The sequence below is a fragment of the Anomaloglossus baeobatrachus genome, chromosome 7 (genome assembly GCF_048569485.1).
Source record: "Anomaloglossus baeobatrachus isolate aAnoBae1 chromosome 7, aAnoBae1.hap1, whole genome shotgun sequence".
Lineage (NCBI taxonomy): Eukaryota > Metazoa > Chordata > Amphibia > Anura > Aromobatidae > Anomaloglossus > Anomaloglossus baeobatrachus.
This window is the reverse complement of record NC_134359.1, coordinates 139,977,032-140,049,120: the sequence shown is the minus strand read 5'-3', so window position 1 is coordinate 140,049,120 and position 72,089 is coordinate 139,977,032. Positions and strand designations below refer to the sequence as shown.

General features: G+C 48.5%; 1 protein-coding gene across 1 annotated transcript; it reads left to right on the top strand.

The window, feature by feature from the left end:
- Nucleotides 1-23,398: 23,398 nt before the first annotated feature.
- Nucleotides 23,399-70,574, top strand: LOC142246642 (gamma-crystallin 2-like). Its single transcript, XM_075319709.1, has 3 exons — nucleotides 23,399-23,539; nucleotides 68,426-68,668; nucleotides 70,299-70,574. Exons 1-3 carry the CDS (start codon nucleotides 23,399-23,401, stop codon nucleotides 70,572-70,574), a joined length of 660 nt encoding a protein of 219 aa, XP_075175824.1.
- Nucleotides 70,575-72,089: the final 1,515 nt, after the last annotated feature.

Below are 72,089 nucleotides of genomic sequence, written 5' to 3'. Positions count from 1 at the left end.
CACAGGAACTACAAAACAGAATAGGGTGGATCAGGGGCCAGGAAATCAGAACTATCTCTGGCAGAGGTCAGCAGACAGGAGGGGAACTAAGAAGGGTGTGGTGTCTTCACATTGGCTGTAGCTGAACGCTGGCAACTTCAGCTATCATATATAAACATTATCTCCCCCAATATCGCCACTTTTAATTGACTCTACCAGGGTCACAGAATCGGGCCCTGCCACCGCTGACTACCCCGGACTAGTCCGGCCCGACACCGAGTCACCTAAGGCCCTGGGGTGGGCGAGTCACATGCGCAGTTTTGAAGAAGAGGTGGTGGTCCTGCTGCCCCTGCTGCACAGCAAAAGATAGAGCAGGGTACAAAAGCACAACAGCTGGACCCTAGCCAGTACGTCAGCTACTAATGCCCACCTTGCAGTTGAACTGAGCACAAAAAAATCCAGGTCAAAGCAGCTCCCTGGCATGGAAATTCATCAGACAGAGTTGCCAAGAAAGAAAAAAAGTTCTGAACCTCCTTCTGCACCCTCTTCTGCTGTGGTCTTGGATGCTCCTTTTGCTCCCAAGCAACAGTGCCACCTGGCTCCTCACAAAGAGAAGATGTAAAAGCACCACTACCAGTAGTGTCATCAAGCATCTACATACCGTCCCATGGAAGCATTCAACTGCCAATCCTCCAACAATGTAGAGAAAGAGGAAGTACCTCCCTACCAACCCATGAGCCCTGGTCTCGAATGGCAGCATTTTCTAAATTCCTAGGGTTTGAAATCTTTCCTTTCCAGCTGGTGGAGATAGACATTTTTAAAAAACATATGGTGGTTGTTGTCACACAGTCAGACCTTTCCAGCCACCACTACTAGAGATGAGTGGACCTGCGGAAGTTCGGGATCTGCCGGTTCAGCCAAACTTTTTATAAAGTTGTGTTCTGGACCAGAACTGGACCTGAACTTCATTTGGAGTCACTGATTGGGAGTTCAGCTCTCTGCCCATTGCAGCCAATGCTGGAATCAAGCAGAAAATTACTTGCATATCCCATTGACTTGCATTGTACTCACTATTCGAAACAAATATGCGATTATTACAAAGTACTTGTTACGAGTATTGTAAATGAAAATATTTTGATACTCGCTCAAGTCAAATTCTGGAGCATTTCCTACCACCACTAAGGATTGCTGAATGTTTCTCTATACATATTGCCTCCTCTTCCTACTCCACTTCCTCCATCACCTCCTTGCACAATCAACTTCAGCACAGCCAAGGAGAAGCGACAGCAGGCTGTGCCACCTCAGAGCTTTTTTACAGCACCCCCACAGAGCCTAGGCAGAGTGGCTCCACACAGCCTTTTTTCAGAGTACCCCCACAAAGCAATTTCTTAAGAGTTCTGCCACAGAGCGATATTTAAGAGTACACCCGCAGTGCTTATTTTAAGAGTACGCCCAAAACACCTGCTGCAGACTGGCCCCACAGAGCCTTTTTTCAGAGTACCCCACATAGCATTTTTTCAGATTACCCCCACAGAGCTTTTTTAAGAGTGTCTTTACAGAGAGCCTAGTCTAGAGTGACCCCCACAAAGCCTTTTTTCAGAGTTCCCCCAAGGAACATTTTTAAAGAGTACCCCCTCAGAGCCTTTTTTTAAGAGTACCCACACATAGCCTGGTGTTGAGTGGCCCATAGAGATTTTTTTAAGAGGATGCCACAAATCTTTTTTTAAGATTACCACCACAGAACTTGGTGCAGAGTGGTCATACAAAGCCTTTTTGCAAAGAAACCCCACAGAGCCTGGTACAGAGTGGCCAAACAGACTCTTTTTAAAAGTATCACCACAGTGTCGGGTGCAGAGTGGACACACAGAGTATTTCTTTAGGAGTACCCCCACTGTAACCTAATACTGTCCTATTCTCAAGCAGCTCCTGCCTCTACGCTAGTCAGAGCAAAGTGGCGGCGCCACCCTTGATCCGCTGTTTATACAGGCCACATGGTATGCAAGTGTGACGCCCTGGACTAGCCAGGTGGTCACATACATACCAACATACACGCCCCCCACCCTAGACAGTTACAACAGTCAACCAAAAAGCCTTGTTCCCTCCCTCCAAGGTCTGATGTCCACACCAGGTGGGGCGGAGCCAGGTGGTTGGCCCCACCCACCGTGGACTTCACAGACCTGGAGGCGGGAAAAGTGTCAGATCAGTTTTGGAGGTGAAAGTGAGAGGAGTGAACACTTCAGGTGTCTGGGTAGGAGCCCAGGCACTGACAGCAAGGTTGGCAGATGGTGGTGGCCGTCTGCAGGAGTTGGTGGAACTCTGTGAAGCCGTAAGGACTGGGGTCGGGCGTTGGCCCGCCCGTACCGAACCGGGGAGCGGAGTGAAGCTAAGCTCACAGGCAGGGCCATTGGACCCCGACCAGGCTTGGAGCCGCCGTCAATAGTTAAATCCGAGTGTGACAGGAACCCCAGGGGTTGCCCAGCAACCAAGTTCCGACAGAAGGCAACAGTCCACACCGTGAGGATATACAGCCACCGCCACAGGTTAGAGATCCAAGGGTCAGTGCCTGGGGGCAAAACGGGCTCCTACGGCACCTATACGCCGGGGAGCGGACTACCGGTGGGCAACCACAGGAGTCAGAACATTTGTAAAAGGTGCAGGGAAAGACAGCCACCATCAGCCATCCAGGGAGAGGACAACAACAACACTGCAGCCGGCTGCGGGACCCGTCCATCCGGCCGTTTTGGTTTACCAGCTACTCTGTCAGTGATTGTCTGAGTGAGTACACCAGTGCTGTCCGGCACCGCGCCGTGCAGTCCCTGCACCTCAGTCATCCAGCCTCCCCGTTACATCACCGGGCCCTGGGATCACCAACCCCCTACCCACGGAGGGGACAACATCCCAGCTGCACCCTACCATCTCTCCCGGGAACCCCGTTACCAGCAGCGGTGGTGCCATCATCACCACATCCTGTGGGTGGCGTCATGAACAATCTCCCTAAACATACCACCCCTTTTCACTCACGGGCGAGGAGCGCTGCTCGAGTGCCCGGGTCCGGCCCACCGCTCGAGCCACTGAGAAGCCGCAGGAGAAGCCCCGGACCCGAGCATGGCGAGCATGTCCCCTCCGCCCGCGACAACTTGGCGTCTATGAACAGGATAGAACCGATCTACAGTTAGGTCCAGAAATATTTGGACAGTGACACAAGTTTTGTTATTTTAGCTGTTTACAAAAACATGTTCAGAAATACAATTATATATATAATCTGGGCTGAAAGTGCACACTCCCAGCTGCAATATGAGAGTTTTCACATCCAAATCGGAGAAAGGGTTTAGGAATCATAGCTCTGTAATGCATAGCCTCCTCTTTTTCAAGGGACCAAAAGTAATTGGACAAGGGACTCTAAGGGCTGCAATTAACTCTGAAGGCGTCTCCCTAGTTAACCTGTAATCAATGAAGTAGTTAAAAGGTCTGGGGTTGATTACAGGTGTGTGGTTTTGCATTTGGAAGCTGTTGCTGTGACCAGACAACATGCGGTCTAAGGAACTCTCAATTGAGGTGAAGCACAACATCCTGAGGCTGAAAAAAAAAGAAAAAATCCATCAGAGAGATAGCAGACATGCTTGGAGTAGCAAAATCAACAGTCGGGTACATTCTGAGAAAAAAGGAATTGACTGGTGAGCTTGGGAACTCAAAAAGGCCTGGGCGTCCACGGATGACAACAGTGGTGGATGATCGCCGCATACTTTCTTTGGTGAAGAAGAACCCGTTCACAACATCAACTGAAGTCTAGAACACTCTCAGTGAAGTAGGTATATCTGTCTCTAAGTCAACAGTAAAGAGAAGACTCCATGAAAGTAAATACAAAGGGTTCACATCTAGATGCAAACCATTCATCAATTCCAAAAATAGACAGGCCAGAGTTAAATTTGCTGAAATACACCTCATGAAGCCAGCTCAGTTCTGGAAAAGTGTTCTATGGACAGATGAGACCAAGATCAACCTGTACCAGAATGATGGGAAGAAAAAAGTTTGGAGAAGAAAGGGAACGGCACATGATCCAAGGCACACCACATCCTCTGTAAAACATGGTAGAAGCAACGTGATGGCATGGGCATGCATGGCTTTCAATGGCACTGGGTCACTTGTGTTTATTGATGACATAACAGCAGAGAAGAGTAGCCGGATGAATTCTGAAGTTTACCGGGATATACTTTCAGCCCAGATTCAGCCAAATGCCGCAAAGTTGATCAGACGGCGCTTCATAGTACAGATGGACAATGACCCCAAGCATACAGCCAAAGCTACCCAGGAGTTCATGAGTGCAAAAAAGGGGAACATTCTGCAATGGCCAAGTCAATCACCAGATCTTAACCCAATTGAGCATGCATTTCACTTGCTCAAATCCAGACTTAAGACGGAAAGACCCACAAACAAGCAAGACCTGAAGGCTGCGGCTGTAAAGGCCTGGCAAAGCATTAAGAAGGAGGAAACCCAGCGTTTGGTGATGTCCATGGGTTCCAGACTTAAGGCAGTGATTGCCTCCAAAGGATTCGCAACAAAATATTGAAAATAAAAATATTTTGTTTGGGTTTGGTTTATTTGTCCAATTACTTTTGACCTCCTAAAATGTGGAGTGTTTGTAAAGAAATGTGTACAATTCCTACAATTTCTATCAGATATTTTTGTTCAAACCTTAAAATTAAACGTTACAATCTGCACTTGAATTCTGTTGTAGAGGTTTCATTTCAAATCCAATGTGGTGGCATGCAGAGCCCAACTCGCGAAAATTGTGTCACTGTCCAAATATTTCTGGACCTAACTGTACTTACCAGTAGAAGTGCGCCTTGTATTCCCCGCCGGCGGCATCCGGCCGAAAAATTTGAAGCGCCGCCAACTTTGGCACAAAGATTTCCCTCTCGAGCGTCTTCCCCGAGCAGGGAAGGTGCGAAAGCGAAGCCCCACCCCCTGAGAGGAAGTGCTAGAAAGAACCAAGGGAGGCGGGTGAAGAATGGCGGCATGTAACTAACGCTGCCGCGTGCAGGGACGCCAGGACTCTGCCAAAACACGTTCCTGGATCCAGCCGCAAGATGTGCCAGGAGCTCCAGGCCCAAGTCCACTTCATGCTGGCGAAGTGGACGTCGCAGGTGAAGGGCCTGGCCGCAACCATTTGGGCATCTAGAGTGGAGGTGGTCTCAGAGGAGCGGGTAAGTGACCCATGCCCCTATGTCCCCGAGAGACCGGTTAATACGGCTGAGGGGCCCGGGCTGTTGCCGTCCACCACACTACGTCCCTCACTGCCCATGCCCGCGGCCAACGCCCCGACCGACCCGTTACCCCTGCCACTGGTAGCGGAGCCCGCAGCGTCTGTGGGAGAGGGCCCAAACCTGGGGCCCCCGGGACTTACCTTTGTCATCGCCCTGGCACCCGTCCGGCTTCCATCCTGGCCGCGACGGAGATGAAGACGGCCCCGGCAGTCTGCCCGGCCGCAACGGAGGCGACCCTCACCCAGAAGTCCAGACACCCGGCCTCGGCTGAAGCACGGCGGGGACGCAGCTGCCAAGCGGCAGAGCAGGCCATGTCACAGCGGGGTCCCTCATTACTGAAGGTGCCGGTCGTAGCCGACACGGAGGAACTCCAGCTGGGCCCGTCCCCCACACTGGCTGATCCAGAGCAGGCTACTGATCGGTGGAACCCACGGCAGTATGAGAGGCCGGTCGTAGCCGGCGCTGTAGGCACCCAAGTGGTCCTGGCTCCTGGGCAGGAGAGCGGATGTTAATGCCCGCGTTTATTCTGAAGAGAGTTGAATTGGCAGCGGTCCACCGTTGTCACCAAAGTTGTCCCCGTTGGGACCCTCAGTACTTTGAATGAACACTAAATCAAACCGAGTTTTTTCACCTGACTGTCTACCGTGATTATCCCAGCCGTTGCCAACAAGTTGTCCCCAGATGGACTCTCTGTGTTTTACCGCCCACATGAGAAACTGCTCATGAACATGGCCGAGAACTGGCAGGCCACCCACGAACTTGTGTGCCTGTAAATAATTTGTGTGCTGGTTTCCGTTCAGTGCCACCTCCGGAGAGGCAGATTGGAGGAAGGGCCCGCAGCAGAGCAGGCTGGGGCCCGGCCACCACCAGGACCGGTGACCATCCTCCAGGGGTCAGGGGTCCCCCTGGACGTGGGGTCCCCTGAAGTGACAGCCGGGTGCGAGACACCGTATCCGTTCCCGCTCGGGTAACCTGGACATGGACTGGGGTAGAGGGGTGCTCCTTGCACCCCAGTCATCCAGCCTCCCCGTTACATCACCGGGCCCCGGGATCACCAACCCCCTACCCACGGAGGGGACAACATCCCAGCTGCACCCTACCATCTCTCCCAGGAACCCCGTTACCAGCAGCGGTGGTGCCATCATCACCACGTCCCATGGGTGGCGTCACGAACAATCTCCCTAAACATACCACCCCTTTTCACTCACGGGCGAGGAGCGCTGCTCGAGTCCCCGGGTCCGGCCCACCGCTCGAGCCACCGAGCAGCCGCAGCAGAAGCCCCGGACCCGAGCGTGACAAGCGCGTCCCCTCCGCCCGCGACACAAATAAATCACAGCCATGGCAATACTCAGCATGGCTATGATGGCTGAGGATGTCTCCATAGCTGAAAAGCACTGTAGCCTTTCAACAAGCTTTATTTAGCATTGAACTATGAACTCAGAAATAAAAAGACAATCTTTGGCTTTCAGCAGCTGACACTAGATGTCCAGCAGTGTGGGATGGCTAGGGGAGACTGTGGTAGTCGTGTGTGCAGTAGATGCCAGGCCGCAGCACAACCACTCGGTAACCCCTTGTCCCCCAGTCACCGCTCTACTGCAGGGATGCTTTTGCCACTGTCCATTCTTTCTCTAAGTCAATAAAGCAGATGTAGCACCCACGAGGCAAGGGGTTAAACATTTACTCATTGCCGGGCCGGTGATGTCGGGTCTGGGGGATGTCACGATTGGCTGTCGCTGTCATCCGGGGTGGATGGTTGTAGCAGCTAAGATGGTTCTGCTCCCCACAGGTGGAGCGGGCCCCGGGGAGGATGATGAAGGGAATAGTGGCTGTTGACACCAAAGCGTGGTGCGACGGCGATGGCAAGGGCAGGAGAACACAGTCTAGTTTCAATGTTTCTTTACTCACAGATGCCACTCCCAGAGTACTTGTCTCCGCTGTGCTGGGCCCCAGTCAATCCCGAGCAATTCAAGGTCACCACCGGTGTTCCCACTGTGAGTCCTTTCTGGTCGGGGTCCCTGCAATCTCGGTGTATGTGGAATGTGGAACAAGCTGCGGATGTTTCCTGCACTCTCTGCAGACCCTGAAATCCCATGTAGCTGTAGAGAACCAAGGCTGAGCTACCTGCTCCCAGCTGCGGGTCCTATGGCGCTCCCAGAACTGTGAGGTAAGAAGATTGGACCAAGGTCCCAACTGTGTCCCTCACCCCAAGCTTTGCCCGGGGTTAACTGACCATGTGTGAAGATGCTCCTTACCTTTTCCCCAAGTGGTACCCGCCCCCCAGGTGGTTGTCCTAGTGACCGGGAAAGTCCCATGCTTCGTGAAGGCCACCCCCCTATCTACCCCAGGCCAACTCCGTGGTGGCAAAACACCTGTGTGTGGTTTGTGAATGTCAGAAACACCAGCGATTAACCTCTCCTTACCCAGGATGAGTACCGCACCTTAAGTGAGGTGCAGTACCCTGTGGCGACTGAAGCCTCAGGGGCACCACATACCCCACAGCAAATCGCAGCACTCCGGGACTGCAATAAAACAGGTTTAGAGCACCACAATTTTTGTTATATCAGGAACATATCAACAATTTTCCCTTTATAGGACGCACCATCAGATTAAACATTTCAAACAGATACCTGTTAGCAAGATGATCAAGTGTAACAAAAAAACAAACATCAACATTTGCATAGAAAAACAGTTATTCTTGCTTGGAGGCTGGTGGTGCCAGAGGGCTTGTCCCAGCCCCCTGACTCTGGATACTCATGAGACATCCTCTGGCAAAATTTTCAGCTTGCTTACAACAGCAACAAACCGGTATTAAGATGTCCATGGTGTCAGGGGAAGGTTTTTCCTCAGAGGCAACTCCTGAACCGGATTCCAGTATAACTCTCTTCAAAGGCTTTGAATCCAGCATCTCTAGTGTCACGGGTGCAGTGTCTGGGGTAAGCTGGTCTTCCTCTTTAATGGACATGTCCTTGCAGGCATGGAGTTTTCTACTGGTTTCCAGCAGTGGGGCCCTCTTTCGCGCTCTTTTTGGGTTCCGCCCACGATGGCATGCCTCCTCTTTTCCCGCGCTGCAAGTAATGGCGACTGTCCTTTTTAAGCAATATGGTTCAACACAGTTCTGTAAGGCGCACAGTACCCGTTTGTTGAGGGCACGTTATCCTGTTTGTGACGCTAAGTTGTAACACCCACGGGGCAAGGAGTTAACCTATTACTCGTCACCGGGCCTAGTGATGTCGGGTCTGGGGGATGTCAAAGGGGGCTTTGCCCGGCTTCATGTCACCGAGGCGTACAATAAAAAGGAGGATGATATTGGTGGAGGAGATGATGGGGATAGTTTGTCTCGTAACGCCACCTGCGGTATGCAGCCAGGGATTATCTGCAGCTAGCCGCTGCTGTTGCTGTCCTCCGGGGTGGATGGTTGTAGCTGCTAAGATGGTTCTGCTCCCCACAGGTGGAGCGGGCCCCGGGGAGGATGATGAGGGGAGTAGTGGCCGTTGGCGCCGAAGCGTGGGGCGATGGAACCGGCAGTGACAGGTGGACACAGTCTCTGCAGTTTCAAGGTTTCTTTACTCACAGTCCCGGATGCCATTCCCGGAGTACTGTGCTGTGCTGGGCACCAGTCGATCCCAAGCAATTCAAGGTCACCACCGGTGTTCCCACTATGAGTCCCTTCTGGTCGGTGTCCCTCTAATCCCGGTGTATGTGGAATGTGGAATGGGCTGTGGGTTTTTCCTGCACTCTCCGCAGACCCTGGAATCCCGTGTAGCTGTAAAGAACCCAGGCTGAACTACCTGCTCCAAACTGCGGGTCCTATGGCACTCGCAGGAGTCTGAAGTAAAAGGAGATTGGACCGAGGTCCCAACTGTGTCCCTCACCCCAAGCTGTGCCCGGGGTTAACTGACCATGTGTGAAGATGCTCCTTAACTTTTCCCCAAGTGGTGCCCGCCCCCCAGGTGGTTGTCCTAGTGACCGGGAAAGTCCCATGCTTTGTGATGGCCACCTCCCTATTTCCACAGGCCAACTCCCCGGTGGGAAAGCACCTAACTGTGTGTGGTTTGTGAATGTGAGAAACCCCAGCGATAAACCTCTCCTTAGCCGGGATGAGTACCGCACCTTAAGTGAAGTGCAATACCCTGTGGTAACTGAAGCCTCAAGGGTGCCAAACAGACACCGGTATATTGTCTTTAAACAATCGAACTTTACTGATTTTTCTTACAGGGCCATTTTCCATTAGCAAAACATGAGCACCGCTTCTGGTCCTGATGGGGTTCCCTCTAGACTCCACTTCAACATTTAATTTATCGGCCGACCGCTTTCCTGGCACTTGTGCTCCATCGGACACCACTAGGCCCCTCATTCTCCGGTCTGACGTCACGATGCATGAACTGAGTCAAATAGTCCCGAAGCCTATCTGCCCCACCCACAAGGATTAGCTTGCACTTGGGAAGAACTACGTCTGATAGCACTCCTCCATTCATGCTTTTTGGCCAGGACCTACCCCTCTCCATTAAGGGTCCACTGACCTCGCTCTCACAGGGGATTTCTTTGGGTTTCAAATGCAGGAAAGAATGGATTCTGTTGCGGGCAGGGGGACGGACCACGGCACGGGGGGCTGCTTGAGACACTCGGATCCGGAGTCGTGGCGGTGGCTCGAGGAGAAGCTGGACCCGGGCCTGAGCACCCGTCCGTCACCCACAAGTGAAAAGGAAGGTTATTATATAGGGAAGGTTTTGTCAGTGACGCCACTCGCGGTGTGCGCTAACTGTTGGTGGCACCGCCGCTGCCGCTGGAGGTGATGCCCGGGACCGATGGAGTGGGGCAGCTGGATGTTATCCCCTCCACGGGTAGGGGAGGTGTTGTCCCGGGGCCCCAATGCAGGTGGGATGGTGCTGGGAAGCGCAATCTGCGGGGTTGGACCGAATGGTGTTGGTGTACTCACAGTTTCTGAATAAATGCACACCAGAGTCCAGATGGTAAACCAAATTGCCAGTGACCGGTGACCTCCGGCGGGTGTGTTTGGGTCCAACACCTTGGTACAGCAAACAGGGGTCCCTTTATCCTGCACTTAGTGTTTGTTCCCTTGATTTTAACTACTCCGCTTGAAATGGGGAAGTCCACTTCCGGTGATACTGTGTGTTAGGAGCTGTGGCCCGCAAGAGCTGACCCGTGGGATCTTAGCAGGCAATTGCGGAGCCCTATCCCCCTCGTTGGGCTTCCGTCTCTCTATCTGGGCCTCCTGTGGGACAAGACCTGAAACCTTGTCCCTGGCTGGTCAATTAGTAAGGTGCGTGAAGCTGTCCTTGCCCTAGGGTCCTAGGGTCCAGGTACCCTGTCATGCCCAGCCTCCAGACCAGATTCCCGCTGTCGATACCGGTGGGCTACAACCCTGCCCTGGTCCACTTAAGGTTTCGCGTGACCGGATCTCTGTCGCCTGTGGCCCTGTCTGCTGACTACTACGTAGTCAGTAGTCCGGTAGTCCAGGAGCTCCAACCCCTGACTACCCTGTCACTTCACACTCCTCTCACTTTCTCTGTCTCTCTTTGACTGCCTTGTTCCCTCCCATTACACCTCAGAACCCCTAGGTGGTCGTCAACATCTGCTTGGCCCTGCCCACTGGTGTGTTCCTATTGTTATGGGGGTGACTAGTCTTTGCTGGCTGGTGTTATGTACCTAGAGGTGGGGGTTGTGATGGAGGGTCAAGGAGGAGGGAATTCTGCACCTGAAAGAGGGGTGCAGTCATCTGTGACACCCTTATTTTGTCAGGGCGTCACACTCCCCCTTGGTAGAACACAGCCCGTCCTCAGGCTGTCCGGCCACTCACATTTATTAATCTGCTTCTGTAAAATGTAAAAAGGTAACATAAAATATTATATACATTTCATCCCTTGACAGGGAGGCACTTCACTTAAATGTTGCAAACAATTCTGTTCCACCAGTCAATCACAAAGAGTCCCAGTGTCCCGGAACCCTCTGGCCTTGAGGATAGCCATCGATTTTAGTAGTGACTGAGCCTCGGCCAATTCTACCGCAGGCCCTTCCTCCAACCAGTCCTCTCCAGTGGGTGTCACAGTCCGGGTGGGCAGAGGAACAAGAAGGCAAATGGGGGGTATTTTCAAGAACACAAGTAAGTTTTTGGGTGGCCTCTGCCAGTCCTGAGGCCATGGTCCATAAACAACAAAGAGTAAGGGTGGGTTAAACTTAGGAAAGGGGGTAGCCGGGTTCTGCTACCTGTTTACTCCAACTTTTCATTTTGGTGAAGGTGACGGTGGGGGGCTTTTCATCAACAATCGCCCATTTCTTTGCTTTGAGGGCAAACCACCCTCGCTCTCCACAATGCCGGGTGTAGCTTACTAAGTCCCCGGGTTCCAGATCCCGATCTGGATGTCCAGTGGGCAAATGAGGTGCTACATCTCTCCAGGACACAAAAATATCGGCTTCCAGTCCCGGTAGATGAACCCCCACCCTTTTCAGGGGTCAAAGTGGTAGATCTGTCCTCTGTATGTCGTGTCCCTGACCCAGAAAGTGGCTTGCCGCAGTCAGTCTTTTTCCCGGTAGGTCCGGGCAATCACTCCAGCTCTCTTTTTCTCCCGAGCGGCTATCTCCCTGCGGAGCTGCTGCCGCTCCCAGTATTGGGTACGATTCCCGTGCTCCTCCTCCTGCTCAGGAACCAGGCCCGCTCGGATGCCCTCGGTGCCGGCTATAACCGGCCTCTCATGTTCCCGTGGGCCCTATCGATCAGCGGGCTGCTCCTCACTCTTACAGGAACACACCGGCTGCTCCTCAGCCGGGACGGGAAGCCTGGGAGCTATTGGCGCAGCAGCTGGAGTAAAGACAGGGAGGGGTGCCACCTGGGTAGCAGCCTGGCTTGGGGCTGGGACGGACGTCTTCAGTGGTGCGGCCAGGGGAGGGGCCGGGACGGACGTCATCAGCAGTGTGGCCAGGCTCAGGGCCAGGTCAGATGTCATCGACGGTGCGGCCAGGCTCAGGGCCGGGTCAGATGTCATCGGCGCTGCGGCCTGGCTTGGGGTCGGGTCAGATGTCATCGGCGGTACGGCTAGGCTCGGGGCCGGGTCAGATGTCATAGGCGCTGCGGCCTGGCTCAGGGACAGATTAAGTGCCGGGGTAGTGGTTAGGACAGGGCCGGAGGTCCCAGTAGCTGGATCCTCCTCCTTAGAGGCTACGGCTTCCGCTGCCGCAGGCTGAGGCAATGGGTCGGTCGGGACTTTGGCCGCGGGCAAGGGCGGTGAAGGAAGTGGCATGGTGGACGGGAGCGGGCTTGGTCCCTCAGCAGGGCAGGCCGGTTCCTGGGGAAAATAAGGGCATGGGTCTCCGCTTACCCGATCCTCAGAGGTTATCTCCACTTCACGCACCCGAATGGTTGCAGCCATGTCCTTCATCTCCGACTTCTACTCCGACAGCAAAAGGTAGACTTGGGCCCTGATTTTCCGACACATTCTCTTTGTCTGTTCCTCAACCCAGTCAGCGGTCCTGGTGACGGGACTTTCCGGGCACCGTCTGCTGGGCTGTGCTGACATCCTGCCGCCTCGGTGTCCAGGAACAGGTTTCTGCAGAGTCCTGGCGTCCCTGCACTTTATCAGCTCTGGTCACATGCCGCACTCTTGCCCTTCTCCTTGGTTTGTCAACAGCAATCTCCGGCTGCGTTCACAGGAAGGTTGGAGGAGCTTCAGACTTGCGCTCTTTTTGGGGATGAAGATGGTGAGGTTGTCCTTTTTTTGGCACAGAAATGGCAGGCAAGATGGCGGTGGTCCGAAAAATTTCAGCGTTTCTAGGGTCAACAGTCCAGGAAAGGCGCACTTCACCAAGGTTAGTGGATGGGTTAAGTATCCTGTTCGTGATTTCAAGTTGTTGAGGGCAGGGGGATGGACCACGGCAGGGAGAGCTGCTTGAGACGCTCGGATCCAGGTTTCGTGACGTTGGCTTGAGGAGAAGCCGGAGCCGGGCCTAAGCATCCGTCCGTCACCCGCAAGTGAAAAGGGGGGTAATTATATAGGGAAGGTTTTGTCAGTGACGCCACCCGTGGTGTGTGGTCACTGTTGGTGGCACCGCCACTGCCGCTGGAGGTGATGCCCGGGACCGATGGAGTGGGGCAGCTGGATGTTGTCCCCTCCACGGGTAGGGGAGGTGTTGTTCCGGGACCCCAATGCAGGTGGGATGGTGCTGGGGAGCGCAATCTGCAGGGTTGGACCGGATGGTGTTGGTGTACTCACAGTTTCTGAATAAATTCACACAGACTCCAGATGGTAAACCAAATTGCCAGTGACCGGTGACCTCCGGCAGATGTGTTCGGGTCCCACACCCTGGTACAGCAATCAGGGGTCCCTTCCTCCTGCATTTAAGGCCCCGTTAGACACACGATATATCTAACGATATGTCGTTGGGGTCACGTCGTTAGTGACGCACATCCGGGATCGTTAGAGATATCATACCGTGTGATACCACTGAACGACTGTGAACGAGCAAAAATACTCACCTTATCGTTGCTCATTGACACGTCGTTCATTTTCATAATATCATCCCACCTTCTCTGCACTGGTTGTTCATCGTTCCCGAGGCAGCACACATCGCTCCATGTGACACCCCGGGAATGATGAACACAGCTTACCTGCGTCCCGCCGGCAATGCGGAAGGAATGAGGTGAGTGGGATGTTATGCCCCGCTCCTCCGCTTCTATTGGCCGGCCGCTGTGTGACGTCGCTGTGAAGCCAAACGTCCCTCCCCCTTCAGGAAGAGGCTGTTCACCGCCCACAGCGAGGTAAGTACGTGTGACAGGGGTGACCGACTTTGTGCGACACGGGCAACAAATTGCCTGTAATGCATGAACGATGGGGGCGGGTGCGCTCGCACATGCGAACGCACGATAAATTGACGCTTGTAAAGTGGCCTTTAGTGTTTGTGTCCTTGATTTTAACTACTCCGCTTGAAATGGGGAAGTCCACTTCAGGTGATACTGTGTGTTGGGAGCTGTGGTCCTCGAGAACTGACCCATGGGATCTTAGCAGGCAATTGTGGAGCTCTATCCCCCTCGTTGGGCTTCCATCTCGCTCTATCTAGGCCTCCTGTGGGACAAGAACTGAAATCTTGTCCCCGGCTGGTCAATTAGTAAGGTACTTGAAGCTATCCTCGCTCTAGGGTCCAGGTACCCTGTCGTGCACGACTTCCGGACCGGATTCCCGCTGTCAATACCAGCGGGCTACAGCCCTGTCCCAGTCCACTTAAGGTTTCCCGCGACTGGATCTCTGTCGCCTGTGCCCCTGTCTGCCGAATGCCACCTAGTCAGTAGTCTGGTAGTCCAGGAGCTCCAACCCCTGACTACCCTGTCACTTCACACTCCTCTCACTTTCTCTGTCTCTCTTTGACTGACTTGTTCCCTCCCATTACACCTCAGAACCCCTAGGTGGGCGTCACCATCTGCTTGGCCCTGCCCACTGGTGTGTTCCTATTGTCATGGGGGGTGACTAGGCTTTGCTGGCTGGTGTTATGTACCTACATGTGGGGGTTGTGATGGAGGGTCAAGGAGGAGGTAATCCTGCACCTGGAAGAGGGGTGCAGTTGTGACGCCCTGGCCGGGCCAGGTAGTCACAAATAGGCCCCTGCACAACACCTTTCCCTCACAGGTGACATCAGCCAACCTTAAAACCCCAGTCACCCCCCTCAGGGCTAGATGGACACACCAGGGTGCGGAACCAGGAGGTTGGAAGATGCCCCCCAAGGAGTCTAGACAGCCCAGGGCGGGAAAACAGTTGAGAAGAGTAAAGTGGAGTTTAGAGTTCAAGTGGGAGAGGAACGTGGGCTGGAGCTGTGTCCAGCTCCAGCAGCGGTGAATACCCCAAGTGGAACAGAGCCAGGGTAGGAGCCCTGGTGCCACTGGCTAGGAGGCAGACGGCGGTCTCCGTCTGCAGGAGCCTGGAGGACGGCTCGGTGGAACCGAGGTGGACCGGGACAGGGTAGTGGTCTGCCGGTACCGACCCAGGGAACCGACTCGGAAACCGGAGCACACAGGGTGGTACTCGGACCCTGAAGCCGGGACCAGAAGCGACTGGAACCAGCTAATTAACCGATTGAGGCCAGGACTGGAGGTCCTGTCCCACCCAGAGGTCCTGTCCCTATTAGAAGACAACAGCCCAACGAGGGGGATAAACGGGCACCACCAGGGCTCGGAGATCCCACGGGCTAGCGTCTGCGGGCAAGGGCTCCTTAGGCCACATCAAGCTGGGAGCAGACTCCTGAAGTTGCAAGCACAGTCCACCATTCTAAAAAGGTGCAGGATAAAGACAGAGACCACCAGCCGGGTGGGGGAACCAGAATGCAGCCATCTGCGGGCACCGACCACGATCACCTTGGTTTACCAAAGACTCGTGTTTCCTTCAATAGGGAATACACCAGCACCCTGCGGTCGCCCATCTCCCTGCACCAACAAAGCACCCAACGGGTCCCGGGGCCACCATCCCTGCCCACGGAGGGGTTAACAACTTGCTACACAACATCTCCCCCGGGTGCCCCATAACTGGAGCGGCGGTATCCAAACTCACCACATACCGTGGGTGGCATCACGAACCTAGTACAGCCCAGCCCATACATATACGTCCTATATCCACCATCCCCCCAACCCTTTTCATTCGGAGTGTCCGAGGGATCCCCCTGGTCTGGAGACCCTCGAGCCACCCACCGGAAGGCCCGGACCCGAGCAGCGGCAGGCTGCCGGCACGGGGGCGGCACACAGTCATCTGTGACACCCTGATTTTGTCAGGGCATCACAATTCCACCCTTACTGACCAGACTAAACCCCTGTTCTGGGAACACAGGTCCACAGTCCTCTTAAGAGCCGGACCCTGCATGTCCGAGATCAAAGGGTTGACCTTTAGGATCTTGATTTAATAGAATATTTTGGCCTCTTGTCTGTAGCTCCTCCTGGGGACTCTCCTACCCTCCTTACATATCCTGTCCTATATATACCCTATCCTTCTCCTTTCTCCTAACCCTTGGTCTGCCTAACCAGTTCCCAGGACAGCTATCACTACCACATTGCCACTTGATGGCCATTTACAAAATACACAGTACACTTTAATACATCTGACAAAACCTTTGGTGTGCCGACTACGTCTGCAGGGGGGGAAGCGTAGCCTTGACCCCCTACATCGGGTACGAACTCTGTACTTCGCAGTTTGGGTTCACTCATCCCAAATCTTAAATTAAAAATGTCACTGTAGTGATAATGATAGCTGCCTTAAAGGGAATCTGTTATGAGGTTTTTGCTACTTACTGTATACTGAGAGTAAAAATATACATTTAAAACATACCTTTTAATAGTTAATTCTAAAAAAATGAAAATAGAAATTCCATTATTGATACAAACCGTAGGAACAAATAAGTGGCCAAGCCTGTCAGAAAAAGGGTAGGGGAGGGGAGACCTCGCTATTGCCCTAATCTTATCCTAAAAAGCCCTTCTTGGCAATGAAGATTTTATGCACCCTAGGGTTCATGTAGTGCCCCCGTTCTGGTTTACCCTATACACCCTCCTCTTTCCCTACCAGTCTTATTAAAGTGCAGTGTGTTTTTAAATAAAATTCTTATTAATTATCCTTTACTACGTCCAGGTGAAGGTCTATCCCTCACTTAGACCAAACCTCACAAGGTATCTCACTAGACTTTCAGTTGGATATAACCATATGTTCAGTACTCTGCTGCCCAGACCTTTATATATAGATTTTAAATATAGAGGCCACTATCATCAATTCATATAGATATTGATACAAGTAAAATATATCTTTGTACCGTGTTAGCCAGTAGAGATAAAAAAAATTGTTTAAAAGAACAGAGAGTCCTCAGTGGTTGATACCTTTTAATGGCTAACTGAAAAGATGGTAATAATTGCAAGCTTTCGAGACTACTCAGGTCTCTTCATCAGGCATGGTATAACACAAAATCTGAAGAGTCACATATTTATACACAACAGGACTTAGAATAGTGCAGTAAAAAAAAAAAAAAAAAAAAAAAAAGGAACAAGTTATATGAAACAGAACTATCTCTATGGCAGGGGGCAAACTGTTGTGGGGCCATAAATACTGCTGCAGTTCAGTGTGAAAGTTTTATTGTCCTTTGATAAGGGTCTGGTCCAGGGCTGGGACACAAGTTATATGAAACAGAACTATCTCTATAAGTTATATGAAACAGAACTATCTCTATAAGTTATATGAAACAGAACTATCTCTATAAGTTATATGAAACAGAACAATAAAACTTTCACACTGAACTGCAGCAGTATTTATGGCCCCACAACAGTTTGCCCCCTGCCATAGAGATAGTTCTGTTTCATATAACTTGTTCCTTTTTTTTTTTTTTTTTTTTTTTACTGCACTATTCTAAGTCCTGTTGTGTATAAATATGTGACTCTTCAGATTTTGTGTTATACCATGCCTGATGAAGAGACCTGAGTAGTCTCGAAAGCTTGCAATTATTACCATCTTTTCAGTTAGCCATTAAAAGGTATCAACCACTGAGGACTCTCTGTTCTTTTAAACAATTTTTTTTATAGATATTGAGTTAGTTAAATACTCATCTCACTCGAAGACACCACAACTATCAGTTAGTATGAGTATCATCAAACACCGCTGTAAGGTGAACTATAGGTAATAATAGCAACCTATTTTGCTCATCTAATTCAACGTGTTTCCCCCTCCTTTGGGTTCATCAGGAGTGATGGATGTAACAAAATTTCCATCAGGTTGTGATATCAGGTTGTGATGCCTCAGACTCAACAGTGAAATATTGGTCCACTCTATATTAAGGCAATAATCAGCTATTAATATAGCTACAAGCTCAAAAAAATTATGTTTAGTGGAATTATACAGCACTTGTTCATCTATTTACTGCTACTTCATAGTCACAGTGATTGCTGCATATCCTTAGCATATTAGCAGTGATAGTGTGGAATAGCCCTTTTAGGTGAGTCACCCAGAATTCTCATCCTTCATGGCCACAGGGATAAGCCAATGCCCCCAAAAATAGGGTGGTGAAAAATCAATCAATACATCTAAAACTACCATCTGCTAATGTGCCGTCCCGTGCCAGCAGCCGGTGCTGCTCGGATCCGGGGCCTACGGTACGGCTCGAGGGGTTCCCCGGACCCGGGGGTCTTGCGGTCACTCCGAATAAAAGGGGGACGTATTTGTACGGGATTGATTGTAGAATGTCTGTGACGCCACCCATGGTGTGTGGTGAAGTGGGACACCACCACTGCTGTTGTGGGATTCCCCAGGGAGGTGTAATGGCAGCCGGATGTTAACCCCTCCGTGGGTAGGGATGGTTGCCCCAGGGCCCAGTGTCTCTGTGCAGGGTAAGGCGACGGCAGGGGCCCGCACACCCAGATGTACCAGGGGATAGTTGGTTACTCACTATTGAATGAATCACACGAGTCTTTTGGTAAACCAAGGTGCTGGTGGCCGGCCGGTTGTACTCTGGTCCCCCACCCGGGCTGGTGGTCGCTGTCCTTTCCTCTGCACTGTTTTTGTGGGCTGCCTGGTTTGGAACTCAGGAGTCTGCTCCCGGCTTGGTGTGTGCCTAAGGAGTCATGCCTGCAGACGCTGACCCGTGGGATCTATGGGCCCTGGTGGTTGCCATATCCCTATCTGTGGGTGGTTGTCTTCTTTCGGGACTTTGTTTGGGACAGGACCTATAATCCTGCCCTCAATCGGTTAATTAGCTAGGCTGCTGGTTTCGGTCCTGGCTTCAGGGTCAGAGTACCCCCTCTGTGCACGGTTTCCGGTCGGGGTCTCCGGTGTCGGTACCGGTGGGCTCCAACCCTTCTCCAGTCCTCCTCGGATCTGCTGGGCCGTCTTCCTGTATTCTGCTGATGGAGACCACCGTCTGCCATCTAGCCAAGGCACCAGGGCTCCGACCCTGGCACCGTTCACCTTGAACTTCCTCTGCTGGAGCTACATTTAGCTCCAGCCCACACTCCTCTCAACTCGAACTACAAACTTGTCTGCTTGTTTTCCTGCCCCGGGCTGTCTAGACCCCTAGGTGGGCGTTCCCTAACCGCCTGGTCCCACCCACTGGTGTGCCTTTCTTGCCCTAAGGGGGGGTGACTAGGGTTTCAGGTCGGCTGTGTGTTACCTAGGTGAGGGAAGGTATTGTGTGGGGGCCTATTTGTGACTACATGGTTTTGCTAGGGTGTCACACTAATACTGCATAAAGTTTGACTGGGAGTATAAGGCTGTGTGCGCACGTTGCTTTTTTTCATGCATTTCTACAGCGTTTTGAGCTGCAGCGTTTTAATGCAAAATTGCATGCGTTTTGATTTCCAGGCAAAGTCTATGGAAAATAGGGCTTTCTTGTGCGCTCGATGCATTTAAAAACGCTGCGTTTTAGTTGTGGAAAATTTGTCAAAATCCCTGCGTTTGAAGAAGCAACATGTCAATTGTTTTTGCCATTTTGGCAGCGTTTTAATAACATTAAAGTCAATGAGAAAAGTCTAAACGCATATTTTTCACGAAAGAATGCGTTTCACTTGCTTGTTACTAGCGATCTGCATGTGTTTTTGACATAATAAACGCAGGTCTTTCGGTCTCTCTCTCTGTCGGTCGGTCTCTTTCTCTCTATCTCTCTCTCTGTCCATGTCGGTCTCTCCCTCCCACCCCTTCTCTCATACTCACTGATCCACGATCACCGGCGCGGCGTTGCACGGCGTTCACACTGTGGTGGCTTCTCCTCTTTTGAAAATTCCGGCCGCTCATTAATCAATCTCGTATTCCCTGCTTCCCCCGCCCACTGGTGCCTATGATTGGTTGTAGTCAGATACGCGCCCCACGCTAAGTGACAGCTGTCTCATTGCAACCAATCACAGCCGCCGGTGGGCGTGTCTATATCGAGCAGTAAAAAAATAAAAAAAATAATTAAAAAAAAAAACGTGCGGTCCCCCCAATTTGGATACCAGCCAGGGCAAAGCCACACGACTGAAGGCTGGTATTCTCAGGATGGGGAGCTCCACGTTATGGGGAGTCCCCCAGCCGAACAATATCAGCCAGCAGCCGCCCGGATTTGCCGCATCCATTAGATGTGACAGTCCCGGGACTTTACCCGGCTCATCCCGAATTGCCGTGGTGTGGTGGCAAACAGAGTAATAAGGAGTTAATGGCAGCAGCCCATAGCTGCCACTAAGTCCTAGGTTAATCATGGCAGGCATCTCTCCAAGATACCTTCCATGGTTAACCTGTAAGTGAAAGTAAATAAACACACACATTCACACACCCACATCCAAAAAATCCTTTATTTCTAATGAAAGACAAAAAAACTAACTTTTTCACCACTTTATTAACCCCTTAAAAACACATACAGGTCCGACGTAATCCACGCAAGGTCCCACGACGCTTTCAGCTCTGCTAGGAGCGGCAGTAGAACACCGCCACTCTTGTCAGCTCCATGTAGCAACTGAAATGAGTCGCCCAATCAGCTGTGTTGTCACTGCGGTTACTGGCGGCCACCGCTCTCAGGTGGAGGACTGCTGCTGTGGCCGCGAGTAACCTGAGTGAAAGCACAGCTGATCGCGTTGCTCACTGCAGTCACTCAGGGGATTTATGATCACAGATGAGTCCTTCACGTGTGACCACAAATCAAGCCGCGGCACACGCACACGGCCGCGCGATCACAATGAAGTCGGGTGAAGTTCATCTGAGTTCATTCTGATCGCGCGGCTCTGTCTCGCAGCCAGCCATGCTCTGTTTGACGGTGCGGTCCCACTCGGCTCTGCTGCAAGTCTATGGGGATGCTGCAGAGCACTGTCAAAAATGTACGATCTGGATGCTTTTCCCACTCTGTCTATGGCAGAGCAAGCATCCAGAACGCATGAATTCTCCAGGAATGTGCGCACATTGCGTTCTGCCGAATGCATCTCAGAACGAAGCTTTTTCGGCTGCGTTCTGAAACGCACATGCAGTGACTTACACGCTGCGAAATTGAACGCAACGTGAACACACAACCTTAAGCGGGCTTTACACGCTACGATATCGTTAATGATTTATCGTCGGGAGTCATGTTGTTTGTGCTGCACATCCAGCATCATTAACGATATCGCAGTGTGTGACACTTATGTGTGACCTAAAACGATCGCAAAAGCGGCCAAAATCGTTTGTTGCGGAGATGTCATCCTAAAACAAAAAATCATTCTCTTCTAATTAGCGATGTTATTCCTCGTTCCTGCGGCAGCACACATCGCTGTGTGTGACACCGCAGGAGCGAGGAACATCTCCTTACCTGCCTCCACTGCAAATGCGAAAGGAAGGAGGTGGGCGGGATGTTTACGTCCGCTCATCTCTGCCCCTCTGCCTCTATTGGACGGCTGCCGTGTGACGTCGCTGTGACGTCGCACGACCCGCGCCCTTAGAAAGGAGGCTGATCGACGGCCAGAGCAATGTCGCAGGACAGGTATGTCCGTGTGACGGGGGTATAAGACTCAAACAACATAGATTCAAATGACATAATAGTCTTGCTGCAAACAGCATCTGTACCCCCATAGTGCACAGTCATATATACGTATATGCTAGGAGACCAGTCCAGATGATGAAATCTCCTTGGTTGCTCCAAACGATCCTCCCTCTTAATACATTCAAGCGCACTGCGTTCCAGCGTACGTTCCAGGTGCCTGCACTCCATCAACCATGTCATACACTGCATCGCAGCACCAGATTTCACATCATGACAAAAATTACCCCCTCCCCAGTATGTGTGACGCCCTGGACCCCAGGGGTCACAGGTAACAACACCTACCACATTACACACACACCCCCATCCCTTGTGAGGACACACCCATCACCCGAAAGGGAGACCTGATGCCTCCCTCAGGGCCAGTAGAGCACACCAGGTGGGTGGAGTCAGGCAGAAAGGCACACCCACCGAGGAGACTACGGTCCTGAGGCAGGAAATAAAAACAGTTTAGGTTTGGAGAGAGTTGTGACAGGAGGAGGAAAGAGGAGCAGAGCTGTCAGGGACCCGGGTTAGAGCCTTGGATCCCTGTAACGTCAGTCAGGCAGACGGTGGTGGCCGCCTGCAGGAGTACTGGTGTATGACTGGTGAAACCGTAGGAACTGGGCCAGGGTTGGAGCCCGCTGGCCCTGAACCGGGGAGTCAACCGTTTACCGGAGCACCAGAAACTGGGTACTCAGACCCCATCCTAGCTTAGAAGCCACTGAGTGTAGGCAAATTAACTGATTGCAGTCTGGACCTCACGGGTTCATCCTCACCCAAAGTCCTGAAAGAAGGCAACAGCCCACCGATACCGGGTGAGAGCCACCGCCAAAGGCCAAACATCTGATGGGCCAGCGCCTGCAAGCAACCGAGGGCTCTTCCGGCAGCTAAACGCCGGGGAGCGGGCTACCACTGTCCAGGCAGGGGAGCCAAAAATCAAAACCTTGCACCCTGACAACATGATTTTCTGTCCCACTGGGCCCCGGGACACACTGCCCCTACCCACGGAGAGGCTAACATCCAAGCTGCGCCTTCAACACCGATCCTGGGAGCCCCCTTCACTCCAGCCACAGCGGTGGTGCATCCCGTCACTACGACCCATGGGTGGCGTCCCGACCCGTCCAACGACAACGCGGCCCCCGGCTGCACCCCTCGGCCCACACCACTACCCCACTGCCTCCCCTTAACAGAGCGACGTGGCCCCCGGTTCGGAGGCACTCGAGCCACCGACAAACCCGAGCCCGGACCTCGAGTGGCTCAGCCCGGCAAGTGGAGCGGCCGAGCCCCTCTCAGGGTGGTATACATCGACTTTTCTGGCATCACGAACAGGATCCAGACAGTCCACTTACCTGAGGAAGTGCGCCTTAGAAGTGTCCGTCAGCGGCGTCCTGCCGAAAAAGTTGAAGTTCCGCCATCTTGGCGCAAAAGTTTCCCGCTCGAGTCGTCTTCCCCGAGCAGTGAAGGCGCGAAAGTGAAGCCCCGTCCCCAAAGGAAGGGTGCGGAGAGAAAACCAAGGGGGAGGCGGGCAGAGAGACTGCCGGATGTGACCAAGAAGATAATAAGGCAGGGACTCCAGGACCCTGTATCCGTTCCGTTCCTGGACCCCATCGGTGTAGAAGAAGCATGTCCGCCCCGTCCGAGCAGCTTGAGGGTTTGGAGCCCGCGCCTGTAACCGCGGCATGGATAGAGCCCGGACAGCAGAGATTTGTCAGCGCCACCAGAGCCAGATACGCCTTCTGATGGAGCAGTGGACCGCCGAGGTGGAGGAGCTGGCTGCGAGCGCCCAGGTGTATGAGATGGAGGCCGAGTTGGAGGAGCTGGTGAGTGACCCACCCCTCTATGTCCCACAGGGACCGGCCGCTGTGGCCGAGGGACCCGGTCTACCCCTGGCCCCTATACGGTCTCCGCCGTCGCCCGTGGGAACCGCCACTGCAGGTCTGCCCGGCCCACTGCCCCCTGCCATGGCAGCGGGACCCGAAACGCCTATTCAGGAAGGTCCGGAGGTCGGGGTGGCTGAAGGAGCAGCAGGCCCGGAGGTTACAGCAGCTGACGGCAACCTGCTTGATGCCGAGGGAAAGATGGCCCCAGCGGCCCGCCTGGTCCAGATGGGAGTGATGCCTGACCACACGGAGACAGAAAGCAGTGGCTCTGGGCCTGACACAGAACCGGTCTCAGGATCAGAGGAGGCAGATGAAAATCACCTTACCAGCAGTGCCCCAGCGGCCACTTACATCCCGCGAAGCTGTGGGAATGGATACCGGATGGCCCTTTCCCACCATGCCTGTTGCATGCTGGAAATGTTTGAGGCGGAGGTTGAATCCGCGTCGGAGGAAGAGCTGGAGTAAGATGGTAGCCCGTGAGCTAAAAAGGACCCGTCCCCATTGGGACTTGTGTTTGACCTCCGTTTAACCATGTTGCGTGAGTGACTGCTCATGGACAAGGCCATGGACTTGCTGGCCACCCAAAAACTTTTGGGCTTGTAAATATTGTCCCCTTCCTGCCCCTTTTAACATGCCTTCCCGTTCCGTTAGCCTCCGGAGAGGCAGATTGGAGGTAGGACCCGCAGCAGAGCAGGCTGGGGTCCGGTCACCACCGGGACCGGTGACCATCCTCCGGGTAGCCCTTCAGCAACTGCCGGGTGCGTCGCACCGTACCCGTTCCCGCCTGGGTGATCTAGCCATGTTCCTGTTTCCGGACTGGGGAAAAGGGGTGCTGCCCATTTCTTAGGGGCAGCATCAAGGCTAGGTTGTTTGGGTGGGAAAGGCGGAAGGACATGAACCCGTTTCGTTAATAAAGTCATGCAACGTTAAAGGAAAATGCCTCCCGTTATGGGAAGACCTACAGAAATATTATATTTTGTAAAAATGTTATTATAATTGTAAATGTTTCCTATTTTTACAGTTAAAAGAAAAATAAAAATAAACCGGAGTTGGTCGGGCAGCCCGCGGACGGTCTGCATTAAACCAAGGGGGAATGTGATGCCCTGGACCCCAGGGGTCACAGGTAACAACACCTACCACATTACACACACACCCCCATCCCTTGTGAGGACACACCCGTCACCCGAAAGGGAGACCTGATGCCTCCCTCAGGGCCAGTAGAGCACACCAGGTGGGCGGAGTCAGGCAGAAAGGCACGCCCACCGAAGAGACTACGGTCCTGAGGCAGGAAATAAAAACAGTTTAAGTTTGGAGAGAGTTGTCACAGGAGGAGGAAAGAGGAGCAGATCTGTCAGGGACCCGGGTTGGAGCCTGGGATCCCTGTAACGTCAGTCAGGCAGACGGTGGTGGCCGCCTGCAGGAGTACCGGTGTACAACCGGCGGAACCGTAGGGACCGGGCCAGGGTTGGAGCCCGCCGGCCCTGAACCGGGGAGTCAACCGTTTACCGGAGCACCAGAAACCGGGTACTCAGACCCCGTCCTAGCTTAGAAGCCACTGAGTGTAGGCAAATTAACTGATTGCAGTCTGGACCTCATGGGTTCATCCTCACCCAAAGTCCCGAAAGAAGGCAACAGCCCACCGATACCGGGTGAGAGCCACCGCCAAGGGCCAAACATCCGACGGGCCAGCGCCTGCGGGCAACCAAGGGCTTTTCCGGCAGCTAAACGCCGGGGAGCGGGCTACCACTGTCCAGGCAGGGGAGCCGAAAATCAAAACAAGAGGTGCAAGGGAAAGGGGGCCACCATCAGCCTCACAAGGGACACAAGCAGCCGGCTGAGGGACCCGACCATACCCGAACTTTGGTTTACCAGTGACTCTGAGTGTGAATTAATAGTGAGCACACCAGTGCCATCCGGGCACAACACCACACCGCAGCACGGCACCTTGCACCCCGACAACATGATCGCCTGTCCCACCGGGCCCCGAGACACACCGCCCCTACCCACGGATGGGCTAACTTCCAAGCTGCGCCTTCAGCACTGATCCTTGGAGCCCCCTTCACTCCAGCCGCAGCGGTGGTGCATCCCGTCACTACGACCCATGGGTGGCGTCACGACCCGTCCAGCGACAACGCGGCCCCCGGCTGCGCCCCTCGTACCACCCCACCACCCCACTGCCTCCCCTTAACAGAGCGACGTGGCCCCCGGTTCGGAGGCGCTCAAGCCACCGACAAACCCGAGCCCGGACCTCGAGCGGCTCGGCCCGGCAAGTAGAGTGGCCGAGCCCCTCTCAGGGCGGTACACATCCGCACCCTGCGCATGAGCCCGATATGTTGGGATGAGCCCATGACACGCCTACTACCCCACAATTAGTTGCAACCAAACTATTAGTCTCAGCTCAGAAGCTGCCGATCGCGGGGCAGGCATTCACATCGCCAATGTGACGCCCTGGACTTTCCAGGTCATCCCAGGTAGCCACACAATAACACTACACACCCCTTCCCAGTTAGGTAACATCAGTCAAACTTAAAAGCCTTGTCACCACCCTCCAGGTTTGATGTCCACATCGGGGGGGTTGGAGCCAGGCGGTTGGCTCCACCCACCGAGGAGTTCACAGGCCTGGAAGCGGGAACCCAAGTAGTCTAGTAAAGTCTAGCTCAGGCTCTGGAAGAGTCAGGTTTAAGTTCATGGATTGTCCTGTGTCCAGGCTGCCCAGAGACTACCAGGTGGCTGGGTCGTCGCCCAGTTGCCACTGGCAAGGAGGCAGACGGTAGTGGCTGCCTGCAGGAGACTGGGAAAATGACCGGTGGAATCGTAAGGGACCGGGACAGGGTAGTGACCTGCCGGAACCGAACTGGGGAGCCAACTGGATACTGGAGCACCTGGCAGGGTACTCAGACCCCGAACTAGGCTAGAAGCCACCACCATAGTCAAATTCACTGATTGCGGTCTGAACCTCAGGGGTTCATTCCCACCTAAGTCCCGATTGAAGGCAACAGCCCAACCATTCCGGATAAGTGCCACCGTCAAGGGCAAGAGATCCAAAGGGCCAGTGTCTGCGGGCAAACGGGCTCCTACAACAGATACACATCGGGGAGCGGACTGCCGGTGTCTAGGCACAGGAGTCAAGATTCATACACAGAGGTGCAGGAGGAAGGCGGGCACCACCAACCTAATCTGGGAAAAGCTGCAGCTGGCTGCGGGCCCCGTTTATCACTCACGTTTGGTTTACCAGTGACTCCAGTGTCTTGTGTCAGAGTGAGTACACCAGTGCCATCAGGCACCGCGCAGCGCTGCACCGCAACACTATACCCTGCACCTGGGCCCTGACTCGCGGGACCCCGGGACCAACATCCCCTACCCACGGATGGGTCAACACCTAGCTGCACTACTACACCGCTCCCGGGGGCCCCCACACCTTCACCGCAGCGGTGGTGTCCACAATCACCACAATCCGTGGGTGGCGTTGTGAAGCCCCACAGGTGTTGTATCGGTGCATACCTTCAGGGACTCCACGTAGCTGGTGCTGGTCACAGGTAGGGAATCTTCGGTTTTGATCGTGACGCCACTCTCAGTATTGCGGCCAGTAGGGACCGCCACTGCAGGTTGAGGGTCGCCTGGGGCTGATGGTATGTGCAGTCAGTTGGAATAGCCTCCTGAGAGTGAGGCAAGCCCCAGGGCCCGATGTAGGTGCGTAGTACCACAAGGCGCAGAATAACTCCACACAGGCAGAATGTCTTTCAGGGTTTTTACTCACTTCAGGTGGCAGGGTGAGTAACCCGGGCGTAGCTGAGATGAACCAGATGGGAACCAGGTATCCTTCAGGCTGACTTTATGAGGGTGACTACTGACTCGCCTTCCTTAGCCCTTGGTGGTTTGGGGTGACCCCGACTTTTAGTCCCTATGGGGGTCGCCCAGGGAAGATGCTGCAGCCTCTCTCCCCCTTTTGTTTGCCGTTTGCTTGTTCCCCGGACCAGGCCACTCCAGCTTCTTGCCTCCTGTGACCTATGGGCCCTCACTGCGGTTACGTGGCTGCGGCTTTTGTGGTGTTGTGGTGTGGGCTTTGAGAGCCCCACACCGGCAGGTTTAGCAGAAGAAAGCTGGATCTATCTTCGCTTCGGGATCTGCCGCCCGGTTGGGCCTGGTGCTCTCTAGCAGTCTCCTTACTTCCCACTCCGTGCTTTCTCTCTAGCTGAAGCTGGCTTTCAGGCAGCACTCCTAGTTGACCGTTCTCCCCCGTCGGTAGCCACTGCGCGGGCGCTGTTAGACAGCATCAACCCCACAGGTCTGCTCCTCACTGAGCCCTATGGAGTTCTCCTCTAACTGACTCACTGCTCCTCCTCTCCTGTTCTTGCCTACGCCACCTAGCAACCAGATTCTCTTACCACACCCCTTGAGAAGAGATGGAGGCTTTTGGCCCCCTCCACTATTCCAGTGAAGGTCAAGGCTTTTCCCCCTCCTGGGATCCCCAGGGGTCCTCTCATGGGTACATGTGTGAGACCTGATCACTATGCGCCTGTGTACCACACCCCTGTCAGCCTTCTGGATTACCTGTGTTGTACTGTCCCCAGCATGGGTGCAGTACTCAGTGGTGCCTGACCAGGTCAGGGGCGCCACATTCCCCCTTAGTTATCACCAGCACGTCCTCGGGCTGCAAGACAACATTTTAAAATGCATAAAACATTAAAACATGTAAAACATTTTTTTAAAAGCACCAGGTACCATACATCACCACCCTCCACCCACAAGTCCGTTAACCCACCCAAAACCCTTTCACGTTGGCCGCGGCTTCAGCCACTTCTGGCAGGATGTAGAGGCGGCTTACATGGGCTGGTGGTTTCAGGGTATACCTGGCCTGGTGGATCCGCGCCTTCAGCCTCTTCTGGCAGGATGCAGAGGCGGCCTCCACAGTTGGTGCTGACCAGGTACCCTCTTTGTGGTGGTGAGCCAAGGCCCCATAAACAGGCGTGCTCTCTGGTTGCAGGTGAGCCAAGGCCCTATATACGGACGGGCTCCTCCTGGTTGCAGACGAGCCAAGCCCCTAAACAGGCTGACTCTGGTGGCGGTGGTGCCCTCTGGTGTAACTATTTACACTGCGAGAGTTTGTGGCTATAGCCAGTTCATAGCCTTAAGGTTTATGGTTTTTCTCACAATAGTTTTTGTGGGCACATGCTTAAACGTGAACGTTGCAAAACAAACTTTTTCAAAACTTTAACTTTCTTTACTTTACTTTACTTTACTTTACTCCTCTTTACCAGGGCTTGATCCTGTATGGCGGTGGCACCTGCTGCTTTCCTGCTCTTTATCGTCGTCTGTGGTCGTCTCATCCGTAGGTTCTTTTTCTCTGCTTTGTCTTCCTTCTCTTTCTTTAGGACTTTGTGTTACGTCCAGGGCATACAATCCTCTTTCACCTTGGTGCATAGTAAACTGGACTGAATCTCCCATCTTTAGATTTCTGCCAGGGTGTCCTCTGGGCAGATTAGCTCTGACGTCTCTCCGATTGACAAATATCCCTTCTTTGATACCAGGTGCTACAATGAATCCATATCCACTTCTCAGATTGAAATCCTCTACTACTCCTCTGAAAAGGGGTCCTCTGGCCTGGGCTTTGGACCTTCTCAGGGCTCGTTTTTCTTGCAGGTCTCTGACGGTGACTTCTCTCTGCTCTGGAGATGACGGTGCAGAGGATAGTTGCGTTCTGTTGCGGTGTGTCTTACGGGCTGGATTCTGTAGGGTGCAGCTCACAAACTCCCAGGTAAGGCTTTTGGGCAGTTCTTCTTCTGCAGATGGTGTCAGGTCTTCCTCATCCCAGCGAGAATAGGGCAGCATCTCTGGCTCTGGGTATGGCTCTGGAGTCAGCCTCTCAGCTTCCTGGCCTCCTCCCCCCCTTAGTTCTTCCTGGCACTCCTTGGGTAGCAGTGCTGGGGATGGACTTCTTTCTGCCGGCCCAGGTGGGGAACTCTTTGCCGTGGTTGCTGCAGGAGCTGTCGGGATACTCTTCGGGGTGTGCGGAGGGAGCATGTACCGCTCCACCATCTCCCGTGGGAACTTAGCTTCCAGGTCGGCTTTTAGCTGCCAGTATGCGGAGTCCTCACCTACCAGGGATGGCCTAGCAGGGACTTCCTGAACCTGGGGAGCCTTGTCTGCTCTGGCCTTGCGGGCCGGGGTAAATGGTACGTCAGCCTTGTCTTGGCGGGCCGCGCCTGTCATGGCGGCGGCCTGGTCTTGGCGGGCCGCGCCTGGCATGGCGGCGGCCTGGTCTTGGCGGGCCGCGCCCTGTATGGCGGCGGCCTGGTCTTGGCGGGCCGCGCCTGGCATGGCGGCGGCCTGGATCGGCGTCGCAGCTGTGATGGGGTCTGTGCAGGCTGGGCTGGGCATCGCTGCAGGGACCGGGTCTTGGTGGGCCGAGCAGGGCATCGCTGCGGCGGCCGGGGCTTGGCGGGCCGAGCAGGGCATCGCTGCGGCGGCCTGGGCTTGGCGGGCCGAGCAGGGCATCTCTGCGGCGGCCTGGGCTTGGCGGGCCGCACCTGGCGTGGCTGCGGCCTGGTTCAGCGTCGCCGCGCCGGGCGCCTCTTCAGGGACCGCGGACGTGGCCGTAGGGGTCGGGGCACTTGCGCTAGCCGGGGCATCACTCGACTCACCCATCGTTGGCAGCATCGGGGTCTGAGTTGTCACCGTCCGATCTGGCACTCGGTGCGCGGCTCTCTCCTCGTAGGCCCGAACCGCCGCGGTCATCCATAGGAACTCCTCGCGTCCCTCTCTGATCAGCCTTCCGACCCTGGCTTCCAGTTGATCGCAGAACTCGGCGAGCTCCCGACACCACCAGGCAGCGGAGCCTGGCTCTGAGTCTCTGCTCTCAGACGCCATCTTCCTTAGCAAGCTGCTGGCTTCTCTCCTGCTCCGCCGTCTCCGGACGCTTCCGCTCTCTTTGCTGGCAAGCTCAGAACTCCGCAGGGGATCTCTGGGTAGCCACACCTCTTTGTGGGCGGTAACTTCTCCCAGCGCGGGCTGCTGTTGTTTTTCAGCGCGCTTTTCATGGTGGCAATATGGCGGCGCTTCCAATTTTTCAAGCGGACCGCCTAGGCACATGGTCACCTGTCTGAACAGGTCTAGTCCTTATCCTGTTCGTGACGCCAGATGATGTGAAGTCCCACAGGTGTTGTATCGGTGCATACCTTCAGGGACTCCACGTAGCTGGTGCTGGTCACAGGTAGGGAATCTTCGGTTTTGATCGTGACGCCACTCTCAGTATTGCGGCCAGTAGGGACCGCCACTGCAGGTTGAGGGTCGCCTGGGGCTGATGGTATGTGCAGTCAGTTGGAATAGCCTCCTGAGAGTGAGGCAAGCCCCAGGGCCCGATGTAGGTGCGTAGTACCACAAGGCGCAGAATAACTCCACACAGGCAGAATGTCTTTCAGGGTTTTTACTCACTTCAGGTGGCAGGGTGAGTAACCCGGGCGTAGCTGAGATGAACCAGATGGGAACCAGGTATCCTTCAGGCTGACTTTATGAGGGTGACTACTGACTCGCCTTCCTTAGCCCTTGGTGGTTTGGGGTGACCCCGACTTTTAGTCCCTATGGGGGTCGCCCAGGGAAGATGCTGCAGCCTCTCTCCCCCTTTTGTTTGCCGTTTGCTTGTTCCCCGGACCAGGCCACTCCAGCTTCTTGCCTCCTGTGACCTATGGGCCCTCACTGCGGTTACGTGGCTGCGGCTTTTGTGGTGTTGTGGTGTGGGCTTTGAGAGCCCCACACCGGCAGGTTTAGCAGAAGAAAGCTGGATCTATCTTCGCTTCGGGATCTGCCGCCCGGTTGGGCCTGGTGCTCTCTAGCAGTCTCCTTACTTCCCACTCCGTGCTTTCTCTCTAGCTGAAGCTGGCTTTCAGGCAGCACTCCTAGTTGACCGTTCTCCCCCGTCGGTAGCCACTGCGCGGGCGCTGTTAGACAGCATCAACCCCACAGGTCTGCTCCTCACTGAGCCCTATGGAGTTCTCCTCTAACTGACTCACTGCTCCTCCTCTCCTGTTCTTGCCTACGCCACCTAGCAACCAGATTCTCTTACCACACCCCTTGAGAAGAGATGGAGGCTTTTGGCCCCCTCCACTATTCCAGTGAAGGTCAAGGCTTTTCCCCCTCCTGGGATCCCCAGGGGTCCTCTCATGGGTACATGTGTGAGACCTGATCACTATGCGCCTGTGTACCACACCCCTGTCAGCCTTCTGGATTACCTGTGTTGTACTGTCCCCAGCATGGGTGCAGTACTCAGTGGTGCCTGACCAGGTCAGGGGCGCCACAGCGTCACAAACTATAATTTCAAACCAAACACCCAAATTCCCGCGTGTAGCGCCAAATCCCTTGCAGAGTGACGTGACCCCCGGGTCCGTGAGAGGCTCGAGCCACCACCTGTGGTACGAGCACGGATCCAAGCAGCTCGGCGGTCGCAGCCGAGGCTGCGGGGCAGTACACCAGCAGCCCACCTAGCCAGGGATACAGTATACTCATACAAAGATCGATGACACTCACATGTATTGCATGCTGCAATATGTCCAAAGTAAGGGTACTCTTAAAGTTTGTTTTTTATATGCATGCTCTATGGGTACATAGCTTGTCCTTATTGTTACAGACCGTACAGCACCCAGGTCCGAGTCACATCATTAGATATACAGAGTTATGTGCTCAGTCATTTATCAACATTATATCTCATATTCATTTCCTTTGGTACTTGCAGGGCCACATCTCATGTGACCCCCACAAGTTAGAAATATATGTGCAGCAATTTATTCATATCCACACAAGTATAAATACAGGGAGTTATAAAAGCATCCTATTATTTACTATGAGACAATATTCTAAAGGAGTAATTACATATACTTCAATTCATACTTATTATTTCAGTTCATAATTCATAATGTGATTACATATAATTCAGTCCATCATTGCCACAATCAATCCTTGTTCAATATTAATGAGCTTTTCAGATAATATAATATAGACATATTCCATCGTTCATCATGATATTCATTTATGAATACCCTTCCAAAGTAGTTCTCATATCCTAGAAACTTATATCATCCTTTCCCGTGATGGCCTCCCAATATACAACAAAAAGAGGAATAAAATGCGCTTAAAAAGTCATATATAAATAAAAAATGTATTGTAAAAAATGTCATCTTGTTCCGCAAAAAACAAGCCACCATACAGCTCCATCAGCGAAAAAATAGAAAATCTAAAGCTCTCAGAATACAGCAAAGCAAAAACTATTTGTTTCCATAAAATTGGTATTATGGTATAAAAGCAGAAAAACATAAAAAAAAGTGGTATCATTGTAATGGTACTGACTAGTGATGGCCGAACCCCCCAATGTTCGGGATTGGGAGACTCGCCCGAGCTTTTTGTAACGTTCGCGTTTAGGGCTGGAGATAATGCGAACTTGTGTCTGAACTCCGACCTTGGATTTTTCAGTTATGGGATGGGATGGAGGAGCTGTAAAATCAAGAATATAGTTAATAATAAACATTATCATTATACTTACCAGTCTCGCGACGCGTCTTGCACACCTGCTATCTCCCGGCCGCTTTTGCTTCTGGGTCCAATCATTACCTTTCGACGGTATACACTGCACTGTTTGTCACTCTGCAGTCTTCGAGTTTTTTTCGGCCATGTTCGGGGTGACGTCAGTGTTCACCCGAGTCCATGGCTTAGCCACAGACTCGATTGAACTTTGACTGTAACTGTGTGTGTCAGCCTGCTTCTCGCTCTGTAGAGATGCTTGTCTGTACAGAGCGATGAAGCAGAGCTGACATTGCTCTCCCTGTGGACTATGTCGCGTTGAACAAAGGATTTTTTTTAATAATAAAGATGGAGTCTCTAAATTTTTTTTTTTGTTTCATTTCTAATAAAAAAAGATTCTATGTAATGTGGGGGTTGTTTTACTGTTTACTAAAAATTTATGGTGGCCATGTCTAATTTGGTATGACACCGTGAATTTTGGCCTCAGTACCAGCTGATAATTCAAAGCTGGCCCTAACCCCTTTATTACTCAGCATGCCACCACCATCAGTGCCGCTGGACAAGCCGGATAAAGTGCCAGAAAATAGCGTTTCTATGAATGAGCCATTTTCTGGGGTGGCTGGGGGCTGTAATTTGCAGCGGGGGAGGCCCAGACAGCTTGAGCCACCCTGCACTGAGGATTCCAGTCCCCTGCTACCTGGTTTTACCTGGCTGACCATCAAAATATTGCGGGAGCCTGCGCAATTTTTTTAAAACTTTTTTTAAATAATTAAAAAAAAAATATTAGGCTTTGCTGAATTTTGATTGCCAGCCAAGGTAAAGCCAGGCTGCGGGTGGGGGGGGGGCATCTCATAGCCATCTGCTTTATCTGCACTGAGAATCAAAATACAGTGAAGTCCATTAATTTTTTTTAAGTATTTAAAAAAATAATTTAAAAAAAAATGGGATTCTAAGAGTGGTAAGGGCCAAGCATCCTGGGCCCCCCACGCTAAAAAACGCTGTTTTTTAGTGCCATTTACAGGTGCTTTACCCGGCTCCTCCAGCAGCCTTGATGGAGGTGGCACACTGGGTAATAAAGGGGTTAATACCAGCTTTGTATTCTCAGCTGGTACTAAGCCCAAAATTCATGGTGTCACACCAAATTAGAAATGACCACCATGAATTTCTAGTAAACAGTAAAAAAAGCACAACACATAGAAACATTTTTTTTTATTAGAAATAAAACAAAAAAAATTGAGAGACTCCATCTTTATTATAAAAAAATCTTTAGTCTGACATAGTCCACAGGGAGAGCAATGTCAACTCTGCTTCATCGTTCTGTGTAGGGCGAGAAGTAGGCTGACAGTGATAGTCAAAGTTCAATCGAGTCCATGGTTAAGCCATGGACTCAGGTGAACCCTGACGTCACCGCAAACACAGCTGAAAAAATCCGAAGACTGCCGAGTGACAAGCAGTGCAGTGAAAATTAATGATCTGATGCAGAAGCAGAAGTGGCTGGGAGATAGCGGGTCTGCAGAACGTATAGCGGGACTGGTAAGTAAAATCATAATGTTTTTTAATAAAATACTTTTTTTACAGCCTCTGTACCCGAAGTGAACCTGAACTGCAACATGGTTTTCCCAATATGTGTTTGTTATGGATCCAGATCTTTACAGATTAGGTTTGCCCATCCCTAGTACTGACCTGAAGAATAAAGCTGTCTGATCACTTTTACCACAAGGTGAAAGGCGTAAAAAATAAAATAAAATAAACAATAGCTGAATTGTTGCTTCTTCTTCACAAACAGCAGAACAGAAAGACAACCAAAAAATATTATGTGACCCAAAATGGTGTTAATAAAAACTCCATCTCATCCGACAAAAAACAAGCCCCCACATGACTCTATCGGCAAAAAAATAAAAAAAAGCTATAGCCTTGAAAATTTGGTGAGGTAAAAAACCTTTATTTTGTAAAAAAGCGTTTTTTAGCATGTTAGTAGCCAAACCTAAAAAAAACTATGCAAGCCTGGTATGACTGTAATCATACTGACTGGAGAAATAAAGTCATCTAATCAATTTTACCGCACCATGTACTGCATTAAAAATACATGAATAAAGCCAATTCTTCAACTGCTGTTGATTTGTTAATTCTGCCTCCCAAATATCGCAGTACGGTGTGGCTTACATTTATGCTGTTCTCTATGCTGAGCTTCTAAACCACAGATTACATGTAAATTTCTGAGAATCATGATTCAGATAAAATTCAAAATGGAAAATTCACTTTAATGAGGCAAAGGAAGTCACTTTGAACTCCCATCTGGCCTGTGGTCTAGTGATGTTCATCTTTTTATGCATCATTTTAGACATGCACATGTTTTCTGCCCCTAAACTCTGGCCGCGTTTCCAAAAATGCTTTTTTATAGCATTCTTTGCTTATTGATAGGCTTGTAATACTGTTTGATGTAAGGATGTGTAAAATCAGTTCAGGAGGTGTGGACTCTGGCAGAATTCAGACATGCATGGTGCCATGTTTTTTTTTCATTTTTCTTAACTTCATTTGTGGATGTTGCTGCAGCCAATCACGGCACAGCAAACATCCACAAGGTTCAGAGAGAAGGGCTTCTGTGATTGGCTGCCCAAGTCACATTTCTGTATGCATATAAATCATTGACATGTTGCCTCAGCGCCATTTTGTGAATGTGAAATGTTAGGGAAGCTTCTGTCAATGGAGCTGCTAGACAGTGAGCTTAGAATGGGGTTTAAAGCTAGGTAGTTCAGATATATTTGAGAGCATTACTGTAGTTTACAATAGGAAAATGCAGGGAAAGGTCTGGGTGCCACAAATCGGTACATTTAATGATCGAAATAGGGATTGGTACTTGTAGTGCCTGCTAAAGAGTTGCCAGTGAAGCATTTAAACAAGAATTGCTACGTAGCACTGACTGCTGAAAGGTATGCAAACACAGTCATACGTCTTGTTACATGATAGTGCGTGGCCTAAAGTAATAGCAAGTGAAGTATCTAAAAAGTGGTTGTTGGCAATTTTAATTGCCTGGTCAAAAGTCTGCTAACACCGCTATAGGTATTGTTGCTTGTTAGTGCCTGGCCTAAAAAGGTGGTAAGGAAGTATCTAAAAGGTGTATCTTTGCAACCTAAATTGCCAGCTCTAAATTATGCAGTTATGCCTGCAAAAAAATTGCTGTTGAACATGCTAAAAAGGTCTTCTTGGCACTTCATGGTGTCTGCTCAAAATTACACAGCAAAATGCATTTCTAGGTAGTGGTACTTTTTAGAACCTTCACAATATTGCCAACTGAGGTAGGAAATAAATAGTTTATCTTTTGTGTCAGGTGTGTGACAGGTGTGGGTATAGGGTTGCGAAACATCTGTTTCAAAGGTGAAGGGTACATTAACCATGAGTGGTAAATCACAATGAGGTTGTCGTGGAAGGGGAATAAGCAGGGTGTTGGAGGTGTACGTGTGGGAAGTTCTGTTAGTCAAAGGTCTAGTGATCAAACACCAGTTCATCATATCCCAAGAGAAATGAGAACAACTTCTGTTACTTGCCAGTCTAGTCCACTAGATTTCTTTGGCAGCCGCACATCGCTTCAACTTCGAAATGATGCTGATAAACAGCAGATGCTCGAGTGGATAGCAAACGTTGCTTCAAGTTACCTGTCCTCCTTCTCCTCCACCTCAACATCACACCAGAGGTGCCAAATCAATTACACTTGTTTACGCCCACATCACAAATCTCCAAGCGGCAAACTAACTGTGGGGAACCATATATGGGCGAGTCTGAAGAGCTGTTCACACATTCTATCCCATGCGTATCACAGGTCCGCTCCAAAGATTCCAAGACTCGAGGAATAAAGCATCTGCATCGATGCCCAAAATCTTTGTGAGTTGTATCCTGGCTCAGACGAAGTAGTTGTCTCAGCAGGATCCCAACCCTCGTCAACTGACGTTAACACCCACGGGTGGAGGTGATGATGATGAGACTCAGATACCTGAGGCGCACGCATATTATGCTGTGATGTCATGTTGAGAAGAGGAGTAGGGGAACAACAAAGAGCATGACGACAAAGTTGTAGATCTCACTTGGTGTAAACCGAGAGGCATGCAGCTGAGTAGCTCAGTTAATGACGAGTTGGAAGAGGAGAAAGCCAAGCATGCTATGGTGGCAATTCCCGCACAAAGGTGTAGTGATGCAATCATAAAAAGCACTGCATCCTCAGCCACAACTCTGGACGTAGCTAGCAGTGGCTGCAGGTCTGCAGCTCGCAGGAAGGGTTGTTTAGCCTGGGCCATTTTTGAGACCACAAAAAATGACCCAACTTCCGTTATCTGTAGGGATGAGCGAGTATACTTGTAACTAATCGGTACTCGCCGAGTATTACGGTATTCAGGCTACTCGTTACTCCACGAGTATCCTTGTAATTACTCGTTAGGAGTAGCGAGTAGGGATGGGCGATCCCGAACTATAAAGATAGATAAAGCACATTATTAAAAAACATTATGATCATATTTACAAGTCCCGCGACGCGTCCTGCAGACTCTATCTCCCAGCCGCATCTGCTTCCGCGTCCGTCCTATTATTGCTATGCCGCTCAGTAACCAACACTGACAACTAAAGGACCTTCAATAACATCATAGCAAGGTGACTCAGTCACGTGGGAATGCTGTATTTCTTCATTGGCTACAGACTGGTCACAAGACCATGACGTCTCAAAGGTCGTGGTATCTGAACTTTGACTGTCACTATGCTAGTGTCACGTCGGCATCAGCCGTTACGGCCGCACACTCTCCTGACAGGAGCGTCTGGCGCTCATGTCCGGAGAGTGTCAGTCCGTTCGGGGTGATGCCCATGCGAGACTGCACGAGTCATATATAACTAGAACTCCAGCCTCAGTGTCAACCTGCATCTCACTGGGTATAGCCACTGCTGTACAGAGTGATGTAGTAGAGTTGATATTGCTCATTGCCCTCTCTGCTTCTCACACTGTATAAACTGTCTGTACAGAGTGATGAAACAGAGGTGACATTGCTGTACCTGTGGACTACGGATTTTTTATAATAAAGATGGAGTCTCTAAATAATTTTTTATGTTATTTCTAATAAAAAATGTGTATATATATATATATATATATATATATATATGCTGTATATATACACACATACACAATATATAGTCGTATAAAAATAACTGCATAATTTTAAAAAAATGACGTAGCGCTCTGCGGTGTTTTTTATTCTCAGCGCACATAAAGCAGGGGGCTACGGGCTGCCACCCACATCTGCCTAGTTTTACCTTGGCTGGCGATCAACATACAGGGAAACCCGTTTTTTTTTTTTTTTCTTCTTTTCAGTTATTTAAAAAAAATAATTAAAAAAAAAATCCGTGGGCTCCCGCTGCATTTTCTATTGCTAGCTTTTGGGACAAACTTCTACAGTCATGGCCAAAAGTTTGGAGAATGACACCAAAATTATATTTTCACATGATCTGTTGCCCTCTGGTTTTTAATTGTGTTTGTCTGTTGTTTACATCACATACAGAAATATGATTGCACTCATATTATGAGTACAAAAAGGTTATATTGACAGTTAGAATGAGTTAATGCAGCAAGTCAATATTTGCAGTGTTGGCCCTTCTTCTTCAGGACCTCTGCAATTCTCCCTGGCATGCTCTCAATCAACTTCTGGATCAAATCCAGACTGATAGCTGTCCATTCTTGCATAAGCAATGCTTGCATTTTGCCAGAATTTGTTGGTTTTTGTTTGTCCACCCGTCTCTTGATGATTGCCCACAAGTTCTCAATGGGATTAAGATCTGGGGAGTTTCCAGGCCATGGACCCAAAATTTCTATGTTTTGTTCCATGAGCCATTTAGTGATCACCTTTGCTTTATGGCAAGGTGCTCCATCATGCTGGAAAAGGCATTGTTGGGCGAAAAACTGCTCTTGGACAGTTGGGAGAAGTTGCTCTTGGAGGACATTCTGGTACCATTCTTTATTCATGGCTGTGTTTTTAGGCAAGACTGTGAGTGAGCCGAGTCCCTTGGCTGAGGAGCAACCCCACACATGAATCGTTTCAGGATGCTTAACAGTTGGCATGAGACAAAACTGGTGGTAGCACTCACCTCTTCTTCGCCTAATAAGTAGAGATGAGCGAACTGGTCGCGGTTCGGCTCTAGGTCGGTTCGCCGAACGGAGCTGCCGTTCGAGTTCGGTTCGTCGAACGTTCGACGAACCGAACTCGAACTGCATAGGAAACAATGGCAGGCAATCACAAACATATAAAAACACCTAGAAAACACCCTCAAAGGTGTCCAAAAGGTGACAAACAACTCACAACACAACACAAACACATGGGAAAGTGATAAGGACAAATTCTCATGTGAAAACAAAACAGCGTTACGAGGAAAAAGAGGACGAGACACAGATATAGGCATGGCATGCCCTTCTAAAATCATGTAAAACACCGCAAGGTGACTCCAAGCGGAGTCTCCCTTTTTTCCAAAAATTGGGCCACACAGACACCCCTTCAGTGGCAGCACTTGTGCCCCAGTTGTACACTTCACACCTAGATTTGCATCAAGCACATTCAAAAATACGCCATACTTAACCATCCCCAGGATGACACCGGGGTAGGTAGCAAAGTCTTTCCTGATCCCAGCTCTGTTCATCTTGGATCATTTTTAAAAAACACAGCAAGCAAGGGTTACTCCAAGCGGAGTCTCCCTTTTTTTCCAAAAATTGTGCCCCACACACACCCACCCATTCAGTGGCAGCACTTGTGCCCTAGTTGTACACTTCACAGCTAGATTTGCCTCAAGCACATTCAAAAATACGCCATACTTAACCGTCCCCAGGATGACACCGGGGTAGGTAGCAAAGTCTTTCCTGATCCCAGCTCTGTTCATCTTGCCTTCTTTTAAAAACAATGTAAGCAAGGGTTACTCCAAGCGGAGTCTCCCTTTTTTCCAAAAATTAGGCCCCACACACACCCACCCCTTCAGTGGCAGCAGTTGTGCCCCAGTTGTACACTTCACAGCTAGATTTGCATCAAGCACATTCAAAAATACGCCATACTTAACCGTCCCCAGGAAGGCACCGGGGTAGGTAGCAAAGTCTTTCCTGATCCCAGCTCTGTTCATCTTGGCTTCTTTTAAAAACAATGTAAGCAAGGGTTACTCCAAGCGGAGTCTCCCTTTTTTCCAAAAATTGGGCCCCACACACACCCACGCCTTCAGTGACAGCAGTTGTGCCCTAGTTGTACACTTCACAGCTAGATTTGCATCAAGCACATTCAAAAATACGCCATACTTAACCGTCCCCAGGATGACACCGGGGTAGGTAGCAAAGTATTTCCTGATCCCAGCTCTGTTCATCTTGGATCATTTTTAAAAAACACAGCAAGCAAGGGTTATTCCAAGCAGAGTCTCCCTTTTTTTCCAAAAATTGTGCCCCACACACACCCACCCATTCAGTGGCAGCACTTGTGCCCTAGTTGTACACTTCACAGCTAGATTTGCATCAAAGTCTTTCCTGATCCCAGCTCTGTTCACCTTAGCTTCTTTTAAAAACAATGTAAGCAAGGGTTACTCCAAGCGGAGTCTCCCTTTTTTCCAAAAATTGGGCCCCACACACACCCACCCCTTCAGTGGCAGCAGTTGTGCCCTAGTTGTACACTTCACAGCTAGATTTGCATCAAGCACATTCAAAAATACGCCATACTTAACCGTCCCCAGGATGACACCGGGGTAGGTAGCAAAGTCTTTCCTGATCCCAGCTCTGTTCATCTTTAATCATTTTTAAAAAACACAGCAAGCAAGGGTTATTCCAAGCAGAGTCTCCCTTTTTTTCCAAAAATTGTGCCCCACACACACCCACCCATTCAGTGGCAGCACTTGTGCCCTAGTTGTACACTTCACAGCTAGATTTGCATCAAGCACATTCAAAAATACGCCATACTTAACCGTCCCCAGGATGACACCGGGGTAGGTAGCAAAGTCTTTCCTGATCCCAGCTCTGTTCATCTTGGCTTCTTTTAAAAACAATGTAAGCAAGGGTTACTCCAAGCGGAGTCTCCCTTTTTTCCAAAAATTGGGCCCCACACACACCCACCCCTTCAGTGGCAGCAGTTGTGCCCCAGTTGTACACTTCACAGCTAGATTTGCATCAAGCACATTCAAAAATACGCCATACTTAACCGTCCCCAGGATGACACCGGGGTAGGTAGCAAAGTCTTTGCTGAACCATGACTTGTTCATCTAGGCTTCTTTTAAAAACAATGTAAGCAAGGGTTACTCCAAGCGGAGTCTCCCTTTTTTCCAAAAATTGGGCCCAACACACACCCACTCATTCAGTGGCAGCACTTGTGCCCTAGTTGTACACTTCACAGCTAGATTTGCATCAAGTACATTCAAAAATACGCCATACTTAACCGTCCCCAGGATGACACCGGGGTAGGTAGCAAAGTCTTTCCTGATCCCAGCTCTGTTCATCTTGGCTTCTTTTAAAAACAATGTAAGCAAGGGTTACTCCAAGCGGAGTCTCCCTTTTTTCCAAAAATTGGGCCCCACACACACCCACCCCTTCAGTGGCAGCAGTTGTGCCCCAGTTGTACACTTCACAGCTAGATTTGCATCAAGCACATTCAAAAATACGCCATACTTAACCGTCCCCAGGATGACACCGGGGTAGGTAGCAAAGTCTTTGCTGAACCATGACTTGTTCATCTTGGCTTCTTTTAAAAACAATGTAAGCAAGGGTTACTCCAAGCGGAGTCTCCCTTTTTTCCAAAAATTGGGCCCAACACACACCCACTCATTCAGTGGCAGCACTTGTGCCCTAGTTGTACACTTCACAGCTAGATTTGCATCAAGTACATTCAAAAATACGCCATACTTAACCGTCCCCAGGATGACACCGGGGTAGGTAGCAAAGTCTTTGCTGAACCATGACTTGTTCATCTTGGCTTCTTTTAAAAACAATGTAAGCAAGGGTTACTCCAAGCGGAGTCTCCCTTTTTTCCAAAAATTGGGCCCCACACACACCCACCCATTCAGTGGCAGCACTTGTGCCCTAGTTGTACACTTCACAGCTAGATTTGCATCAAGCACATTCAAAAATACGCCATACTTAACCGTCCCCAGGATGACACCGGGGTAGGTAGCAAAGTCTTTCCTGAACCATGACTTGTTCATCTTGGCTTCTTTTAAAAACAATGTAAGCAAGGGTTACTCCAAGCGGAGTCTCCCTTTTTTTCCAAAAATTGTGCCCCACACAAACCCACCCATTCAGTGGCAGCACTTGTGCCCTAGTTGTACACTTCACAGCTAGATTTGCATCAAGCACATTCAAAAATACGCCATTCTTATCCGTCCCCAGGATGACACCGGGGTAGGTAGCAAAGTCTTTCCTGATCCCAGCTCTGTTCATCTTGGCTTCTTTTAAAAACAATGTAAGCAAAGGTTACTCCAAGCGGAGTCTCCCTTTTTTCCAAAAATTGGGCACCACACACACCCACCCCTTCAGTGGCAGCACTTGTGCCCCAGTTGTACAATTCACAGCTAGATTTGCATCAAGCACATTCAAAAATACGCCATACTTAACCGTCCCCAGGGTGACACCGGGGTAGGTAGCAAAGTCTTTCCTGATCCCAGCTCTGTTCATCTTGGCTTCTTTTAAAAACAATGTAAGCAAGGGTTACTCCAAGCGGAGTCTCCCTTTTTTCCAAAAATTGGGCCCCACACACACCCACCCATTCAGTGGCAGCACTTGTGCCCTAGTTGTACACTTCACAGCTAGATTTGCATCAAGCACATTCAAAAAAACGCCATACTTAACCGTCCCCAGGATGACACCGGGGTAGGTAGAAAAGTCTTTCCTGATCCCAGCTCTGTTCATCTTGGCTTCTTTTAAAAACAATGTAAGCAAGGGTTACTCCAAGCGGAGTCTCCCTTTTTTCCAAAAATTGTGCCCCACACACACCCACCCCTTCAGTGGCAGCACTTGTACCCTAGTTGTACACTTCACAGCTAGATTTGCATCAAGCACATTCAAAAATATGCCATACTTAACCGTCCCCAGGATGACACCGGGGTAGGTAGCAAAGTCTTTCCTGATCCAAGCTCTGTTCATCTTGGCTTCTTTTAAAAACATTGTACGCAAGGGTTACTCCAAGCGGAGTCTCCCTTTTTTTCCAAAAATTGTGCCCCACACATACCCACCCATTCAGTGGCAGCACTTGTGCCCTAGTTGTACACTTCACAGCTAGATTTGCATCAAGCACATTCAAAAAAACGTCATACTTACGTCCCCAGGATGACACCGGGGTAGGTAGCAAAGTCTTTGCTGAACCATGACTTGTTCATCTTGGCTTCTTTTAAAAACAATGTAAGCAAGGGTTACTCCAAGCGGAGTCTCCCTTTTTTCCAAAAATTGGGCCCCACACACACCCACCCATTTAGTGGCAGCACTTGTGCCCTAGTTGTACACTTCACAGCTAGATTTGCATCAAGTACATTCAAAAATACGCCATACTTAACCGTCCCCAGGATGACACCGGGGTAGGTAGCAAAGTCTTTGCTGAACCATGACTTGTTCATCTTGGCTTCTTTTAAAAACAATGTAAGCAAGGGTTACTCCAAGCGGAGTCTCCCTTTTTTCCAAAAATTGTGCCCCACACACACCCACCCATTCAGTGGCAGCACTTGTGCCCTAGTTGTACACTTTACAGCTAGATTTGCTCAAGCACATTCAAAAATACGCCATACTTAACCGTCCCCAGGATGACACCGGGGTAGGTAGCAAAGTCTTTGCTGAACCATGACTTGTTCATCTTGGCTTCTCTTAAAAACAATGTAAGCAAGGGTTACTCCAAGCGGAGTCTCCCTTTTTTTCCAAAAATTGTGCCCCACACACACCCACCCATTCAGTGGCAGCACTTGTGCCCTAGTTGTACACTTCACAGCTAGATTTGCATCAAGCACATTCAAAAATACGCCATACTTAACTGTCCCCAGGATGACACCGGGGTAGGTAGCAAAGTCTTTGCTGAACCATGACTTGTTCATCTTGGCTTCATTTAAAAACAATGTAAGCAAGGGTTACTCCAAGCGGAGTCTCCCTTTTTTCCAAAAATTGGGCCCCACACACACCCACCCATTCAGTGGCAGCACTTGTGCCCTAGTTGTACACTTTACAGCTAGATTTGCATCAAGCACATTCCAAATCCACAAGCATTTACTCTCCCCAGGATGACACAGGGGTAGTAAATTCCTGGTGGATCCATGACTTGTTCATTTTGATGAACGTTAGTCTGTCCACATAGTCACTAGACAGACGCGTGCACTTATCTGTCAGCACACACCCAGCAGCACTGAAGACACGTTCAGAGACAACGCTGGCAGCTGGACACGACAATATCTCCAAGGCGTAACTGGAGAGCTCTGGCCATTTTTCTAGATTTGAAGCCCAAAATGAGCAAGGCTCCATTTGCAAAGTCATGGCATCGATGTTCATTTGGAGATACTCCTGTATCATCCTCTCCAGCCGTTGACTATGTGTCAGACTTGTTGTCTCTGGTGGCCTTGCAAAGGAGGGTCTAAAAAAATTATGAAAAGATTCCATAAAATTGCTGTTACCAGCACCAGATACAGTCCTACTGGTACGGGTAGACTGTTGAAGATGACGAGACCGTCCCATGTTTGTCAAGTTAAAACTGGGAGATTCACTCCCTGCACCTGCACGGTTGTTTGGTGGAAAAGCCGAGCTAAGATCGAGTAACAGCTTCTGCTGATACTCCTGCATTTGTGCGTCCCTTTCTATGGCTGGAATTATGTCACAAAATTTGGACTTGTACCGGGGATCTAATAGTGTGGCAATCCAGTAGTCATCATCACTTCTAATTTTGACAATACGAGGGTCATGTTGGAGGTAGTGCAACAAGAAGGCACTCATGTGTCTTGCGCAGCCATGCGGACCAAGTCCACACTGTGTTTGTGGCATAGAGGTGCTACCCGTTCTTCCTTCCTCTGACATCTCCCCCCAACCTCTTTCAACTGAAATTTGACCAAGGTCTCCCTCATCCGCTGAGTCTTCCATGTCCATGGACAGTTCGTCCTCCATTTCTTCATGTTCTCCTGCACCTTCCTCAACATTTCGCCTGCTACTATGCGCCCTTGTTGATCCCTGTCCCCCATGGTCCCATGCATGCTGCGTTGGTGATGATGAACGTCTGGACCTTGGTGATGTTGTTGTCCCTTGCGCATATGAATCATCCTGTAGTTCCTCCCCTTCCTGTTGTCCCACCCCCTGACTCCGAATAGTGTTTAGCGTGTGCTCCAGCATGTAAATGACTGGAATTGTCATGCTGATAATGGCATTGTCAGCGCTAAACATATTTTTTCGCCATGTCGAAACTGTGCAGAAGGGTGCATAGGTCCTTGATCTGAGACCACTCCATCAGGGTGATCTGCCCCACCTCTGCATCTCGTTGGCCCAGGCTATTCGTCATGACGTATTGCACCAGGGCTCGGCGGTGCTACCACAGTCGCTGTAACATGTGGAGAGTCGAATTCCAGCGTGTCGGCACATCGCATTTCAGGCGATGAACTGGCAGGCCGAAAGACTTCTGGAGCGATGCAAGTCGCTCAGCTGCTGCGGTTGAACGGCGGAAGTGAGCAGACAGTTTTCGTGCCCTGGTCAGAAGGCCATATAGGCCGGGATAGTGTGTTAAAAATTGTTGGACAACAAGGTTCAACACGTGAGCCATACAAGGCACGTGTGTCACCTTGCCCAGGCGAAGGGCCGCACCCAGGTTTGCAGCATTGTCGCACACGGCCTTACCAGGCTGCAGGTTGAGTGGAGACAACCATTTATTAAACTCGGACCGCAGAGCTGACCACAACTCCTCAGCTGTGTGACTCCTATTCCCAAGACATGTCAAGCTAAAGACCGCCTGATGCCGTTGCGCTCTGCTGCCAGCATAGTAATGAGGGGTGCGTGATTCATTCTGCGCAGTGAAAACGCTGGTGGCCTGACCAGGCAGGCTTGGAGCGGAGGTGGAGGACCCAGATGAGATGGAGGAGGCAGAAGCAGTGGCGGAACTTGGACAGACAGAGGATTGACACACAAGTCGTGGGGATGGCAAGACTTGTGCAGCAGACCCTTCACCATCTATCACCATAGTTACCCAGTGCACAGTCAGCGACATGTAACGTCCCTGTCCATGCTTACTGGTCCAAGTATCGGTGGTGAAATGCACCCGTTCACACACAGAGTTTCTCAAGGAAGCGGTGATGTTGTGTGCGACATGCTGGTGTAGCGCGGGCACACCTTTCTTAGAGAAGTAGTGGCGACTAGGCATCTGGTACTGGGGCACAGCGACAGACATAAGGTCTCTAAAATCCTGTGTGTCCACCAGGCGGAAAGGCAGCATTTCGGTAGCCAAGAGCTTACAGAGGGATAGAGTCAACCTCTTAGCTTTGTCATGGGTCGCAGGAAGTGGCCTTTTATTTGACCACATCTGAGGGACAGAGATCTGGCTGCTGTGTGGAGACGGTGGTGAGTAGGGTGTCCCTGGAAAACTGCAGGTTTGTGAGGAAAGTGCAGGCGGAGACATGATGTTGCCTTCATCCAACGTTGGTGCTATTGATGTCTGAGAGAGCTGTACACACGCACTTGTTTCCCCTTCCAAACCAACTGATGACCTACGAAGCAAAATGCCTGTTGCGGTTACAGTGGTGGAAGTTGTGCGTGAAAAATCAGGTGTGACAGCTGTCCCCACAGTCCTAGAAGATGAAGAGCGGGCGGATGCACTGGAAAGGGCAGGCGGTGGATGGTCCGCTCCGCTAGGCCGCATTGCAGCACGGTGAGCTTCCCACTGGGACATATGATATTTATTCATGTGACGATTCATGGAAGAAGTTGTCTAACTGCTGAGGTTTTGACCTCTACTAACAGAATCACGACAAATTTTACACATCACATAATTTGGGCGATCTTTTTCTATGTCAAAAAAGGACCAGGCTAGGCAAGGTTTAGAGGGCATGCGACCTGCTGAGCCCCCCCGACTAGTGCTCAGAGGCAGAGTGGTGGCTGATGATGCAGCTGTAGACGTGCTACCAGTGCTCCGACTCTGTCCAGGAAGGCGCAAGGTAACTTCGTCGTCGGTTGCATCCTCCTCCACCGCCTCTGTTGACCTCCTCGAGTGCCTGACTGGCGGTTGACAGTAGGTGGGATCTAGAACTTCATCATCAATTGTTGTGTTTGCACTCCCCTCACCCTCAGACCGAGCCTCTTCTTGCCCTGACCGAATATTTAAGTTGTCATCCCAATCTGGTATCTGCGTCTCATCGTCAACAGTATGTTCCTCATTGTCTATAACCACAGGTGTTACAGTTTGTGACAAAGGGTCAACATTATACTCAGAAACTTGGTCCTCATGGCCTGAATCAGAGTCACAAAGGTTCTAGGCATCACTGTAGACCATTTCCTGGTCTGTACTCACTGTAGCTTGGGAGCAGACCTCTGATTCCCAGGCTATGGTGTGACTGAACAGCTCTGCAGACTCAGCCATCTCAGTTCCACCATACTGTGCAGGGCTGATGGAGACTTCAGAGCTGGGAGAAAGCAAGTTTGATTGGGATGACAACTCAGAGGACTGGTGTTTTTTGGATGCGGTACTTGAGGTGGCTGAGAGGGCACTTGTTGGACCACTTGAGATCCATTCAAGCATTTTCCTTTTTTGGCCATCATCTACCTTTGTTCCTGTTGTTCGTGTCCGTAAAAAAGGGAGCACATCGGATTGTCCACGGTAAGTAGTAGACATCTTACTTTTGCTGGTAGATGGTCTATCTTCAGCAGATGATAATGGAGCTTTGCCACCTTACCCACTGACAAACCCTTTTTTTCCTTTTCCACCACGCCTCTTCCCCTTTCCACCAGCATCTGTCATTTTGCCACTCATGTTGATTGCGACAAGATTGTGCACTGAAAATGTGGTAGTAAAAATTGAGAGATGGTGTAGATTGCAGCGGTGGACTAGCTTTATTAACAGCAGAATAATAAAGAATAACTATCCCTGACAATGCAACTACGGCCCTTAAACTTGCAGCATAAATTGCTAGTATAATGGCTTAGTAACAATGAGTTGGAGTGTGCAATGCAGGCAGATGTGCTGCAAATATCTGTGCACTACTGGGACTATACAGAAGTCCAATAGCCACGTTTAGGATGCCACTCGTGGGTTTTGTGCGCTTCCACGCATGTTCCTGCTTGCCAACCGGGCCGTTTACATATTGCCATCCAGCATTGTCACTTCCTGTGATCGTACCGGAAGTGACGTTACGCTGTCAGCACCTATACGCCCCCTACCTTATTAGGCGGTCTATTTAAATCCCAGATGCCAGACAGATAGGACACAGGCACCATGGACCCGGACGGGCAGTTGTTTAAACAAATAACCTAGCGATTCCTATCATTTCCATAACGTTGGTAAGTGCACTTATTTCCTTTATTCCCCTTGGCTTTTTTCTGGCCTTATGCTATTTATGACGGGAACCTCTGATTAAGTTCTTATGACATCCTCATCTCACTCGCACAGTACTCAGTTTCTATGACAGCTACTTATGTCTCATTTCCCTTTATTTTATAGGATATGTATTTGACAATTTGTAAAGCATGAATCAGATCTGACCGTGATGCAGCCTTTTCTCTCTGAAAAATGTACTTGTCTTTTCTCTATATATGGATATATATATATATATATATATATATATATATATATATATATATATATATATATATATATATATATATATATATATATATGCATTTACACATGTATATATATGGCCCAACACTCTGAGCTATTATCAGAGTCTGTCTTTGAATTATTTTGAGATAAAACATGTTATGAGATTAATGCATGTATGTTTATTTATGCTAATGGTCATATTTACATATAAGTTTTTTCTTTTTTCTTTTTTCTGTCACAGTGTAATCAGATGAAGGTCATTTGACCGAAATATTATATGTACACAACTGTTTGTTCCAATAAAGAATTGTTCCAATAAAGGATTACTTCTAATTTTCAAACCGTATATGAGTGCTGGATTTTTTGGATTTGTGATAGAGGGGTTGGACCCTATCCAGGCACCATTAATTTTGCTGGAGTGCCGCACTTCTACATTATATTGTGCACTACTGGGACTATACAGAAGTCCAATAGCCACGTTTAGGATGCCACTAAGTTCACTCAGTGTTTGCTAGTATAATGGCTTAGTTATAATGAGTTGGAGTGTGCAATGCAGGTAGACGTGCTGCAAATATCTGTGCACTAGTGGGACAATACAGAAGTCCAACAGCCACGTTTAGGATGCCACTAAGTTCACTCAGTGTTTGCTAGTATAATGGCTTAGTTATAATGGGTTGGAGTGTGCAATGCAGGCAGACGTGCTGCAAATATCTTTGCACTACTGGGACTATACAGAAGTCCAATAGCCACGTTTGGGATGCCACTAGGTTCACTCAGTGTTTGCTAGTATAATGGCTTAGTAACATTGAGTTGGAGTGTGCAATGCAGGCAGACGTGCTGCAAATATCTGTGCACTTACAGAAGTCCATTAGCCACGTTTAGGATGCCACTAGGTTCACTCAGTGTTTGCTAGTATAATGGCTTAGTAACAATGAGTTGGAGTGTGCAATGCAGGCAGACGTGCTGCAAATATCTGTGCACTACTGGGACTATACAGAAGTCCAATAGCCACGTTTAGCATGCCACTAAGTTCACTCAGTGTTTGCTAGTATAATGGCTTAGTTATAATGAGTTGGAGTGTGCAATGCAGGTAGACGTGCTGCAAATATCTGTGCACTAGTGGGACAATACAGAAGTCCAACAGCCACGTTTAGGATGCCACTAAGTTCACTCAGTGTTTGCTAGTATAATGGCTTAGTTATAATGGGTTGGAGTGTGCAATGCAGGCAGACGTGCTGCAAATATCTGTGCACTACTGGGACTATACAGAAGTCCAATAGCCACGTTTAGGATGCCACTAAGTTCACTCAGTGTTTGCTAGTATAATGGCTTAGTTATAATGAGTTGGAGTGTGCAATGCAGGCAGACGTGCTGCAAATATCTTTGCACTACTGGGACTATACAGAAGTCCAATAGCCACGTTTAGGATGCCACTAGGTTCACTCAGTGTTTGCTAGTATAATGGCTTAGTAACATTGAGTTGGAGTGTGCAATGCAGGCAGACGTGCTGCAAATATCTGTGCACTGCTGGGACTATACAGAAGTCCAATAGCCACGTTTAGGATGCCACTAGGTTCACTCAGTGTTTGCTAGTATAATGGCTTAGTAACAATGAGTTGGAGTGTGCAATGCAGGCAGACGTGCTGCAAATATCTGTGCACTACTGGGACTATACAGAAGTCCAATAGCCACGTTTAGGATGCCACTAGGTTCACTCAGTGTTTGCTAGTATAATGGCTTAGTAACAATGAGTTGGAGTGTGCAATGCAGGCAGACGTGCTGCAAATATCTGTGCACTACTGGGACAATACAGAAGTCCAACAGCCACGTTTAGGATGCCACTAAGTTCACTCAGTGTTTGCTAGTATAATGGCTTAGTTATAATGGGTTGGAGTGTGCAATGCAGGCAGACGTGCTGCAAATATCTGTGCACTACTGGGACTATACAGAAGTCCAATAGCCACGTTTAGGATGCCACTAAGTTCACTCAGTGTTTGCTAGTATAATGGCTTAGTAACAATGAGTTGGAATGTGCAATGCAGGCAGACGTGCTGCAAATATCTGTGCACTACTGGGACTATACAGAAGTCCAATAGCCACGTTTAGGATGCCACTAGGTTCACTCAGTGTTTGCTAGTATAATGGCTTAGTAACAATGAGTTGGAGTGTGCAATGCAGGCAGACGTGCTGCAAATATCTGTGCACTACTGGGACTATACAGAAGTCCAATAGCCACGTTTAGCATGCCACTAAGTTCACTCAGTGTTTGCTAGTATAATGGCTTAGTTATAATGAGTTGGAGTGTGCAATGCAGGTAGACGTGCTGCAAATATCTGTGCACTAGTGGGACAATACAGAAGTCCAACAGCCACATTTAGGATGCCACTAAGTTCACTCAGTGTTTGCTAGTATAATGGCTTAGTTATAATGGGTTGGAGTGTGCAATGCAGGCAGACGTGCTGCAAATATCTTTGCACTACTGGGACTATACAGAAGTCCAATAGCCACGTTTGGGATGCCACTAGGTTCACTCAGTGTTTGCTAGTATAATGGCTTAGTAACATTGAGTGGGAGTGTGCAATGCAGGCAGACGTGCTGCAAATATCTGTGCACTACTGGGACTATACAGAAGTCCAATAGCCACGTTTAGGATGCCACTAGGTTCACTCAGTGTTTGCTAGTATAATGGCTTAGTAACAATGAGTTGGAGTGTGCAATGCAGGCAGACGTGCTGAAAATATCTGTGCACTACTGGGACTATACAGAAGTCCAATAGCCACGTTTAGGATGCCACTAGGTTCACTCAGTGTTTGCTAGTATAATGGCTTAGTAACAATGAGTTGGAGTGTGCAATGCAGGCAGACGTGCTGCAAATATCTGTGCACTACTGGGACTATACAGAAGTCCAATAGCCACGTTTAGCATGCCACTAAGTTCACTCAGTGTTTGCTAGTATAATGGCTTAGTTATAATGAGTTGGAGTGTGCAATGCAGGTAGACGTGCTGCAAATATCTGTGCACTAGTGGGACAATACAGAAGTCCAACAGCCACGTTTAGGATGCCACTAAGTTCACTCAGTGTTTGCTAGTATAATGGCTTAGTTATAATGAGTTGGAGTGTGCAATGCAGGTAGACGTGCTGCAAATATCTGTGCACTGGTGGGACAATACAGAAGTCCAACAGCCACATTTAGGATGCCACTAAGTTCACTCAGTGTTTGCTAGTATAATGGCTTAGTTATAATGGGTTGGAGTGTGCAATGCAGGCAGACGTGCTGCAAATATCTTTGCACTACTGGGACTATACAGAAGTCCAATAGCCACGTTTGGGATGCCACTAGGTTCACTCAGTGTTTGCTAGTATAATGGCTTAGTAACATTGAGTGGGAGTGTGCAATGCAGGCAGACGTGCTGCAAATATCTGTGCACTACTGGGACTATACAGAAGTCCAATAGCCACGTTTAGGATGCCACTAGGTTCACTCAGTGTTTGCTAGTATAATGGCTTAGTAACAATGAGTTGGAGTGTGCAATGCAGGCAGACGTGCTGAAAATATCTGTGCACTACTGGGACTATACAGAAGTCCAATAGCCACGTTTAGGATGCCACTAGGTTCACTCAGTGTTTGCTAGTATAATGGCTTAGTAACAATGAGTTGGAGTGTGCAATGCAGGCAGACGTGCTGCAAATATCTGTGCACTACTGGGACTATACAGAAGTCCAATAGCCACGTTTAGCATGCCACTAAGTTCACTCAGTGTTTGCTAGTATAATGGCTTAGTTATAATGAGTTGGAGTGTGCAATGCAGGTAGACGTGCTGCAAATATCTGTGCACTAGTGGGACAATACAGAAGTCCAACAGCCACGTTTAGGATGCCACTAAGTTCACTCAGTGTTTGCTAGTATAATGGCTTAGTTATAATGGGTTGGAGTGTGCAATGCAGGCAGACGTGCTGCAAATATCTGTGCACTACTGGGACTATACAGAAGTCCAATAGCCACGTTTAGGATGCCACTAAGTTCACTCAGTGTTTGCTAGTATAATGGCTTAGTTATAATGAGTTGGAGTGTGCAATGCAGGCAGACGTGCTGCAAATATCTTTGCACTATTGGGACTATACAGAAGTCCAACAGCCACGTTTAGGATGCCACTAAGTTCACTCAGTGTTTGCTAGTATAATGGCTTAGTTATAATGAGTTGGAGTGTGCAATGCAGGTAGACGTGCTGCAAATATCTGTGCACTGGTGGGACAATACAGAAGTCCAACAGCCACATTTAGGATGCCACTAAGTTCACTCAGTGTTTGCTAGTATAATGGCTTAGTTATAATGAGTTGGAGTGTGCAATGCAGGCAGACGTGCTGCAAATATCTTTGCACTACTGGGACTATACAGAAGTCCAATAGCCACGTTTAGGATGCCACTAGGTTCACTCAGTGTTTGCTAGTATAATGGCTTAGTTATAATGGGTTGGAGTGTGCAATGCAGGCAGACGTGCTGCAAATATCTGTGCACTACTGGGACTATACAGAAGTCCAATAGCCACGTTTAGGATGCCACTAAGTTCACTCAGTGTTTGCTAGTATAATGGCTTAGTTATAAAGAGTTGGAGTGTGCAATGCAGGCAGACGTGCTGCAAATATCTGTGCACTAGTGGGACAATACAGAAGTCCAACAGCCACGTTTAGGATGCCACTAAGTTCACTCAGTGTTTGCTAGTATAATGGCTTAGTTATAATGAGTTGGAGTGTGCAATGCAGGTAGACGTGCTGCAAATATCTGTGCACTGGTGGGACAATACAGAAGTCCAACAGCCACATTTAGGATGCCACTAAGTTCACTCAGTGTTTGCTAGTATAATGGCTTAGTTATAATGGGTTGGAGTGTGCAATGCAGGCAGACGTGCTGCAAATATCTGTGCACTACTGGGACTATACAGAAGTCCAATAGCCACGTTTAGGATGCCACTAAGTTCACTCAGTGTTTGCTAGTATAATGGCTTAGTTATAATGAGTTGGAGTGTGCAATGCAGGCAGACGTGCTGCAAATATCTTTGCACTATTGGGACTATACAGAAGTCCAACAGCCACGTTTAGGATGCCACTAAGTTCACTCAGTGTTTGCTAGTATAATGGCTTAGTTATAATGGGTTGGAGTGTGCAATGCAGGCAGACGTGCTGCAAATATCTGTGCACTACTGGGACTATACAGAAGTCCAATAGCCACGTTTAGGATGCCACTAAGTTCACTCAGTGTTTGCTAGTATAATGGCTTAGTTATAAAGAGTTGGAGTGTGCAATGCAGGCAGACGTGCTGCAAATATCTGTGCACTACTGGGACTATACAGAAGTCCCATAGCCACGTTTAGGATGCCACTAAGTTCACTCAGTGTTTGCTAGTATAATGGCTTAGTTATAATGAGTTGGAGTGTGCAATGCAGGCAGACGTGCTGCAAATATCTTTGCACTACTGGGACTATACAGAAGTCCAATAGCCACGTTTAGGATGCCACTAGGTTCACTCAGTGTTTGCTAGTATAATGGCTTAGTAACATTGAGTTGGAGTGTGCAATGCAGGCAGACGTGCTGCAAATATCTGTGCACTACTGGGACTATACAGAAGTCCAATAGCCACGTTTAGGATGCCACTAAGTTCACTCAGTGTTTGCTAGTATAATGGCTTAGTTATAATGGGTTGGAGTGTGCAATGCAGGCAGACGTGCTGCAAATATCTGTGCACTACTGGGACTATACAGAAGTCCAATAGCCACGTTTAGGATGCCACTAAGTTCACTCAGTGTTTGCTAGTATAATGGCTTAGTTATAATGAGTTGGAGTGTGCAATGCAGGCAGACGTGCTGCAAATATCTTTGCACTATTGGGACTATACAGAAGTCCAACAGCCACGTTTAGGATGCCACTAAGTTCACTCAGTGTTTGCTAGTATAATGGCTTAGTTATAATGGGTTGGAGTGTGCAATGCAGGCAGACGTGCTGCAAATATCTGTGCACTACTGGGACTATACAGAAGTCCAATAGCCACGTTTAGGATGCCACTAAGTTCACTCAGTGTTTGCTAGTATAATGGCTTAGTTATAAAGAGTTGGAGTGTGCAATGCAGGCAGACGTGCTGCAAATATCTGTGCACTACTGGGACTATACAGAAGTCCCATAGCCACGTTTAGGATGCCACTAAGTTCACTCAGTGTTTGCTAGTATAATGGCTTAGTTATAATGAGTTGGAGTGTGCAATGCAGGCAGACGTGCTGCAAATATCTTTGCACTACTGGGACTATACAGAAGTCCAATAGCCACGTTTAGGATGCCACTAGGTTCACTCAGTGTTTGCTAGTATAATGGCTTAGTAACATTGAGTTGGAGTGTGCAATGCAGGCAGACGTGCTGCAAATATCTGTGCACTACTGGGACTATACAGAAGTCCAATAGCCACGTTTAGGATGCCACTAGGTTCACTCAGTGTTTGCTAGTATAATGGCTTAGTAACAATGAGTTGGAATGTGCAATGCAGGCAGACGTGCTGCAAATATCTGTGCACTACTGGGACTATACAGAAGTCCAATAGCCACGTTTAGGATGCCACTAGGTTCACTCAGTGTTTGCTAGTATAATGGCTTAGTAACAATGAGTTGGAGTGTGCAATGCAGGCAGACGTGCTGCAAATATCTGTGCACTACTGGGACTATACAGAAGTCCAATAGCCACGTTTAGCATGCCACTAAGTTCACTCAGTGTTTGCTAGTATAATGGCTTAGTTATAATGAGTTGGAGTGTGCAATGCAGGTAGACGTGCTGCAAATATCTGTGCACTAGTGGGACAATACAGAAGTCCAACAGCCACGTTTAGGATGCCACTAAGTTCACTCAGTGTTTGCTAGTATAATGGCTTAGTTATAATGGGTTGGAGTGTGCAATGCAGGCAGACGTGCTGCAAATATCTTTGCACTACTGGGACTATACAGAAGTCCAATAGCCACGTTTAGGATGCCACTAAGTTCACTCAGTGTTTGCTAGTATAATGGCTTAGTTATAATGAGTTGGAGTGTGCAATGCAGGCAGACGTGCTGCAAATATCTTTGCACTACTGGGACTATACAGAAGTCCAATAGCCACGTTTAGGATGCCACTAGGTTCACTCAGTGTTTGCTAGTATAATGGCTTAGTAACAATGAGTTGGAGTGTGCAATGCAGGCAGACGTGCTGCAAATATCTGTGCACTACTGGGACTATACAGAAGTCCAATAGCCACGTTTAGGATGCCACTAGGTTCACTCAGTGTTTGCTAGTATAATGGCTTAGTAACAATGAGTTGGAGTGTGCAATGCAGGCAGACGTGCTGCAAATATCTGTGCACTACTGGGACTATACAGAAGTCCAATAGCCACGTTTAGCATGCCACTAAGTTCACTCAGTGTTTGCTAGTATAATGGCTTAGTTATAATGAGTTGGAGTGTGCAATGCAGGTAGACGTGCTGCAAATATCTTTGCACTACTGGGACTATACAGAAGTCCAATAGCCACGTTTAGCATGCCACTAAGTTCACTCAGTGTTTGCTAGTATAATGGCTTAGTTATAATGAGTTGGAGTGTGCAATGCAGGCAGACGTGCTGCAAATATCTTTGCACTACTGGGACTATACAGAAGTCCAATAGCCACGTTTAGGATGCCACTAAGTTCACTCAGTGTTTGCTAGTATAATGGCTTAGTTATAATGAGTTTGAGTGTGCAATGCAGGCAGACGTGCTGCAAATATCTTTGCACTACTGGGACTATACAGAAGTCCAATAGCCACGTTTAGGATGCCACTAGGTTCACTCAGTGTTTGCTAGTATAATGGCTTAGTAACAATGAGTTGGAGTGTGCAATGCAGGCAGACGTGCTGCAAATATCTGTGCACTACTGGGACTATACAGAAGTCCAATAGCCACGTTTAGCATGCCACTAAGTTCACTCAGTGTTTGCTAGTATAATGGCTTAGTTATAATGAGTTGGAGTGTGCAATGCAGGCAGACTTGCTGCAAATATCTTTGCACTACTGGGACTATACAGAAGTCCAATAGCCACGTTTAGGATGCCACTAAGTTCACTCAGTGTTTGCTAGTATAATGGCTTAGTTATAATGAGTTTGAGTGTGCAATGCAGGCAGACGTGCTGCAAATATCTTTGCACTACTGGGACTATACAGAAGTCCAATAGCCACGTTTAGGATGCCACTAAGTTCACTCAGTGTTTGCTAGTATAATGGCTTAGTTATAATGAGTTGGAGTGTGCAATGCAGGCAGACGTGCTGCAAATATCTGTGCACTACTGGGACTATACAGAAGTCCAATAGCCACGTTTAGGATGCCACTAAGTTCACTCAGTGTTTGCTAGTATAATGGCTTAGTAACAATGAGTTTGAGTGTGCAATGCAGGCAGACGTGCTGCAAATATCTTTGCACTAGTGGGACTATACAGAAGTCCAATAGCCACGTGTAGGATGCCACTAGGTTCACTCAGTGTTTGCTAGTATAATGGCTTAGTAACAATGAGTTTGAGGGTGCAAAGGGCAGGAGGGTACAGTGGCAGGTTTGTGGGTCTCTGGGTAGAGGAAAGGAAGCCTGCCTTTCTATCCCTCCTAATGGGGAAATGCAGCGAGGAAATCCCTAACCTTAGCTACACAGACGCTGTCATCTTGTGTAGCTGTTAAACTCAGTTTTCAGGACCTGTCACCTATGGCTCTGACCCTGCCGGTATGAGCCCTTAAAAGGACTGATAGAAAGTGCTATCCCTAAGCTGTCCAGCGCTGTGTATGGAGCGTAATACAGCTGTATCGGCGATAGGAGCTGCGCCAGTGATGTCTGACACCGAGGACGCAGAAGAGATAATGGCGTCCGGACGGGCAGATACTCGTTTTTATAATGCAGGGACATGTGACATGGACATCCTATCACACATGCCATTGCTTCTCTGGCTAAAAGTCCACTTAGCTGTGTGTGTGTCTGGGATTGGCTGACATGCTGGCCCTCCCCACTACACGCACGCGCTTTGGGAAGGAAGACAAGGAAATAAAAAAAAAAATGGCGATCGCCATTATACATACAGCAGTGATCTGAATGCGCTGTTCCCGCACACTATACACTGAAATGTCATAATAGTGTGAGTCACAGAGTGACTTACACTATTACAGCGGAAAGCCATCTAGGAATTAGCTGTTTTTTTTGCTGCTAGAACTGTTCTCGAACGTATCTAGAACTATCGAGCGTTTGCAAAAAAGTTCGAGTTCTAGTTCGAGCTAGAACAGCCCCCAAAATCACTCGTGCCGCGAACTGGAGAACCACGAACCACGAACCGCGCTCAACTCTACTAATAAGCTGTTTTCCAGATGTCCCAAACAATCGAAAAGGGGATTCATCTGAGAAAATGAATTTACCCCAGTCCTCAGCAGTCCACTCCCTGTACCTTTTGCAGAATATCAGTCAGTCCCTGATGTTTTTTCTGGAGAGAAGTGGCTTCTTTGCTGCCCTCCTTGAAACCAGGCCTTGCTCAAGCAGTCTCCGCCTCACAGTGCGTGCAGAAGCACTCACACCAGCCTGCTGCCATTGCTGAGTGAGCTCGACACTGCTGGTAGTCCGATCCCGCAGCTGAAACAGTTTTAAGATACGGTCCTGGTGTTTGCTGGTCCTTCTTGGGCGCCCTGGAGTCTTTTTGGCAACAATGGAAGCTCTCTTCTTGAAGTTCTTGATGATGCGATAGATTGTTGACTGAGTTGCAATCTTTGTAGCTGCGATACTCTTCCCTGTTAGGCCATTTTTATGCAGAGCAATCATGGCTGCACGTGTTTCTTTAGAGATAACCATGGTTAACTGAAGACAAACAATGATACCAAGCACCAGCCTCCTTTTAAAGTGTCCAGTGGTGTCATTCTTACTTAATCATGACTGATTGATCGCCAGCCCTGTCCTCATCAACACCCACACCTGTGTTAATGGAACAATCACTAAAACAATGTTAGCTGCTCCTTTTAAGGCAGGAATGCAATGATGTTGAAATGTGTTTTGGGGGTTAAGTTCATTTTCTTAGCCAATATTGACTTTGCAAGTAATTGCTGTTAAGCTGATCACTCTTTATGACATTCTGGAGTATATGCAAATTGCCATTAGAAAAACTTAAGCAGTAGACTTTGTAAAAATTAATATTTGTAGCATTCGCAAAACTTTTGGCCATGACTGGAGATCTACCGATTCCATTTCTGCTTCCTCCACCTCCTCTAAGGCCTCCACCTGCACCGTCAACCTCTCCCTTAGGCCCCTTTCACACGTCAGTGATTCTGGGACGTTTGTGCTTTTTTTTAAACGTACCAGAATCACTGACATACGCAGACCCATTCTAATGAATGGGTCTGCTCACACGTCAGTGATTTTTCACTGCACGTGTCTCCGTGCAGCGTACCCGCGTGTGCGTGATTGCTGCACGGAGACATGTCCATTTTCTTCTGGCATCACTGATGTTCCACGGACCACGCAGTGGTGTGGTCCGTGAAACACGTGCCAGAAAAAACGTGCTTTTAAAAGAAAAAACATTTTAACTCACCCGACATCCAGCGATGTCCTCTGCAGCCCGTTCTCCCTGCTGCTTCTAAGCCGGCTGATTACTGTCGCGCATATTCATTATGCGCCACACAGCCGACCCGGAAGCAGCTCCTGCAGGGGTCACCGCCGGCCGGATGCTGCGTCGCGGGAGCGATCAGCACCATGGACAGCGGGAGCGGGCGCAGGTGAGTGAATCTCTAAGTGCAATCACGGGCCACGGAGAACGGAGCCCGGATTGCACTTAGACAACCCACGTGTGCCGTGATTTTCGGCACACGCAGGGACATGTGCGTGTTTTACACGCCAGTGAAAAACGTCTGTGTTTTTCACTGACATGTGAAACGGGCCTTAATGTAACACGCATTCAGAGAATGCAGAGAGAATTCCTACCATCTCCGTACAGCTCTGCCAGGGCTCAACACAACCAGGCAGTGCTGAAATTAATCTGCATCGGAGAATGCAGTCACACAGCTACAGAGTTTTGGACTGCTATCCGGGCCAAAATTGACCAATGGCTGTCTACTTTCCACTGAACCAGGAGCCAGGGAAAGCCATGTGTGACAATGCTGCAAACCTGTTAGCGGCCCTACGCCTGGGCGGTATTCCACATGTGCCTTGCAGGGCTCACAACCTGAACATGGTTGTGCTGAAATTTCTAGCCCACTATCCCGGGCTAGATGCACTGCTGCACAAGGCTCAGTTAGTGTGTGCTCACGTCTGTTGTTTGCACCCCGAGGATAATCGACTTGCACCACTGCAAAATACTTTCGGCCAACCGGCTAACTGGTTGATATATGATGTGCCGACACAGTGGAATTCCACTCTGCACAAGTTACAGTGACTGTGGCAGCAGCAGCAAACCCTGGTGTACTATGCCATGATGCATAACCTTGGGCAACGCAGTACAGATGTGGAGCAAATCACAGTTGCAGAGTGGGCACAGATGAAGGACCTCTGCACCCTCCTGCACAGTTTGAAATGGCAGTGGAATGAAAATGGAAGAGGAGGAAGCAGAGGAGTATGAAGAAGGAATACCATTTCCTGTAAGGTCCGGACAGTCACCACACAGGCGGGTGTAGAGTCCATCGATCAAGGTGGGCTCATGGTAACAGACAGAGTGGTAGTGAAGGTGCATGAGCCCAGGAACAAATAGAGGAGGAAGAGGTGATGGGGGCAGAAAACTCCTTAGAAGATATTTATCCTGTGTCTTTTGTTCGTGGTTTGTGACAGGGGCAAACTTGAGCGTTACCCTGCCATCAACAAAACATGGACTTGAACCGCATGGAAGCGTCCGACACATGAGCGCCTTCTTGCTTCACTATTTGCAACATGATGTCCATATCATCAGTATTAAAAATAGTGCTGACTACTGGGTTGCTACTCTGTTAGATCCACAGTACAAGAATCAATTTAACAAGATGCTTCCACCCCTGGAAAGGGACGCGCGGATGCTGGAGTATCAAAACAAGCTTGTAGACCATCTTAACAGTTCTTTTCCACAAGAAAGCAGTGTGGCACACAGTGTGAATCACAGTTTTAGAATTCCAACTACGGGAACGTTGCATCATCAATGCAAAAGCACTAGCAGCAGCACCAGTTCAAGTTCCAGAACCAATTTCTGTGATTTCTGGCACACATTTTTTACATCATTGCATGCACCAGCAAAACATAGTAGAAGTCTGACACATAGTGAAGAACTGGAGAGGATGGTACCGAACCCCGAGGGCTCCCCAGCTGGCTTGGCGCAGGTTCTGTTTCTCCTGCAAATCCTGAGCTGCCACTTGCCTTTTCTTGGCAACCCAAGCCTGTTGCTCCTGGTTCAGCTGCCGGATGGTGGCTTGGCAGGCCTCCTCATCCACGACAGCCCTTTGTGCTGCATTAGCCATGCCACACTTCCTCTCAAACTTCAGACTCCCCGAACCTGAATAACCCTCATCCAGATCACTGTTAGTGGTCATCGGGTCGGTCCGGTCACCGGCGATTCCTTCAGCGGTAGTCGAGTCTCCCAGGGCTGCATTCTGCAGCCTAGCCTGGTCTGGTCTGGTCGTGGATGGAGACATCACGGCCTGGTCTGGTCTGGCCATGGACGGCAGCTCCGAAGATACCGGCGGGTTAGTGAGCAGGAGTAGTATTGGTTCCGCTGCCAGGGGGACTAGTGGGGCTAAGGAGGTTGCCACGCTTACTGGCTCCTGATGCTACTCCTCGTGCAGAGCCCCTGCATCCTGGGCTCGCACAGCCACCACTACCTCCATCATCTCCAAGTGCCAGTCCTCGATCTGCTGGATCATCTGCAGCTGCATCCGGAGGCACAGCTGTCCCAGCTCCTCTTCAAGCCAGGGTATGGTTCAGCGGGCTGGAGGAGTAGACATCTTGTCTTTTGCAGGTTTGCTGGACTTGTCTTGCAGAGCTGCTCTTGCTCCAGCATGCCAGGGTAAATTCTGCTAGCGTCTCTTCCGGCGTTTTGCAACTAATTTCACTTTTGCACACTGTACACTCCCCAGGGGCGGAGTTGGTTGTTCATGCCCTTTTGCCACAGTGATGGTGCAGCAGTTTTTCTCAATAATCAAAGATGATGACAGTTTTGCACAAACGGTCCATTAAATACAGGCACACGTCACCGGAGTTAGCGGGCCTAGTCCATATCCTGTTTGTGACTCCAGGAAAAAGCTGTGTCGCCCAAGGTTATGGGGGTCCCGGGCTGTATAGACAATTGGGGAGGTCACTGTGGTGGCCGTTGCCCAGTCCCGTGCCCTGGGTGCTTTTTATAAAGGGAGTGTTTACAGGGGAGATAACAGTTTATGTTCATGTGACGCCACCTGCGGGTTTTGGCTATAATTGTGGAACCGCCGCTGCTGATGTGGGTACTCCCAGGGCTGGTTGTAGTGGCCGCTGTGGTGGTAAGCACTCCGCAGGTAGGGGTGAGCCTGGGAGATATATGGGGTGAAAGCTTTGCACTTTATAAGAAAGGAGACCACACCGGGGTTATAATGAACGGTCCTTACTCACTTTTAACCCTTTGACGGCTAGGTCCCTGTATTGCCAGTGCCAGTTTAATGACTCGGTTGCTCTGTCCCCAGCATTCTCAGTGTAGTTGAGACCCCGAAGCTTGAAACTTTGGGGGTCCCCCAGCTGTGAAAAAGCGGTCTGTCTGTTCAGCTGGCAGTGTGGACCCTGTTGGGAGGTATGTTCTCGAACTCCGATCCTTGCTTTACTGCTGATGCCGCTGGATCTGTAGGTCAGTGAGGCCTGTGGATGACCCTCACTGAGCAGGATTTGCCAGGCCGTCTGAAGCTGTCACCTGACCTAGGGCCCTGTGCCCCGTGCGTGCCCAAGTTCCAGTGGTGCTCCCTCGAACTGTCCCGGGGGTCTTGACTTTGGCCCAGTGGTCCTTAGGTGCCCCGATGCTTGCAACCTCACTCCTGTGCCCCTGGGTTACCGTTACACAGGGCCAGCTAGAGGCATGTCTGCTCTCTTCACTACATTCTTGCAGACTGCTCCCAATCCACACAGGCTGTCTAGTTTCCTTGTCAGGCTCTGCCCACTGGGTGGCCCTTCCCTTATTTGACTAGCAGTGCCCCCTAGTGTGGTGTGGAAACTAGGATTTTAGGTGTGTGTTGGTGTTACTGGCACTGGGGTTCCAGGTCCCAGAGGGTAGGCCCTGCATCCTTGTGGGGATGCAGTACCTAGTAGTACCCTGAGTGGCTCAGGGGCGCTACAAGATTACCTGTGGAGGTTCACTGCTGTTTGGCATCTCAGAAGCTTTGCCATTCCAACTAAATCTGAACTCAAATATGGCGCTTCTTCCCTTCTTCACTTTGTACCATGACTCAAAGTAATTTTCAACCATATATGAGATATTGGCATACTCAGGAGAAATTACACAACAAATTGTATGGTCCAGTATCTAATGTTACTCTAGTGAAAATTAAAGATTTGGGTTTAAAACAATATTTTTGTGGTAAAGATATATTTTTTTATTTTTATGTCTCAACGTTATAAAATTCTGTGAAGCACCTGGGGGTTCAAAGTGCTCACCAAGCATCTAGATAAATTCCTTGATGGGGTCTAGTTTCCAAAATGCTGTTACTTATGGGGGAGCGTCACTGTTTAGGCACCTCAGGTTCTTTGCCAATGTGACATGGCACCAGCAAACTATTCCAACCAAATTTGAACTAAAATTTGGCGCTCCTACCCTTCTTTACCTTGAACTGTGTCTCAAAAACTACTTTTGACCACATATGAGGTATTTACAAACTCAGGAGAAATTGCACAACAAATTGGATAGCGCATTATTTCCTGTTACCCTTGTGAAAATTAAAGATTTTAAGGTTAAAGCAACATTTTTGTGGTAAAGATGTATTTTTTTTATTTACTTGGCTCAATGTTATAAAATTCCGTGAAGCACCTAGGGGTTCAAGTTGCTCACCAAGCATCTAGTTTCCAAAATGGGGTCACTAGTGGGGGAGCCCTACTGTTTTGGCACAAACGTGACAAATGTGACATGTGTTTGCTAACGATTCCAGCCAATTTTGCATTCAAAAAGTCAGATAGAGATCCTTCCCTTTCAAGCCTTGCCATACACCCAAACAGTAGATTTTCACCACATATTGGATATCATTGTACTCAGTAGACATTGCACAACAATATTTAAGGTGCATTTTTTCCTGTTACTCTTGTAAAAACAATATTTGGGGTTAAACCAACATTTTTGTGGTAAAAATGTATTTTTTCATTTTCACAGCTCAATGTTCTAAAATTCTGCAAAGCACCTGGAGGTTTAAAGTGCTCATTAAACATCTAGATACATTTCTTGAGGGGTCTAGCTTCCAAAATGGGGTCACTTCTTGGTGAGCGCCACTATTTAGGCACATCAGGTGCCAAAAAGTCAAATGGTGCTCTTTCCCTTCCGAGCCCTGCCATGCGCCCAAACATAAGCTTTCCACCCTGTATGGGGTATTGGTATACTAATGAGAAATTGCTCAAAAAATTGTATGGTGCTTTTTATACTGTTCCCCTTGTGAAAATTAAAGATTTGGGATTTAAGTAACATTTTTATGGGAAAAAGTAAAATTGAATTTTTTTCCTTCCCCATTGCTTTAGTTCCTGTGAAGCACCTAAAGAGTTAATATATTTCTTGGGTGTGACTTTAAGTACTTTTGGGGTGCAGTTTTTTTTTAATGGTTTCACTTTTTGGGTATTTTTGTCCCCTAGGCCTCTCAAAGTCACTTCAAATGTGATGTGGTTCTTAAAAAATTGGTTTTGTACACTTTATTAGAAAAATAAGAAAGTGCTTATAATTTCCTAACTAACAAAAATGAAGTTTCAAATATTGTGTTGATGTAAAGTAGACATGTGGGAAATGTTACTTGTTAGCTATTTTCTGTGACATAATTCTCTGGTTTAAGGGTATAAAAATGAAAAGTTTGAAAATTGCGAATTTTTCTACATTTTCACCAACTTTCCAATGTTTTCACAAATAAACGTAAAAAATATTTTCTCGAATTTACAATTATCATGAAGTAATCTATCATGAAAAAGCAAAAGCAGTCTCAAGGCGGCGTTACAAGCTACGATTTACCTGACAATATGTCAGCGGGGTCACGGTTTCCATGATGCACATCTGGCATCGTTAGCGACGTCGTTGCGTGTGACACCTACGTGCGACTCCGAACGATCGCAAATAGGTTGAAAATTGTTGATCGCTAACACGTCGTTCATTTTCAAAATATTGTTCGTCATTTGGATCACAGCAAACATATTAGTACGTTTGACACCCTGCAAACCACGAACAACATCCACACGACCGCCTTGGTCAAACAATATATCGCTGAACGATATTGCGTCGTTTTTGAGATCAATACGTGTGACCGCTAATAAACGACCTATGTGCAATCTCGGCAAATCGTAGCTATGATCTGGGCGTGTCACATCACTAATGAGATCGTCAGATAAATCGTAGCATGTAAAGCAGCCTTTAGCATGACTAGGATCCGTTGAAGTGCTCCAGCGTTAATACATCATAAAGTGACACTGGTTAGAATTGAAAAAATTTTCATAATGGTGAAAACTGGCTTGGGGGTAAAGTGGTTAAATTAACGGAATTGTAACATTTTTCACAATTTGTCTTTTTTGCAGGTTTCAGAAAACCATTTGTAAAAACTTAAAACTCTTGATGAATGCCTGAAATTCCCTTTCCAATAAAACATAAAATAAAATGTTTTTGTATTCATATTTATGACTTAGAATTATTTCATATCTGTTAAATTATATTGCATTATTTTTATATACACCATATTTTTTGTATTATAAGATGCCCTTTTCCTCCCAAAAATTTGGGAGATAAATGAGGGGTGCACCTTAGAATCCAAATATAGCTTACCTGGAGGTGGAAAATTGGGGATGTCTGTGTGCTCTCTGTATGGGCGGCCGGGTGCCTGTCTCTGCGGGCGGCCCGATGCCTGCCGCTGGTTGCAGGCAGGTGACTCTTTTTTTTTTCCTGGCGGCTCGCTGCCTCTATGTGCCGCCGACCGGCTGCCACTCTGTATGGGGGGGGCAGCCTGCTGGCTACCACTCTGTGTGGGCGGCCGTCTGGCTGTGTGGGCTGCAGTGGCTGTGCGGCTCATGTCCCAGATGGTCTGTCCGCAGTCCGGGCTTCTTGGATGACAGCTCCATCTGCGCACACGCCGCTCCAGGCGCCATTTCTTTGAAGCACGGACTACCGACAGAGCATCTGGGACACTCACTGCACTGGCCTGCTCCACTGCTCCACCACACCACCAGTGGAGCTTCCGCTGGCAGCACTGACCCACCTCTACTGCCAGCACTGACCCGCCGCTGAGAGCACTGACCCGCCGCCACTGTCAGCACAGCCTCTGCCTCCTGTGACCCTACTCTACCACTGCTGCCACTCCCCTCTGGTAACACAACACCTGAGTATAACATGGACCTCAATTTTTTTTTTTGTTTACCTTTTTGTATCTCTAAATTTGGGGTGTGTCTTATAATCCAGTGCATCTTATAAAACAAAAAATAGGGTACTTTCTTTGAAATGGTAACCTGATAAATTATTTGAGAAAATAAAATTAAATAGAGAAAATGGAATAGAAAAAAAAATTAATGAGTAAAGAAAATCAAATAAAAAGAAAATAAAACTTTTAAAAATATAACGGAAATATATGAAGGAAAAAAAAGAAAGAAATGTTGCGACCTCGTACAGTCATATGAAAACGTTTGGGCACCCCTATTAATGTTCACCTATTTTCTTTATAACAATTTGAGTTTTTGCAACAGCTATTTCAGTTTCATATATCTAATAACTGATGGACTGAGTAATATTTCTGGATTGAAATGAGGTTTATTGTACTAACAGAAAATATGCAATCCGCATTTAAACAAAATTTGACCAGTGCAAAAGTTTGGGCACCTCAACATAAAAGTGACATTAATATTTTGTAGATTCTCCTTTTGCAAAAATAACAGCCTCTAGTCGCTTCCTGTAGCTGTTAATGAGTTCCTGGATCCTCGATGAAGGTATATTTGACCATTCCTGTTTACAAAACAATTCCAGTTCAGTTAAGTTTGATGGTCGCCGAGCATGGACAGCACGCTTCAAATCATCCCACAGATTTTCAATGATATTCAGGTCTGGGGACTGGGATGGCCATTCCAGAACATTGTAATTGTTCCTCTGCATGAATGCCTCAGTAGATTTGGAGCGGTGTTTTGGATCATGGTCTTGCTGAAATATCCATCCCCTGTGTAACTTCAACTTCATCACTGATTTTTGCACATTATTGTCAAGAATCTGCTGATACTGAGTTGAATCCATGTGACCCTCAACTTTACCAAGATTTCCGGTGCCGGCATTGGCTACACAGCCCCAAAGCATGATGGAACCTCCACCAAATTTTACTGTGGGTAGCAAGTGCTTTTCTTGGAATGCCGTGTTTTTTTGGCTTCATGCATAACGCCTTTTTGTATGACAAAACAACTCAATCTTTGTTTCATCAGTCCACAGGTCCTTCTTTCAAAATGTAACTGGCTTGTCCAAATGTGCTTTTACATATCTCAGGCGAATCTGTTTGTGGCGTGCTTGCAGAAACGGCTTCTTTTGCAACACTCTCCCATACAGCTTCTCCTTGTGCAAAGTGTGCTGTATTGTTGACCGATGCACAATGACATCATCTATAGCAAGATGATGCTGCAGGCCTTTGGAGGTGGTCTGTGTCCTTGACTGTCCTCACCATTCTTCTTCTCTGCCTTTCTAATATTTTTCTTGGCCTGCCACTTCTGGGCTTAACAAGAACTGTACCTGTGTTCTTCCATTTCCTTACTATGTTCCTCACAGTGGAAACTGACAGTTTAAATCTCTGAGACAATTTTTGTATCCTTCCCCTGAACAACTATGTTTAATAATCTTTGTTTTCTGATCATTTGAGAGTTCTTTTGAGGAGCCCATGATGCCACTCTTCATAGGAGATTCAAATAGGAGAACAACTTGCAAGTGGCCACCTTAAATACCTTTTCTCATGATTGGATACACCTGCCTATGAAGTTCAAAGCTCAATGAGGTTACAAAACCAATTTAGTTCTTTAGTAAGTCAGTAAAAAGTAGTTAGGAGTGTTCAAATCAAGAAATTGATAAGGGTTCCCATACTTTTGCACCAGTCAAATTTTGTTTACATGCGGATTGCACATTTTCTATTAGTACAATAAACCTCATTTCAATCCAGAAATATTACTCAGTCCATCAGTTATTAGATATATGAAACTGAAATAGCTGTTGCAAAAACCCAAATTGTTATAAACAAAAAAGGTTAACATTAATAGGGGTGCCCAAACTTTTTCATATGACTGTATAATAAGCATGCATTACTGTAATCATGAAAATAATGTTAATATTTTGTTTTCAGTTTTTTTACTTTCAGAGTGCAAAGCTAAAACAGATATTCTTTTATTCTGATTAATATCATTCTTTTTCTGCAGATCACCTTCTTTGAAGACAAGAATTTCAAGGGCCGCTCCTTCGAGTGCAGCAGTGACAATAATGACTTACACTCTCATGTCAGTCGCTGTAACTCTATTAAAGTTGACAAAGGCTCTTGGATGATTTATGAACAGGCGAATAATAAGGGTCACCAGTATTTTCTTAAAAAAGGAGAATATCCTGATTATAAACACTGGATGGGATTTAATGATACAATCAGTTCCTGCCACATGATTCCTTTGGTGAGTACAAAACAGCTTTCCCTAAATTCATAGTTGTTCTTTGTCAAACACATAGAAAAAACAATGTTTTCATTAACGTGAAATTGTCTCCAGGTTTGTGACACCTAATGTGAGAACAGTAGAGTGATTTTAATTATATGTTATTTATTAGGCTAAACCTGCTGCCATGTAGTCCACCATATTCTTGTGAAAAAAATATATATATTTCAAAGGCAAGGGAAATATTAATATATGGCTAATTTACTTTATTTTGAAAACATATTAAAACCAACACATAAAAGCCACAAAACATGCACATTTTAAAAACGTATGGAAGGGATAGAGGGAGGGAAGAGTCTGATTGCAGTAAAAGTAATAAATTAGGATATTAAAATTCATTCATAGATGACACAATGGAAATCATATAATGCGATAGTACAAGTATATATAGCACACAATGTGCCATATATACACAGATACATAAAGTATTGCAAGGAAAGTGTATACATAAAATTAATATGGCTATAACTAGAACACAATAGTAATGAATTCTAAAGCAATCAATGTACAATACATATAAAAATTGCATGTTCTCCATTATATTGTAAGTATATCGGGGGATTTCATTGCATAGTGATCAGTAAGGCTAACCACTCTAAAATAGTAGCATATAACATGTGTGAATAGGCACACCGCACTAGAGAAGCCATGACCCCCACACACTACTCCAACAACCGTTTTGCTTTTGCTTCTTCAGGGAGTGTGGTGGAAGGGTCTATAGGAGATATATAAAGAATAAATACAGCTGCATGTAATTAACTGGAAAATGCTATGTTATCAGACGCTGTCTCACACACATATACGTGACATCATCTTTCCGTCGGTGAGAGGAAGCATGTCAATTAAGGGCAATGTGAGATCCCATGGGCCAATAAGGGGGGCAGCTATGCGCATGAGTGGGACTGCGTACAGAGATCTCTGCAGCCATATTGAAAAAGATAAGTAAAAGTAAAGTCCACAGCTGAACTGTCAATCAGGCAAAACTAGTGCATGCGCAAAACAACGCTCAGTGCTCGACCGCTCATAAATGGGGTCTATCACCTGAGCCTCAGCGGTAATGCTCAAAATACACAAGATGAACCTGCAGAGATCAATTTTCATCTCTCTCATTATAATCACATGCAAGGTTTTTTCATAAGTAGATGATGTTATAGCCTTGTATGTGATAATAATGAACGGCGTATTGAACGGCCACCCATGTGACCCTTCATTGACGTGTGCCCCAACAGTGGAATGATGTCACCCACATGTGCGTGAGGCGGCGCCTGATACCATAGCATTCTTCAGGTAATTACAATAAGACTTGCCCCTCTCCTTTACATACTTTGTTTTAATATGCTAATGTCTTATGGTTTTTGTGTGTTGCTTTTTGATCTGCAGCAGATAAAAGAATGTTTTTATCAAAACTGCATTAAAGAAACATCCCTGGGATGACAGTTTATATCGCTACTTCATGTTTCTCTTCGAAAGGGAAAACCTGGTGACAGATTCCCCTTAATAACTATCTAGATTACACTGTTTCTTTACATAATTTTTCATCTTAGTTGTTTCATAGTTTTGTGACTTATGACATGTCCTCTGAACCTTGCAGCACACTGGATCCTTTCTGATCAAACTGTACGAAAAAGAAGATTTCAAAGGCCAGACAGTGGAATTCACAGAAGACAGTCCACACGTCTATAAAGATTTCAATTACCATGAAATCAACTCCTGCAATGTTATTGAAGGCCATTGGATCTTCTATGAGGAACCCAACTACAGAGGACGCCAATATTATCTGAGACCTGGCGAGTACCGAAGGTTCAGTGACTGGGGTGCAACAAATGCGAGAATTGGCTCCATTAGAAAAGTTCAAAATTTGTATTAGACATTCAAATTAAAGATTTATGTATTTCCCATAAAGAGCTAATAAAACCTTGCTGAGTAACAGGTTTCCTATTTTTATTTCCAATGTGTTTGTTGTCTCTATATAAAATATTCTACAGTCCCACCTCTTAAAGAATACCTATCAGAATAATTTGGCACTATAAAGTAAAGCCATGGCTATAATGTGGATGTGATGCTGATTATATGTGCAATGAGTGGCTCTTGCGCAGTATGATTCTGCAGCCAGTCTGCAAGGCCTTCAATAAAGTGGCACCGAAGGCGGTACATGCACAGATTTCAGCTCAATTACCTTTTTATTAGATCGAAACCTTGATCTGCATCAGATGCCCCAGCACCATTTTGTTGAAGGTAGTCTATAGAATTACACTGCGCATAGTCTTCAACAAAATAGCACTGGGGCAGCGCACGCGCAGATCAAGATTTTGGTTAATGAAAATATTACTGATCTGAATTCTTTCTCTGGTGCCATTTTATTGAAGACCTGTAGACTGCTCGGTGAATCATACTGCGCACACGCCACCCACCATAGTGATGGTAGCAGTGGCGTGGAATTTCAAAAAGCAGGTGACTGAATAATCAATGACCTGTAGAAGAAACAGTGGAGGCAGGCAGAGGGACAGAGAAGAAGAAGAAGACCTTGTCCCAAGTCCCGCCCCGATGCACACGAATGCACACAAGATGTCATCAGATGAAAACTTTAGAGAAAGCTTTTACAACAACCATAAATCGGATTCCTTCACTGCAGGCATCCATTTAATCAGCATCACAGCCCCACTATGGCCATGTCTTTTCTTTAGGCCTAAGACACACGGGGTGAAAATCAGAGCTAGTGGAATGCGATAAAACATCGCATTCCACTCGGACCATTATTACTCTATGTGTCAATGTGGCGCCCCTGAAAGCCTCAGGGAACTACAGGGAACTGCACCCTCTTGGGGATGCAGGACCTACCCCCTGAGACCTGGAGTACCAGTGCCGATTTCACCAACACACATCTAAAATCCTAGTTCTCCTCTCCACACTGGGCATAAAGGGTTAACCATGTAAGGGGATGGTCGCCATGAGAACAAGTCCCTGGGTATAGCCAGCCTGGTGGGAGGGGTCAGTAAGTCAGTGGCAGTCAGAGAAGTGGGGAGCACACAGGAGAGGTGTGCGGTCGTGCCTGAGCTTGGTCCGTGTAATGGTGACCCCGGGGTACAGGAGAGAGGTCGCCAGGACGGGTACCGAGATATCGCTGGGACCAGAGCATGAACGGGGCACAGGGCACTAGGTCAAATGTCAAGTTTCAAATGGTTTAATAAATACCTGCACGGTGAGGAAACCTTCACGGACATCATCAAATAATCCGGGGGCATCAGCAGTAAACTAGGATTGGGGTTCGGACACTTACCTCCCTGCAGGGTCCGCACTGCCTGCCGTACGGAGGAGACTGTACCCCATAAGGGCCAGTCGGGGTTCCCAAATGCTCCACGCAATGGGGACTCAATCTACAGAG

Excerpts from the sequence above, each read along its gene's own strand:
- LOC142246642 (XM_075319709.1), top strand. The coding sequence starts at position 23,399 with ATGGATAGAGCCCGGACAGCAGAGATTTGTCAGCGCCACCAGAGCCAG. Across the intron at positions 23,540-68,425 it reads AGGCCGAGTTGGAGGAGCTG|ATCACCTTCTTTGAAGACAA; the intron begins GTGAGTGACCCA and ends CTTTTTCTGCAG. Across the intron at positions 68,669-70,298 it reads CCTGCCACATGATTCCTTTG|CACACTGGATCCTTTCTGAT; the intron begins GTGAGTACAAAA and ends TGAACCTTGCAG.